The sequence below is a fragment of the Lytechinus pictus genome, chromosome 10, assembly GCF_037042905.1.
Source record: "Lytechinus pictus isolate F3 Inbred chromosome 10, Lp3.0, whole genome shotgun sequence".
NCBI lineage: Eukaryota > Metazoa > Echinodermata > Echinoidea > Temnopleuroida > Toxopneustidae > Lytechinus > Lytechinus pictus.
Genome location: NC_087254.1, coordinates 24082107 through 24154195, shown reverse-complemented (window position 1 = coordinate 24154195; position 72089 = coordinate 24082107). Strand labels below are relative to the sequence as shown.

General features: G+C 35.1%; 1 protein-coding gene and 1 long non-coding RNA gene across 2 annotated transcripts; both read left to right on the top strand.

The window, feature by feature from the left end:
• The first annotated feature begins 31157 nt into the window (after positions 1-31157).
• On the top strand, positions 31158-46467 carry LOC129269331 (uncharacterized). Its single transcript, XR_010294872.1, has 3 exons — positions 31158-31923; positions 34840-34883; positions 43762-46467. It is a non-coding gene; the product is annotated as an uncharacterized LOC129269331 (long non-coding RNA).
• Positions 46468-66726: 20259 nt separating this feature from the next.
• LOC129270358 (uncharacterized) lies at positions 66727-70377 on the top strand. The gene has a single exon (XM_054907751.2). It carries the CDS (start codon positions 66742-66744, stop codon positions 67462-67464), a length of 723 nt encoding a protein of 240 aa, XP_054763726.2. The 5' UTR covers positions 66727-66741; the 3' UTR covers positions 67465-70377.
• Positions 70378-72089: the final 1712 nt, after the last annotated feature.

Here is a 72089-nt window from a genome sequence, read left to right as displayed (position 1 = left end):
AATGTTAGAACTACGGCGAATCTGTTATCCTCAAATCCAATTTCATTTCCCTTACATATAGGTGACGTCATGATTTTCTCGATTGAATTTTATGGGTGTTTCAGAGTTTCACGGTCATACTTCTCTCTTTTTATTATCTTTTTTCTTTCTTCCCCTTATTGTTTTTCTTCCCCACTTTTTTATTTTTTTTTGCTTGAAAAACCATAGGGAAAAGTCACCCCTACCCCCTTCCCTATTGTGGCACCACCCTGTGGTTTCATGATAAATTGAAAACCAGCAGAAATTGTGCGTGGGTTTCTAAACTCAACCCTGGAAGTCCGTCAATCCATACGTATTTCATGACGTTGTTTAAAATGTTTTATTAATAATACTGTATTTCCGATCCTTATCACGGTTGTTTCTCGATATGTGAAAATAACACATTAATTTGTTTACTCATGAACTTGATTTCAGTGTAGATTGTATTTTATCTTGATTGTTTGTGGTTCCTCTGCCGCCATCGTTTCATTCCCCTCTGTCTCTATCAGGATCACCCACCCCCCATTAAGCATCAGTAACGACTATAACCTAAACTAACTATATCAATTTTTTTCAAGTTGACGACCTCGATGGCCGTACGTAGGGGGCAGTTGTCCTTCAGAAATTTTGAAAATTTACATTTTTTTACTGACAATTGTCACAAAGTCTGCACCAAAATTATGCAGGAAATGCTTTAATTTCACTTTACAAAATGCAAAAGCGCCCCACTGTCACTGAAGCTCGGTCACTTCGCTCCCTGACTTTTGCCTTTTTCGAACAAAAAATACGCATCCTGTACCACGAAAAAAAAAATACTGCGTACAGCCATGTTATTTTTTTTCTATAAACGAGAGCATTATTTTTCTGATTTGAGATGTATTCACTGGCAGAAATGATTAAATTGTTTCTTCATTTAAATTTGTTATCTGTCGATTCTGTTTGTATTTTTCAAATATTTGATATTTGAATCATACCCTGATCATTGGTTGCTATAAACCCTATTATACATATCAGTTTACCCCCTCCACCCCCCTTCTAAAGTCTTGTGACAAATCCGCTCCGTTCTATTCTGATTCTTCACGATCTGACGTCATCCATGACGCCATTAAGAAATAGCGGTATGCTGGGACAGCGACAACGTTCTTCATTCTTCCATTTCGTTCCATTTTGTTCTTTTTCCCTCCCCCTTATCACAAGGGGGATCATCCCTTACCACGCCTCTGCTCTTGCGGTTCCGCCCCTGAACGAGAAAAGGGAGTCTGGTACGTTTTGTCAGGGAAAATGTTAAATCAATTACATGTTTTGTGCAAATTGTATTAAATGGTATTCGCAGATGGAGGGGCGTAACAATCACGTTCATTACTGAATGAGGCTAAAGAAACCACAGGTTTGGTATCAAACATTCGCTACATGTTGTAATGGATGTTATCGTATAAATTACAGGGAAACACTGATCTATGAACAAATCCAATTTTCCGGCGCCATGTCAGATATTTAATATGGTTCCCCAAAGAATTGTGATTCCTCACATTTTTCTTGAATGATCAATACAATTAACGATTGTAACGATGAAGTTATCCAAGATGAATAGGGTTTACAAAAAGGTGTTATCGGGTTATAGCCTTTGGTTTATTTTTTCTTCAATATCTCGTCCACGTATCTTTTCAAATAATACATTTGACGAAGTATAAAGTCATCATACAAGCAGGGGCGACAACCGGAGAGTGTTTCAATAACATTTTCATTACTATGGTAACTGTCGGATAAAACAGGGCTTGTCAGAGAAATGGTCCGACAAGTCCTTACATAAAACGCTCCCCTAGTAATAAGAACTGAAGGGTAACCGCCTTGATACTACACCCTGGTACCACCCGCACTATTCCAATAAATTCCAGTATGAGTTTTGTATATTTTAGAATGATGCATTTAGAATATAGTAATATAATATATATTTCTCATATTCTCACTATTTACATCCTATGGTTTCAATACAAAAATGCGGGTATTCTCTTACAATCAAACTGGCTTATTTTCTAGCATGATTCCAAGTTTAGTTATAATAGTGTTGATGAAATTCTATAATCCTATTTTTTCTAGAAATTATGATAAACAGATAAAGAAAAGCGGAGTTTTATCGTCAGAATTGGTTTGCTTCACTTCATTCTATAAAGCCAAGTAAAAGAGTTTGTAAAACAAAGATGGGTTCTTGCCCCTTTGTTTGTATATTTCTAGAGATCTACATGTATATGTAAATTTGAATATGAGTTTATTAAACATCATGCTCTCAAGGTTACACAAATCTTGTGATGTTTCATCAACATGATTTGTTCCATTACACTGCAAAATCCCCGGTGCTGATTTAAAACCAGCACGGAATCTATTATGTCCACATCAGAGAAGTGTCAAACAACACCAGTTTCGTTTTGGTCTAACACAAGATAGGTGTTTATACAACACCAGCATCGGTTTGATTCCAAACCGGTGTTGTTTCAATAATTCTCTGGTGTGGACATATATAGATTCCGGGTTGGTGTTAAATCAACACCGGAGTTTTTGCAGTGTAGGGGTCCAACTAAGTCTCATATCATTTATCATATATCAGTTTTATATTATTGGATAAAAACTTGAAGTAGGCCTATTCAAATAGCGTGGGACATCATCGGCTCTCTCATGTGCATGCTGAAACTGATGCTGGTATACACTTTTTAGGGGAAATAAGCGAAGGTTGAAAAATATATTAACTTTCTTATTTGACATTCGATTTTTATGATGAATTCTATGTCCGGAGACTATTGGACTGCGAGCTCTTCCGTGTAAACAACAAACAATCAAAACCAACATCAACATAATCATCAGCGTGATCACTTCATTTATTCAAGTCGGTTGTTTTTTTCCGAAGCTCCCAGTTGTCAGGAAGTCATCATCCAATATCATCTGGTATCATCCAGTATAATGACATCTCCACCGAGTGATAAAGCATATCGGTGTATGGTATGATCTGGGATCGATGTGGTCTGTTTTTGCCCCCACTTGGTCTAATCCTTGTTCATTTACAATTTTGTTTAATTTCCACTTGACTATACCAATTTCGTCTAATAATCATGATAATCCCTATGCAAAAAATAATAAGTATACAGGAAATTGTAGTTAAACTATCTCGATATTAGCCAGTTCATTGCGAAACAGTTCCCGGGAAACAAATTAGAGAGTCCATGTTTTTTTTTTTTTTTTTTTTTTACTTCGGCTTACTAGATATACAATTTTTTGGAAATCTTAAATTCAAGAAGTTCTTGATTGAATGATTTATCACTTATAACGGCGATTACATATCCTGTTCTAACATAACTCAAACCACATTTCATATTAAATAATTTTTGCAGTTATGACATGTCATAAAGCGCACGTATTACATTATAAGCATGCCCGTGGTATGTTTATCTTGCACTGGAAACCCTAACTGCCTATAATGCAACCATGGACCATGATGCAACCAACCGTGGATCACTACTTATTAAAAAGAAATATCCCTGTTAACTGCTTCAGCTAAATGTTGACATTCAAATATCGAAAGTTAAGCTGGAAATATTGTTGCCTGGGGCTCAATAATCGTCCGAATGTCACTCTCTTGCTCAATAAGATTCATTACATTGAATAAAAGATGAGGCATTTCTTCTTTCGATTTACCACCACGATACACACTCGACTCCAAACTCTGACATTTACCGATATGAAGATGAGGAATAAAATCATTCATTCTCGACAGAGTTTCAAACGAGGATCAATATACTTTGATAACGATCTGTCAAATAGAAAGTGCAGACACGCATCATGCTCAAGGAGAAGATAATGGTGTGTATTCATTTGTTTTGCCATATCCTTGGTAGAAAAAACCCCGAATTGAGTCAGTCATGTTATATAATAAAGCGATCATTTACTTTTATCAAGTGGGCACTGATTATGATGATGATTTCAGATAAGAAGTCACGCGTGTATGAATAAAATAATGATTATGTACCGGAAGTGTTCAGCAAGTTGGACCACACGAGGAACTCTACCATTGTGTTTTAATCGAAAGCAGCAAATTTTCCCCTTTCAAAACAAAATGCACAACGATAAAAATATGAATAGAATCGATTCAGAGAATAAACATACAAAAAAATATATAGGTCTATATACCTCCGACCAGTCGGGCGCAATCGAAAGGAGGCCGTGGGTTCGATTCCTCCCAAAAAGTAGATCTTTTATATATACCCTTTGGCTTTTCTAGGGCGCTCTGAATGTCTGAATTCTATACGTAGAATGGATATTGGAAAGAAAGTAGAAATCTATACTCATCCTTTCTCTCGACCCTTCCTCTCTCCCATCCCCCTTCCTTTTGTCACTTTCAACGATGCCATCGACATTTTCAAGTTGAATATCAATTCCACGACAACCATATGCAGCTTGCTCATTAAGGTAGCAATAATTATCCATTCCTAACGCTTATCCCCTGCACGCACGTTTTATTTTATTTATCTTTGACTAACATCATGAACATAACTGATGATAGAGGGACTTAATGAAAAAAATATATCATTTTGTCATATTTACTGACAAAATGATAGATTTGATATCATTTTAATATTATTTGTGGCGTAATTGGTTCTACATCATTGCTCATTGAAACATAATGAATAGGGATTTTGAATCAAACTCTTCTCACCCGCGTGATGCTCTCAAAATCATTATTTTTGAATTACATTAAACAAAATCTTGTTCTTTTCCTTTTCTTTGAAAAAGAATTTTGAAAAAAAAATCTATACATCAATATTTTGTTTTGTATCATAAAGTAAGACCTTGTATTGGCATTTCGAATATTTTTGGGTATAATAAATATTACGACTTTTTAATGGTGGTGCCGAAACGACATGTATTTATGACATGCTATTGGCCAAACACATTCTCGTATCTGTTCAAGTCATCAGTGTTTGCGGGAAGACATGAAGAGAGATTGCGACATATTGTCTCATATAAATAAAGTATGTACCTCTTCCATTTGTTACGCCATTACCATGATTACGAAATGTGTTGCCCTTTTTCGTGGGAAAAACCCTTTAAAAACATGTCTCCTTATATTTTGATTTCATACAACCATGCAAAGCATTAGAGTTTTATGTTACATTTTTATTCTCATAGCGGTCTATAAAACAAAAGAGTTTTCATATAATGTATTCTTTCTATATAATGTATTTTGTATTTATCATTCTTAGAACACCAATGATACGGACATCGATTTTTTTCTTAAAATACTTTTTCAAACTGTATAGTTATTGCAGTTTAATATATTTCATGCCGAAAATAATCTTGATCATGTGGGCGATTCACTGATCGCCATGTCATTAATTTTCACATCGAGTGTTATAAAGCTACTGAAATATTGGCATCTGACTGGATGCGAGCATATATATATGGTGGCCCTGAAGGGACATCGCAAATAGACCAAATCGCGAATATTCACGACGAAATTCACGACGTCGCCAATTTCGTCGTCAATATTCAAATTGGCGACGTCGCCAATTTCGTCGTGAATAATCAAATTGACGACGAAATTCACGACGAAATTGGCGATGTCGTGAATTTCGTCGCCAATTTCGTCGTGAATATTCGCGATTTGGTCTATATGCGATGTCCCTTCAGGGCCACCATATACATGTATATACGGTACATCAAAGGAACTTACCGACAAGACGCTTATAGTGAAACGCTGATTATGGCGACTGACAACAAACCATCGAGGTTGTAATTTCCCTTGGTTTTTGAACATGTTGAATGTAGCCAGGAAGAAGGAAACATGTTGGGATGAAAGAGGAAATGACATATTATAAAGAGAGAAAAAATAAATCCCTTGCCCGAATTTCAAGAGATTATAGTTTTGTTATTACTTTTTACTAATTAGAATATTTTTTTATTCCGACCAGCCATGGAAAACTGTATGCATACGAAATAAATTACGTGACCCACACATAAACTGCGAACTTATTACCAGAAGGAAATTCATATCCTTTTCATTTTACAGAATGCCCCTCCCCCCCAAAAAAAAAAAAAAAATCCATTATAACCCCTTTATTAATAGTAACTGAAAAAGATGAAATAACTGAAAAAATGAAAAATGATAGCGTTAAAATGCATATTTACATTACTTAAATTAGCAGAGTAATGTTTTTTGTTCTCTTTTATTGCCAGTATCCAATGTTTCATTCTCCAGTCTCTCAAGTTGCATAGTCATCCTGAGTTCATAAGTTTTTATTTCACAATGTAATATGGAATTCATATTTTATTCTTACTCGTATGTTATAGAAAGCAAATAACATAAATCCCCGGTGAGATATGTTAATAGCTCTGTGATCGTTTGGGATTAATCTAAATGAAATACAATCATTGAGGGAAATGGAATTATAGAATAAAAAGGAGTTGACAAGGTTTTTATGTAAATCACACAACGTGTCTAGCCTGCAGACACAGACCTTGATTGAAACTTTGATCAACAATGGGGTCTCCATGCAATGACTAGCACTTATAAAATTTGCTGTTTCAATTCAGACCCTCAAATCGAGCAAAGTGTTTGCACATCGATGACAATGTTTGTTTGTTTAATAATAGATTCATACGAGTAAACGGAAAGTGTATATTTGACAGAAAGCTTTTTGACAAAAAAATATTTAGATTGAACCACATAATGGATAGTGACGGAAATTTAAGATCCCATGGATACTTTAAACGACGAGGATTAGAATCCAATGACATTGAATTGATTGGCAAGATCTATGGTACACTTCCGGTCAGCTGGAATAGAAATATGAGAACAGATAGAGACACGATTCCTGATGATCCTGATATAGTTTTTTTATTAGGTAAAAATGTTGTAGCAATAAATGATATTGCATCTAAAAAACTTTATACAACATTTCTTTACCAGAAAGCAATTACACCTGGAGTATTCACAAGACTAAAGTGTAACTACCGTCTTTCAGATAAAGACATAGAAAATATTTTTAAAAGACCAAGGCAATGTACATTAAACAGCCGACTTAGAGAGTTCCAATTTAAATTATAATACACGGAATCATTTATACAAATCACCATTTGCATTTATTAGGGAAAGTTGATTCTAATATGTGTAGCTACTGTAAAAAAGAAGAAGAGACTTATCGTCATTTATTTTTTCAATGCGAAAAAGCAAAATTAATATGGAGAGACTGCGAGAATATTTTTGACTTTGTTTCTTTCACCAATCTTACTTGGGAAGACATATTTTGGGGGATAAAATAAGCAGATCAAGGAAAAGAAAAAGTGGTTAATCACTTTATAATCCTTGTGAAGTATTTGGTTTTCAGTGGTAGAGAAAACAATTCAGAAATAGTTTTGAATAAGATTAAACGTAAATTTAAACAAGAAGAATTTCAACAAAGAAAATTGGCATTAAATAGAAATAAATACCCCCTTCACTTAAGAAAATGGGAATGTTGGGAGGAGTTTAGGGAGAGCTAGATGTGCAAAAAAAATAGAAATAAATAAATAAATGAAATAAGAAAAGAATAAATGAAATAAATAACATGTGTGTATAATAACGATAATGAATAAAGTATTGTTTTAATGAATGCTTAGGTATGAGAGTATTTTTCATAAATATATATACGTACATATATACATATATTGTTTTCATTCTTACCATTCAGAGAAGGAAGGAAAACGTTCTTTCCGCCCCCACACGAGTAGAACGGGAAGGTTGTGACGACGAAAGGCATGGGAGGGGGTTATGGGGATGGGTAGAGGGTCGGGGGACACATGCCTTGGGTTGGAAAGGGGTTTGTATTGTTTTTTTGTCTTGCTTCTTGGCTATTTTCAAACTCCTTTATATAAACAACAAAGGGTCGGGAGGGGGGTGGTAGGTAGGGTTCAGGGCCTGAGGCTGATGTTATAGGATATGAAATATTTGAGGAATGAGACCAAGGTGTGGGGAGGGGGGGTTATGGAAAATCCTTGTTAATGGCTTCAATTCGACTAGGTTGTATTAATGATTGGTTTTGTGTATTTGGAAAATATGTTATGTTGTGAACATTTTGACACTAGAAAAAAAATTGAGTACGTTGAGTTTTATTAGGTTTTATTGTAACACTAAAGGAAAAAAGAGAAAATGTAAAGTGTTAATTATATGAGTTTACAATGTATTCATATATTAATTTGTAAAGATATATTGTATTTGATGTATGAATTTTATTTTTGTATATGGCATGTATGAATTGAAGTTGTTGACAAATAAAAACTTCTTAATACAAAAAAAAAAGTTTGTTTTTTTCCTTTTATTTCGATTATATTTTGAGAAATTTGTTTGCTTTGCGACTTTATCTTCCCGAAGTCAAATGAAAAGACACCTCTGTTTTGGCTTAGATAAATGTTTTAAAGATACCATACCGCAATCTACACGCAATAATGATATCATCTCTCCCACCTTATATGCGGGGGCATAATACGCCCCTTTTCCCGGTATTTTAATCTTCACTACATTACACCCACAACATCATCATCCAAGGTATGTTTTCTATTACTATGGCAACGACGCATAAAATGCAATTTAACAGAAAATTGCATTCATGAATTTGACAGTTAAAACAAAAAGGAAGTATGGCGTTGAATATTATTCATAGTGTTTAAGCCGATTCTAGCAACTGTGAAATTGTATTACCCCCCCCCCACACACACACACACATAAAATGCAATTCATTTCATTTTTCGTCGCGAAGCTTTTTTAAAATCTTTCTGTCACTCCTAAATTTACATTCGAAGTAGATTTATTATTCAGGTTCACAGCCTCAACTTATATACGTTTGTGATTGTATTTTTATTTCTATACACAAAATTTCTACGAAGACCTTTTCACGAGGCGGAAGGGAGGGGGGGGGGTAATCCTTTCGACATATAAACGCAAACACATGAATAAGTAGGTTGAAACATTAAATACGGGCCGTACGCAGAAACTATTTTTTCCTTGGGGGAGGGGGGGGGGGGAGACGAGTAAAATATCAGGAAGTAACTCTGAATCGATAAAGCGAAGCAACCGAGCTTGTTTGGGGCGCCTTTAGATTTTCTAAATCGAAATCGAGTAATTTCGTGTAAACTTTGGGTGAATTTGTTAAAAATTTTAGTAAAATGTAAGTTCTAAACATGTCGGGGGGCAACTGCCTCACTCAAGCTGCGTTAGACCATGGAAACAAATGATTATTAGTATATACGTAACAAGGTTTATCGACATGTAGGGGGCTAAAAGGAGTGCATATATAACTACACCCCTAGATAGAAATCACCATAAAAACACCCAAACCGAACATACCGAATTGGTCTAAAACAAAAGCATGATAATGATCCATTGAGATAAGTTTATAAGTATTCTGTCATCATTCAGACTGTTTATATGATTAATGGCAGAACAGCTTTCATTATACGAAGAGGGGAAGTTATAAGCATATGGAAAGCTTAAACGAATCAATATGATCGGTGTAGATTATAGTATCCCGGGAGAGAATTATTTAGTCATCGCATGGTAATCATTTTGTTCATGTCAGAATCCATTATATCTTGGCTCTATTGTTAAATGAGTCATTCATACGTTTCCACGCACGCCCATTAAACATGCTAAAGAAGATAATATTCCCAATATCACCAAACTTGGTTGTACAATTGTGTTTTCTTTCTTGAATTTCTTTTCAACCTTTCTGTTTGATTCGCTTCTTGACCTTAAAAGGGCCAGGGAGGACGAAGTACTGTCTCCGAATCTCCGTGCCCGAAACTCTCATAATGACGTCATAATACTATAAGCGGAATGTGACTCATAGTCTTTCTCCGAGACCATAATAGCAGCGTTAATGAAACCGTCTCAAGATACGATTTTGATATCAATCTCCTTTTCTAAACCGCCCCTCTATCATGTCCTTTGGTTTAGGACATAAATGATCTTGACTCACCTTATGGTTTATCTTTGGAGTTGGAAATGAAAGTAATCTTGTTGTTTTTACCACCTGAAATGGCATGAACCAGGTGGGTAAATACTGACTCATCTTTAGGCCTTATATTATACCTTTTTAAAGATTAATTTATAGTTATTATTTTTTTTACAAAATAGATACATTTTGATGCTCACAAAGCTTAGAGGAAATTAATAAGTTACCATTAAGTTGAGTATGATGAATATAAATGGAATGGATACCATGAAAGAAAGTATGATAAATATGATGAATGTTAATTCTTTAAATCAACTATATACTATTGTCTCTTGCCAAATGTAAATATATATTTTTGATAATAATATTTCACCTGCCATTCGTTTAGTATGAAACGATGGCCCTGGTCTCTTTATGTATATGATTTGTTTGCTACATTACGTACAGTATACACATTTACAACCCGGGTAGGTTATCAGCTTCTGTGTATTAGGTTATATATAGCTTCTATCAATTCACGTGTCATTGAATTCTTTTGTAATCAACTATATACTTCTTTGCAAAGAATGTAGTTTGCAAGTTAATGACTGTACATGAATTTTAACATATTGCACCATAGGCCCTATATCATGTTTATCATGCATATTCGTTATAAATAGTAAATTATTTTTATTTGAACAGTTCTTATAGATTTATTTATTTATTTATTTATTTCAAATATTTAAAAGAAGGGTAGCTCAATCAGCAACAAGCTGGTTTTCGTTGAGGCCCTTCGTGAACAAACACAAATATAAAACATGGTAACATATTCAAATATAAACAAAGAATAGAGCATAAATACTAATATTGAAAAAAAAAATGAAATGAAATAAGCATAATTAACTATGGAAAATAACAGAACAAATAAAATATGATACTGTACAGATGTTACCTAAAACTAAACGAAAACATTATATACACATGAAAAGAGATAAAATATGTACAAAATGAGGAGAAAGAATAAAATAGATTCCACCATTTGTCCCTATTACATATTAAAGGTTTTTTCCCATTGTTTCAGATATCATAAATTCACCTGTAGCAGACACAAGATGGAAAGTTCCAAGGATAGTCATTAAGGGTATTATTGAACATTATTAAATCGCAGACTTTTCTTCTCGTTTATATTAAAATTTCTTTGTTTCAACTTTTCTCTTGATGTTTGGCATAAGATCACGACACATGGAACAAGGAGTGAAAGGTAAATTCTTTGAGAGCTTCGTTTTCATTTTGGGTGTTACTAGGATGCATCACGTACCCACTACCAATTCCATCGTATTCAATTACTTCCCCATTTTATTCTCTATAAATTTGGTCAGTGGTTCACTATGAGGCGCCGAATGTACCAATATTATATAGAACAATTATTTGTTATATAATCATTATTTATTAAATAATAACTATTATTTATATATAATTTACATTTTATTTGTAAATAACTACTATTATATAAAATATCATTTCTAATTATTTATATATAATTCCAAGTAATACTTCATTATTTGTAAATAATAATAGTTCGACATTCCATTATTTATAAATAATGATTATTTGTTTTTCATTATTTATAAATAATGATTATTTGTTTTTCATTATTTACAAATAATGATTATTTGTTTTTCATTATTTATAAATAATGATTATTTGTTTTTCATTATTTATAAATAATGATTATTTGTTTTTCATTATTTACAAATAATGATTATTTGTTTTTCATTATTTATAAATAATGATTATTTGTTTTTTATTATTTATAAATAATGATAATTGGTTTTTCATTATTTATAAATAATGATTATTTGTTTTTCATTATTTACAAATAATGATTATTTGTTTTTCATTATTTATAAATAATGATTATTTGTTTTTCATTATTTATAAATAATTTGTTGAGTTTTCCATTATTTATAAATAATGATTATTTGTTAAATAATGAAAACGTCTACTTCATTATTTATAGATAATTTTTTCGAGTGCACCATTATTCTCATTATTTATAAATAATCATTATTTAATGTTCGAGTTTTCCATTATTTATAAATAAAGATTATTTGTTAAATAATGAAATATCTACTTCATTATTTATAAATAATAATTTTGTTTCAATATCCCATTAATCATTATTTATAAACAATTTTTACAGTTTGCCATTATATACAAATAATCATTATTTATATACAAATAACCATTATTTATTAAATAATGCCATTATTTATTAAATAATGCCATTATTTATTAAATAATGGAAAACGCGCTATAACATGCAAATGTGGGACCGCCCATGATATGAATATTCATGATGCGATTTCCTTTTTCGTGATTTTTCTTCACAAATTTTTGTCCATTTCCTCTTCATAATGACATTTCTTGAAGCAATTTTCTAGGGATATGGTCTGATTGTAATATTCTTCATTTTCTATATAACTTCGTCTTCGTAGAAATATCAAAAAGTGTAATTTTATACGATTTTTCCTACAGTTCACAATCCCCATAGGCGCGCGTGTACGGTAGGGACAACCGGTGAATCGACGGAGTGCTCTTAATCGAAATACTACGTTGGTTGGTCCCCGGAAGTGGCGGGCGGAATTTAGCCCGAATCCTCGATGGAAGTCGATCAAGTGCATATGAGCTGAGAGAGTGAAATATCAGTGTACTTGTACAGGCCCTTCTACTTTTTATAAATATTTCTTGTTGCTTTTTTTGTTAAGTTAATTTTTCCTGGTGTAGAGATAAGTTTCAGTTCTAATAATGCACTTCAAATACATTTTGGAGTGTCTGTTTGAGGCGTTTGGGGCGATTTCACCCTGGCCCCAAAATGCTCGCAACGACAATACGGGGGCATGATGACCCCTAAATTTTTAAAAACTTATTTTTCTATTGAAAATTATCTCAAAATTCACCAAAAGTGTGCACGAAAGCCTTCGTATTTCACTTTTAAAACTCCAAAAAGTGCCCAAAAGACAAGCTTGGTCGCTTCGCTGTGTCGCATATAACTTGAGAACGTTTACGCGTCTGCTTCGATATATCCCCCCCCCCTCCTCCGAAAGAAATTCTGTATACGGCCATGCTCTAAAGAGCCTGGCACATTGATTTATGTATACTTTCATTTTCATTATTTTTATCTCATTATCAACATGGCCTTACGCATAATTTTTTCCAGGGGGGCCGGAGCATGACGCGCGTAAACTTTCTCAAAAAAATCTTGAAAGCGAGACAGCCACGGGACCAAGCCCAAATGACAAGCTTGGTCGCTTCGCTGTCTCGCTTTCAACTTGAGAACGTTTACGCGCGTCTGCCCCCACCCCCCGAAAGAAATTCTGTGAACGGCCATGCTCAAAAGAGCATATGGCACATTGATTTATATGTACTTTTCACTTTCATTATTTTTATCACATCATCATCATGGCCTTACACAGAATTTTTACCGGGGGGGGGGGGAGCAGCTAGGACGCGCGTAAAGTTTCTCAAAAAAATCTTGAAAGCGAGACAGCGACGCGACCAAGCTCAAATGACAAGCTTGGTCGCTTCGCTTTTTCAAGATTTTTATGAGAAAGTTTACGCGCGTCCTGCTCCCCCCACCCCCCCCCCCCCCGGAAAAAATTCTGCGTAAGGCCATGATGATAATGAGATAAAAATAATGAAAATGAAGTATACATAAATCAATGTGCCAGGCTCTTTAGAGCATGGCCGTATACATAATTTCTTTCGGAGGAGGGGGGGGGGGGGGGGGAAGCAGACGCGTAAACGTTCTCAAGTTGACAGCGACACAGCGAAGCGACCAAGCTTGTCATTTGGGCACTTTTTGGAGTTTTAAAAGTGAAATACGAAGGCTTTCGTGCACACTTTTGGTGAATTTTGTGATAATTTTCAATAGAAAAATAAGTTTTTAAAAATTTAGGGGTCATCATGCCCCCGTATTGTCGTTGCGAGCATTTTGGGGCCAGGGTGAAATCGCCCCAAACGCCTCAAACAGACACTCCAAAATGTATTTGAAGTGCATTATTAGAACTGAAACTTATCTCTACACCAGGAATAATTAACTTAACAAAAAAAGCAACAAGAAATATTTATAAAAAGTAGAAGGGCCTGTACAAGTACACTGATATTTCACTCTCTCAGCTCATATGCACTTGATCGACTTCCATCGAGGATTCGGGCTAAATTCCGCCCGCCACTTCCGGGGACCAACCAACGTAGTATTTCGATGAAGAGCACTCCGTCGATTCACCGGTTGTCCCTACCGTACACGCGCGCCTATGGGGATTGTGAACTGTAGGAAAAATCGTATAAAATTACACTTTTTGATATTTCTACGAAGACGAAGTTATATAGAAAATGAAGAATATTATAATCAGACCATATCCCTAGAAAATTGCTTCAAGAAATGTCATTATGAAGAGGAAATGGACAAAAATTTGTGAAGAAAAATCACGAAAAAGGAAATCGCATCATGAATATTCATATCATGGGCGGTCCCACATTTGCATGTTATAGCGAGTTTTCCATTATTTAATAAATAATGGCATTATTTAATAAATAATGGCATTATTTAATAAATAATGGTTATTTGTATATAAATAATGATTATTTGTATATAATGGCAAACTGTAAAAATTGTTTATAAATAATGATTAATGGGATATTGAAACAAAATTATTATTTATAAATAATGAAGTAGATATTTCATTATTTAACAAATAATCTTTATTTATAAATAATGGAAAACTCGAACATTAAATAATGATTATTTATAAATAATGAGAATAATGGTGCACTCGAAAAAATTATTTATAAATAATGAAGTAGACGTTTTCATTATTTAACAAATAATCATTATTTATAAATAATGGAAAACTCAACAAATTATTTATAAATAATGAAAAACAAATAATCATTATTTATAAATAATGAAAAACAAATAATCATTATTTGTAAATAATGAAAAACAAATAATCATTATTTATAAATAATGAAAAACCAATTATCATTATTTATAAATAATGAAAAACAAATAATCATTATTTATAAATAATGAAAAACAAATAATCATTATTTGTAAATAATGAAAAACAAATAATCATTATTTATAAATAATGAAAAACAAATAATCATTATTTATAAATAATGAAAAACAAATAATCATTATTTGTAAATAATGAAAAACAAATAATCATTATTTGTAAATAATGAAAAACAAATAATCATTATTTATAAATAATGAAAAACAAATAATCATAATTTATAAATAATGGAATGTCGAACTATTATTATTTACAAATAATGAAGTATTACTTGGAATTATATATAAATAATTAGAAATGATATTTTATATAATAGTAGTTATTTACAAATAAAATGTAAATTATATATAAATAATAGTTATTATTTAATAAATAATGATTATATAACAAATAATTGTTCTATATAATATTGGTACATTCGGCGCCTCATAGTTCACCGTCATTCATTTTATGATTAAATTATCATGATATTATTCAAGTTATTCGATGCGAAATTCACTTCATCAAATACTTCTTTAATTTGATTTTGTATGAATAAAGTGATTTCAGATTATTTCACATGTACTTCCATTAATTTGAATGGATGAAATGCGATCTTGAGTGGTCCACACTTTACAAGCTTTGCTTTTTAGTGGGCCACTCCATTTTTCCAACATATCTTGCATATTGTTATTATCAAATTTATTAAAATTGTTATTATATTCTGTACCAAGTGTATATTCTTTATATTTGGTTTATTTGAATATTTATGTCATTTATATTTTCTGATGTTATGATTCATTTATTGTAATTATTGCATTATAAATTTTGTTGGAAAAATGAATAAATAAATGAATGAATGAATGAATTTAATTACATGCTTGGTGACTTCAATTCTGTCAAAGATTTTCACTCTTTTGCAAGCGCACAAACAAACCTGCTGGTATCACTGTTATAATGTATCTTTTTGTTTTTCAAGGACATATTTTGATAGATTTTCCGCTATATTCTTTCAGGGTACTATTTTTTTTTCTCTGTAAATATCATGGGTTCGTAAATTACCTTTGCAACGCTATACTCTGGTATTGGTAAGAGTTGAGGGTTATTATCATAATTATTGACAGACGTTTTGTCAATATATTGCAATATCTGTCAGTCATAACAAAAGTAAAAGTGTTCTTTGAGTGCTCTCGTGAAAAACGTGTGACAGTTAGGGTATTTTATACGATTAGGGTATTTTATACCTTTTGAGCAGAAAACAACGCGCAGTTAGGTGCACGCCAACTCTAACCCTATGCCCTCTGAAAGCTTGGCAAAGCTTGTGAGAGCCTGGTAACTTATTACTCACGTAATTGTTGATTCAAGGGGAGATTCATCTCCATAAGATACAAGTTACTTTCTACACCTAACTTATATAGCAATTACGTAATGGGCGTGGTCATAATGTTTTCACATAATGCTACCAATTGATATCGTCCATCGAGTATTCGCCCACCGCCATATAGTTGATGGGTTACAGTATGGAAGTAACCTGCCAACTCCCTGGTTATTATAACGATGACTCACAAAATAAAAACAAAGTCATCAACTAGAGCGAACTGTAAATTCATGAGTATCCGCAGAAATAATAAAAAGGAAAAGAACGGCCACATTTTCCCACTTTTGGCTAACCACTGGACCCGATAAAAAAAGAAAGGAAATGATATTGGGCAATGATAAGGGACTTTTAGCTGAACTCAAAGCAATGACATTGCAACATATGCCTACTAGTTTGACTTATCCAAATATCATAAAGCACATCTATTGTCCATTATTTTTAATGATACAATTATGGTTTAGCCATATTCATTTAATGGATATTAGAAGATATGTTCCATTTAGTGTTGTTCAATAACATCGTTAGTTCATTGTCATAACCCAGATGATATTCACTTGGCTGTTGCAATATTTTCTTTCAGTTAAAAGAATAAAATAGCAATGCAAAAGCTGACAAAAGCAGGCATGAAAGAGAAGAAAAGATTATCAAATAAGTTATGTAACTAAACATTTCACCTCTGTTATTCGATTGAGAAAATGCATATAACGTCCCAATAACCTGACACAGCCCTTTATAGACTGACATAATATAGGTCCATCGTAGCATTAATCTATCTATCGGGACACGCCTTCTCCACTGGGGATGACATCATGACACGACATTTGCCCCTACGACATTTGGTCTTGATATCTGAGAGGGCATAAAAATTTTGGTTCAGAGTATAATGTAAAGATTTTGTTTGTCTTCTTTACTCAGAGTAGCCTTTGAATGATTAAAACACTGTTTTAAACCAGGGCCCTGCACATACATCCATGCATGTATATAGTCATAGAACAATCATACGAAATACATATCAAATATATAAAAACATATGAAATCGACATTATAAAATTACAATAAAGTGAATGATACGAGCAATTGAAAATGAACCAGTATTGAATTCAGCAGAAATCAACAAAAAATCATAGGTATGCAAATTACATACAGGTTACGTACGTTTTAAAACCGTAAACTTATATTTAATTGAGTGAAAGTGCAAGAGCAATTTAAAAATCGAAATATTAAAAAAATATATAAAGAAAATACATAAGAATATAAGGAATAATGAAAAGAATAAAGATAAGTATTAAGGTGTATTTAGTTATGGAAAATAGGTTTTATGTTCGGCTTTAAGAACGAGCCATTGTCGCCGGAGCAAAAGCTACGGAACCTCACTGGAAATTGAGTCTGTTTGGGATAGACTAAGGTTGACCTCAAAACGGGTCAATCCGATGGGGTCAAATCACCAGACAAGAGGACCAAGTCAAAACATTGACTCGTGGAACTCCATCTGACCTCATACAGAGTGTAAACAGAGATTGGGAAAGAGTGACGTAGGAGCCCGTACAAGGTACGTTCACAGTTGGTGCAGAATATTTAAACATTTCACCGTCATGGTTGTCCGATTCTTTTTTTAATTGCTTTAAAAATAAATAACACAATGAACAGTAATCGTCATTGCCTAACAAGGGTCTTACGTTGAAACTATTATATTAATCAGGGAGGTTTCACCCGTTTTTGTGTTCTGAATATACTGACTTCTTTTGTGCTATTGTGCCGTAATCACAGTAGATATGTGAAATGATCTGCTCGCCATTGAAGTTGGGTAGCGCAATTCCATTTTCTACCCATTTTGAACAGAACAATTCAAAAGAGGTTCTGTCGTCACAAAGTAGAGCTGTGAACCGGCTCAGCACGATCCCCACCTCGTTTTCCGCTGAGGCATAACGTTGTTGTGTTTTGTATAATAGTAAATTGATTGGCGTGTAAATATAAACACAATACTCTCCAGTTTCCTCATTCGTTTTTCGTTAAGAAAGAATCTGACGTCAACATTTTGTCGAGTTTGAATAAAAACATGAATGATGAGGTCATCATCGAGAGCTGACGGCACGGAGGATGGAATATGTTAAAAACACCTGTTTTTACTCATAAACTTATCCACAATCACATTTAAAAAAATCATGATACAGAAGTGTAAGATTGAATATAAGAACCTATCAGTATATACTTGTTAATTCAAAGGCAATCTTCCAAATTTCATTGCATTTGAGTGTTTTGTCAGGAAACAAAGGGAGATTGAATTATGTTAGCCAAAAAGAGAAATGAATTGCCAGTTCATTTTAAGAAATGGCGTTTCACCGTTAGTAAACTTCCTGATCCAGTTTCCGAATCTTTATTATATTTTCATTATTATTTATACACATGTATTCTCTATTATTTACTTTGTGAATTTTGCATCTTTTTAAACGTCTTTATCTCCCTTGTTAAAGACTTGCGTAACTTTCGACAGTTGAGAATATATATGAGTCATGTCAGTCTTTATAATATTTTGCCTGCTATTGTTGTACGATTGTACATGTACATGTATATGCAAACAGTGTTCATAATTATGTATTTATTCTTTCCACTATTCAGGGCCTCCCTTTCATTGATTTTTGTAACTCTGCTGCTTTTTAAGTCATTCTTTGATTTTGTAACTGTTTTATCATTCGACTAAACAGACTAAACCGTTTGTAACTTTTGTGATTTGATATTGATTTCCTAATAAAACATATAATTGTATAAAAAAACATATCAGTATGCATCACAATATAGCTATTTGCATGGTTTTGCAAAAATATGAGCAGACAAATTTCCTCTCAAGACATGAAAGAGAGTGGACAGAATATTCTTGCTAGCCTATATATCATTCATTTCCAATAGCCACACATGGTATCATTATTCTAGCAAGGTCCTTCCCAAATAGTCCCATTATTGAACCAGTCATTAATAGTTCTTTATCCAGAATAACGAGAAATATGGACTCTTCCAGAAGTTCAAAATGATGGATCATCTGATTATGTTTGGTGACCGTGATATTATTGCATATTTCCCAGAATCGCACGTAGTCAAACCGATGAGCAATACCCGACTGTTGTCGTTCCAGAAACAAGTCTTCCCATGCTTCCCGCTTCAATTATAGTTCAAAATATCATTGGGCATTTCCTGTGTATACAAACATCAATTTATGTTAATTAGATGAAAATGACGCGAGGGTGGTACAAAGAATACAGAGAGTGTACCCATTTGCTTAGATTTTTTTCATTGATAAAAACATAACTGTGTTGTCTGTAGCATTTAATGATTTAATAATTTGATTTATATAGCAAACTGTTGAAATGTGTCCTTCTTATCTTGACATAGTTTCATATTTTCTTAATATTTGTGAAAGAATTTATGGCGATTTCCATGGTGATAAGATCATCATAACGTTTTTTTGCTGATGGTTATTTTTCCTTTGTTTACATAATTCATTTTAGGAGTGATTAACTTTTAGGGATAACACCCCCGTAAATTTAATTTCACGGACCTATTCTGGTTCTCCATAACTTAGGCGTAAGAGGGTTTGTTTCATGACTTCAAATAAATTTATAAAACATATCCCTCATTTTGGCGTCACAAAGTTTATAGCAAATATGTTTTCAATTTCAATTCAATTTATTTTTCATTCTTCAACATAATACAAATAATATACTCACTGATCGCATAAAAAAATATATGCATGCGTATATGGGCCACTGAAGTCCGCGAGTTCAACAGGAACATTAGATGGGATAATTGCGTCATAGGGTTTTTCTAGAAGAGTAAACAAAATGGCGCTATCATTTCCTAATAAAGTTTGGCATGCTTATCGATGAACATAATTATCATCAAGTCATCCACAAACATTTGAGACTGATATGTTGCTGGCTGTCGTATAGACAATCATCAAACAAGAAAACAAACCTAGTTTAGTTTGATATGAAATAATATTGAAGTGAAATATTATCCATTTCGTTTAATCAGAATTCATTTATTTTTAATTGATATGATTTTGAATTTGACGTCACACAAAGGAAAAAAAAACTTTATGAATTCGAATTGTAGCGATTAATAAAATTGGAAAAGTCATAGTGCCCACAGGTAGGCAATGATAGAAAAACAATGAATTATTCGATATTATTCTCATTGATTATAAATAAACAAAAAAAAACAAATTTCTTACTCTGAAATCTGTCATATAGCGAGAATTTTGTTTATGTGAGTATGATTATTGCTGAAAACAATCTTTATCCTTTCGTATTGTTCACATAAATGTATTCGATATTGAATAAAATTATTCAATGAATATATATTTCCGACAATCATTAAAAAGTACCATGAAAACTGATGTCATTATAATGATTATATTGTTATCATTATTATGTAGAAATCTTAAGATTTTATTAAACGTTGGCCGTAGTATATACTCCTGCTTTCTCGCAATATAGAAGGGGTCTTTTTTGTAATAGTTTTATTTGTACTTTACCTCACCAATCGAATGTATCTATATATCCCAGTAGTCATAAATTTCCTAAAAATAATCATTTGATTGGTATATTCACTTGAATTTTTAAGAGAGGGAATTACACAAATTGAATGAATTCATTCCAAGAACACTGATAAAAGTACTCCTAATATCCATTTCCCAGAAGTATAGTTTCTTTTTGGAACAATAATTATTCTCTGCAACAATAAAACTGAGCTGATAACGATGTAATGAACCAGAGGCCATATATCGTTGGTACTATTAATCATTCAACGTTCTCTGGATGTGAGAGAAGCTTCTCGAAAAATCTAATTTTGTCTTCTTCTCGGAAATGTTGTCCTTTCTTCCGAGAAACGGTCGGAATTCTTCTCGCACTTTCGTCATAGGTTTCGCATATACGTCATCGGGTCAAAAGAGAGAGAGAGAGAGAGAGGGGGGGGGGGCTAGACAGAGAGACACTTAGAGAGGGGTGTAGTGAGAAGAAAAATATACGTTGCTTCGCATTCCAGACTATAATCTTAATTTAAAGAGACATGTCAACATCAATGACGCCAGAAAATAATTTCAGTTGACCTACTTGGCAAGATTGAACTGCCTGAGGCTGGGGGAGATTAGTTTTGATATAAGAAGATGAAAATAATTTAAATAATAAAGAAGAAGCAAATCATTCAATCTATACATCTTGTTAATGGCAATTTTCTTTCGATCATTAAAAACAAAATACCAATAATTGAAAAAAAAACATTCTTCAGATTGAGCTTAGATACGGTCATGTGAAATGGTATGTTGGGAAAACCTTGTATTTTTGCACGATAACAAACTTTAGCAATACGTGCCTGTCGATATTCAACGAACCTCTAAATTGTGAGGATAATTTCACATTTACAATTATTCAAAAGGGCATTCTACACCATTTAATGCAACATGCTATTCAATATGTCATTAGTAAACATTCTATGCGGGGGCGCAGAACACTTTCGAAAGTGAGGGTTTGCATGACCATGCAAAACAAAAATCACAATCAAATGGTAATTTTTACGTTTTGTACACGTTTTTTTATTTTTTAAAGTGGAGGACTAAAGCCCCCCCCCCCCCCCAAGATCCCGCGGCCCCTGTTATCACGATTATATACTGGCTTCGAGCTTCATATATTTCCAGATAACGAGAAGCGATTCTTTATGTCAACATAATTTATCTATCGTATTTACACACGCTTTTTAATCGAAGGAGGTTAATTTTAAGAGTCATCCGTTTATGATTTTTTTTTTGTCTATGTACAGTTCAGCAAAAAAAAACCTTTCGAGAAATGATTATCTTGGGACCAGGGGCGGATCCAGGATTCTCCAAAAGGTGGGGGCACATTTATCTTTCGTATTTACACATGCTTTTTAATCTTAAGAGGTTAATTTCAAGAGTCATCCGTTTATGATTTTTTTTTTGTCTATGTACAGTTCAGCAAAAAAAAACTTTCGAGAAATGATTATCTTGGGACCAGGGGCGGATCTCCAAAAGGTGGGGGCACATTTTCCGATGAAAATTTGACGAGCAAAAAAGAAAGAAAAAAAGTCCTCGCTTTCAATGGGGGGGGGGGGCACGTTCGGGTAAAAATGACATATTTACATCTAAAAAAAATTATTATGACTCTCAAGGGGGGTTGGACGTGCTTGGAACCGTCGACCGAGTTGTCCATATCATGAAAATGATCGTCGGCTCGGTTGCAGAAAATGACAAGAAACAGATTATGCTTATGTAAAAAAAATCATTTAACAAAATACTATCGACAAATTTGGCTCATGACATCATCAACAAACGTATTTGCATGTTTATGCATATCACTGTTTAGCAGAATGTTACAAAAACCTTAATTACTTGGGGTTATCTTTTATAATGTTATAGCCATGCATTTGTTAATTCCTCTGGCAAGATCATCACGATAAACACAATCCTGAAACAATGCTAATATTAATTGGCGGCCAATGCATGATGGTCTCCATGGGACCTTGGCTTGTCCTCTTCAAAGTAAAATATAAACAAAATATGTTGAATCATGGAGCTAAAAAAATGCTTAAACAATGATATAAGATGTAAGTGGTTTTTTTTCCTCCATGGTTTTAGTAATCTTAATCGCAACTTTATTGATAAGGATATTCAGAAGCAATAATTGTGACCATTTTGAATGAAAAAGATCAATCATATGTGTAATTGGCCTTTAAATGCCATACCTAAACAATTGAACTGTGGAATTTTTTTGATGAATTTTAGAACTTACCGAAGTTAAGTAAACTTTAAAACAGTAAAGAACAAACCAATAACAATGGGAATCAAATGAAAACAAATATAAACAATACAAAACAAATCTGATTCAATGGAGTAAAGGTTTCAAAATACTCAAGATGCAGGTCTCCTTGAAAACTTCGAAATGTAAGAAAGAGACAAAAAACATCTGCCAACTACGTCTACGGGCAGCCCCATCTCTTTTGCCCTTTTTTCCGAGATCACAAAATAATTATTCTTAGATTTTCCAATTTTACCACCGCTCCCGGAACTCGGATATTTTCCCATTTATGCTTTTGAAAACCGGGAATAAACGTTTCACACGATATAGGTTCTAACACAATCTCATGACCCAGAAAACAGAAAGGGGATTCTTTTTCCCCTTTTTTATAAAAGGAAGAGATGAGATTACGAAACCGGAATTGATTTAAGTGTAAACCTGTGTCGGGATCCAAAATGCACGGAGCTATTTCAGCCAATGCATCTTGCCAACATTTTTGCCTACTACCTTACCATGCCTATTGCGATGAGCGACAAAATACTACTTACACCGCATGCCAATTCAACACTATGTGTCCATTTCCAAAATACAGTGGCGTAACTACGGGGGGGGGGGGCATGGGTGGCACGTGCCCCCCCCCTATCGGCTGACCAAAAATAATGGGGAAAAGGAGAAAAAGAGGGAGAAAGGAAGAGAAGCGTAGTGGGAAAGGAAAAATTATTGTTCATTATTATATTATATTATAATTATGTTATGTTTTATTACATAAGAAACATTTTTTTCATAACTTTATGAAACATAACTTGCTTAGGGTCTAAGTCTTCATTGTTCCTGGTGCTCGTATTGTCTGTTTAACGAGATATATAATCCTGTTGTACTAAAACCACCCGTTTTCAAGTCAATATACACCAAATAAAACAGCCTTTTCCCCTTTTTAAACAGACCTGTTCTGTTAAATTGAAGAAAAATTCCTGTTTTATGAATTTACAGAATGATTCTGTTATTACTTTCTGCAAAATCTTCGGTTTTTTCTGTAAAATCAGGGTTTTTTATAACAGTGTACAGTGATTGCCCCATTTTAAGGTCTTAATATAAAATATTTCCTGTTCGTGCTTACGTCCGCATTAGTCCTTAGAATGTCCCTTTTTCTGATCTGAACATCAAACATTTTCAGCTCGCGCTTCACGCTCGCATAATTTGGTCTTACTGAATTCCTGCAAACAAGCCTTAGAATACTCCTCTTCAGGTCTGAATTTCCTAAATTTTCAGCTAGCGCTTCGCGCTCGCAATATTTGATTAGTGATATGCATATGTTAATCATGATTACAATGACTACAAGTGCTTCTTGTGTTTAGATTTAATTCTAACAAAATCAGTATGCGCTTTGCACTCGCATAAGATGACTATGGTGAGATATGTATACTCTTAATGGATTCCTAAAATGTCCCTGTTTGGGGTCAATGTATACAAAGATTTCAGCTCGTGCTTCGCTCTGGAATTGTTTATCGAGACAGGTACGTATCATGATTACAAAAATTTGATTGTAATGTCCCATTTTAGCTCTGAATATCAAAAATGTTCAGCTCGCGCTTCGCGCTCGCATTATTTGATCAGTGAGATACATATCCGTTTAATGGCACTGTCCTTAAAATGTCTCTATTAGGTCAGAATACCTGGCAACTGAGCGCGCTTCGCGCGCTCACTAGGTGACTCAAAATTTTTGCTGGTGCCCCCCCAATGCCATGACCCACGGTACGCCACTGCCAAAATATATTATATCTTCAAAAATATTTTGCTATCATGTCACATTCGGTAATCAATCAATTGAAGTAGAACATGTAGAAGTAGTGATTAGGTGACATTATCGATACCCTCTTTTGCATGCCGCCAATTATGTAAGCATAATTACAATTATTATCGCTTTGTGAAAAATAAGCGCAATTCTAAAATGTCATAAATTTTCCAACCGATTTTGATTAATACTCAGTTGCATTTATTAGATTTTTGTTGCCCTCTATAGACGCAAAAACCTAAATTGGTCAATGTTGCAAGTCAACGTTTGTCATCATGGTCACATGCATGTTTACAAAAATGCCAAAGCTATTTTTACTTCGTTCTCTTACTGTCTTGTCTGTCAGTAACCATGGTAACCAATGATAAAAGTGTGTTGATTCTGTTGTGATTTATGAGAATACAGAACTATTATAGGGCCTAATCCTACTCATGATTTTTAAGTCATTATCATACAATATTTCACCCTTTGATCTGCCTTATGTTTGCTGAACATATTAAAGTTAATTATCATGATTTTATGTTATCAGAAAAGGATTCAAAATCGAATCAATTTCGCACAGATATAATAATAACATTTATCAACGTTTCGGTGGGATCTAGCACGAACACTTCATACTTCACCTTATTCGAGTTAGGCCGTCTCATGATCAAATAATTCAAAATTTTGTCGATTTATTTTGGGTTACAGACGTCACGGCTAAACCAAATAAAACCCACGACGTCTGGCCATGCATCGGGGAGTCATCAATTCCTGTATACAATTCCTTCTTTGATATCATCTTTCATATTGCCATTGGCTTTACTGCACGTGAAACCACGCATGATCATTTTACATATGAGGTGCCATGGCAGTGCTCCCGAAATGTTTAAATGTCTTATGTCTGTTCATGGACCAATCCATGGTCTGTCAAAACTTGCAGGGAATCCTAATTCCTAGGATAAAGGTATCAATATTTGACCATGTTGATCAAAGAAAAAGGTAGACTCCAATCACACCCCCACCAAAGTCAGTGGCCTAATATGCTTTTTAATTGTTACATAATATTCAATTGTCATTAAAAAAATTAAACCAAGGTAGATTTTTAATTCTGAATTGTTTTTTGAATGACATACATTTGACTATTGTTAACATTTATGCTCCCAACAACGATGACCCTAATTTTTTTCTATATGTTGCACTTATTTAGCTTTATTATTTAAACATCCGCAGAATATGTTGTACGGCTTCTTAGCTAAACCTGGGTAATTTTCCCAAGAATCATTGAACTTAATTCCTCATGCATAAATGAAAAATAAGCAAACAAAAAGATTACTGATGAAGGAAATCATATTCACTCTATTAAAATATGAAATGTTAAATCAACATTTGAAAGGTTGCATGGAGGTATGACAACCTTTTCCAAATGTTATAATCTAACCGTGCACAAAGCTGAATACAACATTTTAAGTGTTGGGTCGAACCATTTAAAGCGGTAAATGTAATATTTAGAAAATGTTTGTCACTCCCCAACGGCCCAACCTTTCAAAATAATGTTGATTTAGCATTTTATTTTAGATTGTATAATTCCTTTACGGAACCGGGCCTGAAATCGTATTATCGAATGAATAATAACATTGTCAAAATGGTTACATAGTCAACATAAAGAAAAAATGGTGTTACTTATTATGGCGATGATACAAGTACATAGAAGTCATGGATATGCTATCCAAAATCAAATCATTAAGATTTCATGTAAGGATACAATACAAGTATAATAACGTTTGACATAATCAGCTCGCTCACTGTACATGCTGTATGCACGATAATTGTTTCACCGAAATAAATTCCATAAATTCGCAATTATTCAACAAATCTCGTTGAAATTGTTAGTTGTTCTTCTTTCCTGGATGAAATGGGTTTAGCAAATAAGTTTCATATTTAACTTTTTTTTTAAAATTTGTTTACAGGAAATAAAGGAGCATATTCATCAGGACAGTGACCATGCACAACGAAGGGAATAGAATGATAGAATGACTTCCCAAAGATTCTGATATAATTATAAGGTCTATGACAATTAACCTTTATCCTGTTTATACGTGGATATTCTTAACTTTTTAATATTTGTGAAGTCTATTAGGGATTTTAAATTCATGGTAATATGAACATCATAACCCCGATCATGACGACCCGGCTTCGAGTAATTTGCAAAGTGATATAACTGGACTCTCTGCATTTTATTTCCAATAAAGAAATAATATAAATGCTTTGCACTCATTTTCTGTTTGACAGAACGGATGTGGTACATGATAGGAGTTTTAGATCAAGACAATAAATGACATTAGTAATATTTATAATTATTTCTGCATTGCAAAAGGTAATTGGGGGGAAATACAAGGAACAGAATTTCAATTTCAAATATATGTTCAATTAAACTAGGCATCAAACTTTTTCTTTAAATTCTGCTTCTCTGCAATGTGACAAGCCTAAACCATCATGCAAACAGGTTAAGACTTGACAAAGAAGAAAAGAAAAACGAAAATTCCAAATTATCGAAGTAACTACAATTCACAGGACACTCCCCATCCCCTTCAAAGCTTAGCAAAAGGTTTATATGCTACATTTTTTTCAGCTGATTTATTGCGCATTGCGTAGTTATTCGATGTTTAATTTGATATCAATTTAAATTATTAAAGTGAAATGATGTGAACAATATCTGTCTTTTGATTGGAAATAAATTTGGATTGACCAGCATTTGTACATCCAAATAAACTGTCTTGCGATTTTAATGCAGAAGTACTGATCAAACGTCATTCACATCATTGGATCTTCACGAAATCTTGAAGGAGTCTTTCATCGGTGTATGCAAAAGACGAAATGGCAAGAAATACAATGGAGACCAAAAAAAAAATCATCACAAATCCCTCAGCGCTTATGAAAATGTTGATGGTCTACATCAGCCGGCAAGGGGAATCGGCAACTCCTATATCAGTTTATCATCACAGTTATCTAATGACATTTCGGGGTTTTATCTCCGAATTCCGCCGACCTTCTCCTGAACTTGACATGTTCATTTTGCACAGCGGACTAAACTTTCCTAGTGATGTATCGATGGTAAATTCTCGGAGCGAAATCCCCCCAATATAATAAAAACCACCAGAGGGAAAGTTCACCATGACATCACTATGGTTTAATTTTATTTATTTATTTTTATTATGTTTTTATTGTTTTCATAAATAATCAATTACAAGAAATCACAATATTTACATAATTAGACATGATCGTAATCAAACAAACAGAAATTAAAAAAAACAACATTGATTAAAAAAAAAGTGACAAGTTACATAATCCAGAACAAACTACTAACACATACATACAACCAATATATCAGGTAATGAGCCGTGGCAGAATATTAACCTGTACTTGACATTTGACATTTGATGAAATTCTTAAAGGATTCAACATTTGGAGTATCACTTATAAATTTACAAATATATATGTAATATTCACAATCAATAAAATGTAAGTTACAAACTTATCAGTTATCATACCAAACAGTTTTTCAAAATTCATAAAATTAATAACATTGCCTTTACGTTCTAATGAATTTGTAACAAATTTCCAAAGTGGAGTCACTTTTTCACATTCACAAAATAAATGTACAATCGTTTCTTCTTCCTTTTCACAAAATATACAGTTGGGAGATTCCTTTCTATTGATTTCAAATAAAAAATCATTCAATGCTATTGTTTTATGAAATATTTTAAAATAAAAAGAGCGCAATCTAGTGTCAATAGTACAAGTGAAATTGACATTATGAACCTTCTCCCAAATGGTTTCTTCAGGAACAGTAATTTGACTTATCCAATAATCATATCTCTTCTCAGCGATATGAGGTACATTCATCATCTCATAAGCATACTTAGGTACTTTTGTTAATAGCAAGTAACGAGTAAACTATATTACTAAAGAATACAGACCTATTGTTAACATGACAAAGACATTTTTCTTCAGCATGTTCAGATAAACAGAATTGCTGAAATCGTTGCAAATTTGTTATGTTCGATCATTACTTCAAAAAAGGAATTATAGTAGATAGTGTTATTTGATTTTCAATACATTCCTTCAAATTTTCAATAATCACTTCCTTGTACACTAACGCATTAATCTAACACGGTTTTATACAGAGCAAGAATTACATTTCCCATTTCGACGCCATTTCAAGTTGGATTATAAAATTGTTAAACTTATTTTGATAGAATTTTTTTAAAAATCGGCCAGTATCTTTTATCACGCAATTCTTTTGAACAAGACTTGGCATGCTTGGGAGAAAGCCCATAGATATTTATACAGGTAGTATTTGCTCTTATTGTCAGGGAATTTCCGTTAATTACAGGGGAATCTAAATTTGGTAATAAAAATATTTTCATGAATGTATTTATAGTAGATACAGAACATGCAGAATGATAAAGTTTAAAATTCCGTTCATTACAGGAGAATCTACATTTGGTAATAAAATGATTTTCATGGAAGTATATACAGAACGATAAAGTTTAAATTCCGTTAATTACAGGGGAAACTAAATTTGGTAATAAAATTATTTCCATGGAAGTATATATAGTAAATACAGAATGATAAAGTTTAATACCTTATTTTATATATCAAATTAATATTTTAGTGAGTATGGAATACAATGGCGCCAAATTACCTTCTCAATCAAGGTGATAATCATTCAATGCATATCAATATTATTCATAGTTTAGTTTTATTACATGAAATTAGGTTTATTCAAAAAATTTCTACCAAGGACTAAAACAATTGGATTGACAACTGATTAAGTGCATTAGTTTTTATTGCTGCAACTTATTTCATCATTATGGAGACACATCATTAATTTTTACACATTTATGAAAAAATTACGATTTCATGTAATGATATAAAAAAAAGGTGGGGGTGTGACATCATCAGACCACTTAATGAATATTCATGAAGACATGCCTAAAATTGTTTCACCGGAATAATGCGAATCTTAAAAATTTAATAACTTTGTTATTTGTTATCCGATTTTGATGAAATTTCCAGATTTTGCTCCGTGAACTTTACTCTGTTTATCTAGATATAAATATCTTCAGCCCAGAGTATCCCTTTAATAATCTACATCGCAATTACATTACATTGGTTACTAGAGCGGTCAATCTGAAATAACCATGAGTGTAATTTGTTGAAATTAATAAAAGATCATAATTTTGATTGTTTATTGAAATTTGTTCGACCATTCATCTACCTTCTCTGTTTTGTTTTTTGTTTGTTTGTTTGTTGGGAAAAAACACAGACTAGAGTGTGTTGTATTCCCTTTTAAAATGATGGAATCGAATTATCTGTTCTCGACCACTTTGAATAGATAAAAACGTTACCATCTAAATTCTTTGAAAGGAACATTTTATCCAGATTTGGAAATTGAAATGTTATCTTCCTTATATGATTTGAAAATAGCTGTGAAATTTACATGATATACAGGCCTATACCTTGAGCGGACATGAAATATTATTACAATTTTTTCCTCTGCAGACATACCACCGTAATTTCTGTCGTAATCCGGGAAGCTTTTGTCGGATGCATGAACGGATTACATAAATTTGGGGAAAATTAAGGAACAACTTATGAACAAATAATTTGCGTGTGCCATGCATGTGCGGAGCATTGCAGAAGGGTTACAACATTATCTTGCAACTGTTTAATATAAAAGGAGGGATGGTAATACATGATTATACCAAATATGGCTCCATAGGGTGATGTAAGATTACTCTCATAACATCAAACTTATAATATGACTGCATGTCATTAGTCACTGCAACGACCATACCATATCTATTTATGGTAACATACGTCATGATTCATACAATTTTGCACTTGGTTACAGCGTTGATGGTGTATGATCATTTAAATATCGATCTTTTTCATTTTCATTGCCCTCTTTAAGTAATAATTAGTGACTTTTAAGAATCACTTCAACGTATTTATTTAAATTCAATGCATAATACTCCCGTTTACAGGAGGGCCATCCGATTCGTAAATGACGTCACTACTTTATAGTAAACACTCCCAAATTGGTGACGTCACTAGGGCTGATGCTTTCGGAGGGGTATATAATAGCCTGACCTCGCTGCGTGTGTTTACTTCGTTATCCAGAAGCAGCTGATGGGTTCGGGAACAGACGGATAAGTCTCGCGCGAAAGAGATCGGATTCATTGGCGGTTGGCTCAGTGAGGTGTGCGTTATTTGTGTGTGTTCAATACTTTTTATGCGAGTGTGTATGTATCGCACGTGTCTGTGTATGTCAATGAACTGCCGAGGGTTTCACACAGTGCGTACACAGTGCTGGCTTCGGTTTGGCTATTAGGAGGCGTGCCAGACACAACGATTGCATTTAGCTGCAAACCGCGCTGTTTTTATCAGCACTCATTCAGCCGTTACACTTCAAACAGTCTGCGATCTTCTCACTGAGCAGACACTCTGTGGAAGTGAAAAAAAAATCTCTCGTCGGGTATTGAGCAATTACCAAACACCGAGGCGAGGTGGCGGTGTTTCGGAGTCGTGAAAGGATAACTTTCTAGTTCTTTCATCTGCTGCTTTTCCCGACGTCCCTTGGATCAATAAATAGCCCTCAACTACAGCAATCCTCCATCCCAGACCCATCATCGCTTTACCTGGATTTCATAACTGTTGGAAATATATCAATCTTGCCCAGACGTCTGATCATCATCATCATCAACCTGCATCTCATTCCTCTCCCAGTAGTGAAAAATATTGGATTTTAAACTTGGAATAAATCACTCATTTCTTTATTTCGCTTGTTAGTCATCACTTAATCTCTTCAACCGAGATGGAAGCCGATCAAATATTTACTGCTGACTGCATCAAGAAGAGGCGGATTAGAGGGGTAAGTCATTAGTACGAAAGTTATGATTTGAATTCTAATGTCGTGGAGATGATGACGGTTGCTATTGATATTTTCGCATCGTCTCGGATGACAGACCGTTGGCAGGTTCGCCAGGTTCCATAAAGTACTCAACGGTTGAGGTGTGGGTGCCGGGTGGTGGGTGTTAACATGATCCGGTTTGAATATCTACTGTCGTTTTGCTTGGTCGATCATGATTTATTACTCACTTTAGATGCTGAAGCTCACGGTATGTGCGATGTGAATAGCAATTAGATGATCACATTCGTACGACCAAGGAGCTTTTAAATTATGTTGACGTTTGAAAGAAAAGAAACAAGCCAAAAGAAGAGTGGAGAGGATCGGCCACTGACTGAGGAACGAGAATATTTTTGAGGGATGGAGCCATGGAGGAGGAGGGGGGGGGGGGGTCATTTAAAGAGAACCAGTAGGACATTATTATCTTTTGTGGCTAATTTGAGGTTTCATCAAGTCAGACATTTGTTGCATTAATTAATCGAAGTAGGTCTGTAGGCCTTTTTGTAAAGAGACGTTGGGATCATAGATTTAGCCTCTTTAGAATCAGAACAGGGGTATTCGCCTGTTAATGAACATGAGCTGCGGAACGGTTTTCAAAGTGGGGGGGGGGGGGGGGGGGCTGACCATGCAAAAATCACAATCCTATGGTCATTTTTACATTTTTGTACACGGTTTTGGAAAAAGCCCCCCCCCCCCCGCTTCCGCGGCCCCTGATGAATAAGAACCCGTAGAAATTAAAATGCCTTTTTACATTTTTTTTTTTCTGTAAGTTCTTTTGTTAAAAATAAAAAAAAATATTAATTCGACTATTTTCCATATTAATAAGAGAAAATGTAGTTTTACCAATAACCGTCATATGCCTATTAGAAACTCTCCAAGTACTGTTAACGATCTGTAGTAGATTTATTTAGCTCCCCACCCCCCCAAAAAAAAAAACTATAGGCCTATCAAATAACCCATAAATGTAGCAGAGGTCACGATTTTGGCCCCATGTTTATGCAACGAAAACAAAAATTTACTTATTTCATAATAATATAGGCCTAATACATTTAGAGGGAACTTATTTTGTAAGATACAAAACAAACAGCTGGTAAGCTTAGCCAGGTCTTATTCATTAATCAAAGTGGATATACTTTCCATTTCTGATACGAGGCTACACTCCCACGGGTTATGTATCATGCTTACAAAACCATTCCCACGTAAACACCATTTAGACAGCAATCCAATCTAAATATTAGCACTGTCATGAAGTCAATAGAATTTCGCCCAAAGTGCCAGGGTAGTTTTGAGAAAGGTATTATAACAGATTAGGGTTGAATATAACCACAAATACAGGATACAGGAGAATTTAATGGGCTAATAATAGGAACTCAGGACGGTTTGTATTTCTTCAGTGTAAAGCGACTGTAACCCGGGGGTAATTAAAGCATACCCTACGCAAGGACTGAGTTATATTAGTACAAAAATCTTTAATTATATCATTATCTTCGATGTTGGTGACAAAGTTAATTTTATAAAGTATAGTTAATTTTCCTAGCGTTAGAACTGTGCCATGCATAGCCTCGTAACAGTACCTGGGTCGTGTTTCATAAAACTTGTCATTTATTATTGATAACAAAGATACAATTGACATTTTGATTGGCTTAGCGAAAGTTTTGAAACTGAATTAATTAAATAATTCAGAAAGCCTGTGCGCTCCGTTACACCATGGAGGTAAAAAGCACAATGGGTTTAAATTAATTTCTCGCACATTTCGGATATTGATATGCCTATTGGTTGGTTTGACTTCATGCAGTCGAATTGAAAGAACATTGCAAGATTGCAGGTTTTGCGATTGATGGGAAGTTTTAAGATTGATCCCAGATTTCGTGTACGTTTTATGCATCACAACATCTCAATGGCCAGTCAATTTGGTGGAGTTGTGTGCGAATTTTTCTTCATTATATGGCCGTGCAAATAAGAGCATACTGTTCAACAATAGGTCTTAAATGTTAATACAAGATCATCTTAGGCCATGACCTTGAATGTCCTATTGATTGACCCATGATTGACCCCGGTGTCCCTCTCAGTGGCCTTCGATATATTTTGTGCCCTTTTCAATCTTCCTCATTTATGTGAATAGTGGTCTTGCCCTAAAAATATATGCCTATGCCATATAGGCCTGATGCAACCTCAGAATCGATGTTGGTTAAAATTTAGAGCTTATTTGGCCCCTCATGTTTCCTATAAAGCTTGGGGCTGGGTATGAAGACCCTTGCATTGGGTAGCATGTCGGGTGACGTCTTTAATACCATGGTACGACCATAGCTCCATGGTACGACAGTGGTACGATTGTCATTATGACTTATGAGTCATTCCCTTATGGATGGTTTATGATTTCATCATGATCACTGTCATGGTGCAATCATATTCGATTGTCCATTTCGTAATCCAGTTCATCGTCATGTCTATTAAAATGATAACACCATTTGAATGAGAAACCATTTTTATCATGTAAAAGTCATTTTTTTAATTATAACTTGAAATATGTTCTGATCTGATTGGGGTTTATTTTGTTTCATTTCTACATTGTGTTTACCTTTAATCGCTAGCTGGTGTTCTTGTGACCATGCATGATGCTTGGCAACGAGATATGTAGAAAATACTGATGATTGAGACAGTATGAACGTGAAGTACACTGTATATTGTTTATTCATAATTAGTTGAAGAATTTCACTTGATAAAGATTGTTTTCTTATGGGTGCGGTGCGGTAATTCTGAATTTCATGATGCCCCCTTTTCAGCTGATGTTAGAACACGAGGGGTTCCCAACTTCTTATGTTACTAGCTTCATTCTTTCATGGTATTATATTTTCTTGTCTTTTTCTCCTACTTCTTTAGGGCAAGGTGCAATATTTGGTGAAGTGGAGGGGATGCTCTAGCAAGTAAGTATCCTATCATGCCCATATAGAGTATACATTCTAACAAGCAACGTTTTCCTGTACATGTACTGGGCAAATTACAACTCTCAAAAATACTATTTATCTCTAGCACTATAGTAGTAGAAGCAATATCCCTATGATGTAAACAGTTACACAATCTGTCTTCATAGATTTTGTACCAATCCAGACAATTACGTTATGCCAATGGCATTTCATTGGTTGGTTTTGAGTTGGTTTCGTTCTGCGACCAGGGACGTGAGAGTCTCCCTCCCACGCCCCTGGTTTGACTATGAAATCACGGTGGGGGCATTAAAAAAAAAATGATATCACCGGTAGCTCAATTCATTGTCATCACTCTAGTGAAATATAATGGTATCATAGCTAATATCAGCGGATTAAAAAAAATCTATGTTGTCTTGGTTACCATAATCGAACATTATTTCTATACATCGAAACTTCGGGGGCCATTTTTGGACAATATATTTTGTTTCTTTGAAACCCTGATACCGACCCCGGCGTGTCACACGGTGGAAGCCCCACTAATTGATATCATGATTGATATGATTGATATCATAAGCAAATGTATTATTTAAGGAAAATGCATTGCATATAATCATTAATTTGACGAAATAGATATAGTTGTCCCTCTCTTCGGATTCTTTTTTTTATCTTGTATCTTACATAATACTTTTATAGATCCATGCTTTTCATGGGTAAAATACACGATTGGTATATTTTTACACTGGTTCAGGTAAAGAATGATTGCATCACCAAGCTCTCATCAAGTAGAACCCGCATTGTGACAATTACTTAACATTGTGAGATATGGAAATGCGTGGATTTACAAGAAATAGCAATTCCGACAACAGTATATTGATTAAATTCACGATCTAGTAGTACCAGACGATCAGGAGGATAATTCTCTGATTTTTTTTTTTGGGGGGGTAGGGGGCTTTACAACATATTTTTATCATAACATCAGTATTTTACTTACCTTTATAGGTATTCACAGACCTGACAGGTGGATTAAAATTCAAATGAAATATGAATTTGAAATTCCCATCCCATCTCATGATTGCCCATCAACTGACAATCTGGAGAAACTGTTTGTTTTGTTTATTGATAAGCTTTGTATGGATTTATCTAGGGATTTATAGGTATAGGACCAATCATTTATTTCAAGGCCTACCTGGTAGGCCTTGAAATAAATGATTGGTTTTGACAGGGGAAATACGATATCCATTGATGCGCTAACAAACATTCCCTTTCCTAGAATGATGGTCTACAAGTAAACCCAAATTGAAGGGTATATATAAGCCGATTGGAACCTTAATTGCATCGATTGGGATTTTGTTGACGAAATGGCGCTTGAAACGTGAATAAAAATGGGATGTTGGACAGGTCTTCGTGTATAAACCGCAGAAGGCTAAGATTTCCGAGTCAAATTGAATTATTCAAGGGCTTGTGTGACGATAACTATTGACAATGATCATTTCCTGGTATTTTCATACGAGATCTTTCATCTCTTTCCATCCTCATGACGGATACAGAATAACCTTTGAGATCCGTTTTTTGTACTCTCTCGCTTGCTCGAAATTCATTCATCTTCAATATTCAGTCTACCCGTTTGTGCGAATGATATAATTCGAAATAGAAACACAGGCAAGATATTACAAAATAATGTAATGATAACATTTTTTTTTATAAATGAATTGCAGAGATAAGCGACCACCTTCATGGGCAACCTTAAAACATACCTGTATTGGGAAAGTTCAAAAATGCATTAAATGTAAGAGTGATTTTTTTATCACTTTCTCTATACATCAATACATGTAATGCACTGAAGCGCCTTGAACATCTAATTATGGAAGGTGTGCTATACAAAGTACAGAATTGTCGCACTTTTAATCATCACGAGAGGCCATTATTTATTATAATTCTTTTGATTCTTTTCTTTAACTTTCCTCTGTCCTAACGTTTGATAATGATGATTAAATTGTGAAAATAATTTTCCTCAAAATAACGATCTTAAAACGATATATCTTTTTCGTCAGATGTATTACGGAAGTATACAGATACGCGCATGCACATTCTTTGAAACACATTGGCTTCCAATTATGAACCAGACATGCCAGATGTAAAGGGAAGGTCGGATGCAGAAATATTTCTGCAAATAAGAGTCACTTTCCTTCGCCTTTGCTGCCCTGAGGATGGACCCACACGTTTTCGGAGAAATCCACGGGGCTTTTCCATTTTTCTTCAATGGATTTTGAGTGTCAAACTCCTCCATCTCGTGAAAGTTGAAGGTCAAGAATTATACAGGCATGCTGCGCCCAGATGTAATATATCTTCGGTGGTCTTTAAAGGTTATTGCAATGCCAACTTCCAAGCTATACCTCGGGGAATAGGTTTCACGTCGGGATCATGCTCGTGAGAAGTGGTTAATGAGAATGCCTGACCTCGGATAATAATCCTTGATGGCACATACTATAACAAGTTTATTTACTGGATTGGTAAGTTGTAAATAATTTTGGTACATTGCACTCTGTGGTAACTTCCGGTCTTCCTGGCATGTGTCGATTCGCACGGTGATTCTGTACATTCTGGAACACGTTAGTGTACTTTATCCGGGTACCTTATAGCATGGAGGTAGATGTCCCTCCTCTCAGGCTGGAAAAGTAAACAGGCCTACCCCAAAAATGACTAAATTTTGGACTTAAAAAAAATGCTAATCATATGTCAAGTATTGATCAAGCAACTGTAACTCCATGATCGACATATTTTTTTTTGTCAATGAAAATCACCGTTTTACAAAGTCACCGCCCCCCTTCAAAAAAGTATCTATTAAAGGGCTTTGTGTTTTTTCTTTTATAAGCTACAGTTCTTAAGCTGCCATACCATGGGACATAATGGAAATAGGTATAGAGATATGAATTGAGCCAAAAAACTAGCTTCTAAAACGGATTCGAGTATGTCGACCCTGGTACAAACGAGATATTTCCAGCGAAGCGTATTCATGCAATAACAAGCCAGTGTGCGGAGCATTTCCAAGAAACCAATACTTCCTAGCTAATTAGCCCTGCCAATCTTGAATGTCAATATTTGGTTCTTTTATAGGCAAATCAATTCTCAACGGGACAAACTTCGCCGCAATAATAACCGCAGACACAAGTATCATTAAACATGTTAAACATTGTGTTGTATAAACGGTCCAGGGAAGAAGAAGAAGCTACGTTACATAAAAAGTTGAACAAGTTTGATTACGGTATCGCTTCCAAATTGGTTTATTGTAAGCATATTATGCTAATCTACATTAGAGGCATTGATATTTCCTTTTCTATGGCATGTTATTATTTATTAGATTGCTGCGAAACGAACAAAAGTACATGCATGCACTAGGCCTATACTATTTATTATCAATACGTTTATGTATATTCAGTACGACTGCCAAAGACATGATTGTCTCGAATTTTCCTTTGAAATTCACATTTTCATCATCAATGTCATTGGATGGTTTGTATATAATCGAATTATCGGTTGTAATTGGATGTGGCAAAGAGCAAACCATGAATGCTACAGGCCAAGGATTGAATGATTTTATTTCGCATACTTAAACAATGTGCTGAATAACGCTTGTTTGTGAAGACGTGACTTCATTATAAAATGGAGGACAAGGGAAAGAGGAAATGATTGTCCCATCTGCAAGAAAAAGAAATGATACTCGATATATCCGCTTTATTCCGCTATAGTATTTCTAAAATGGGTTTGCAATTCTCCTCTAGCCTGAATATATACCGGTTATGCAAAATGAGACATTTTGCGCAAATGGGCAAACATAGGGTCTGGTAGTGAAAATCGATTTAGAATTGAATGCCGTTTAACTGTTTATTGATGATGACCAAAATCGTCTCTTTTATGAGGTCTCTGCATACTTATTTTTATGTTTTTTCCTGTCAAATAAAAAATCCAAGATAATATCAGAATTATTTAAATCGAATTGAATTGAAATATATATATCCAAAGTGATTGGAAAATGTTGATTATGATTTGAAATTACCTAAATTTTCCTATAATGTGAGTGACATGCACTTGACACATGTGCCTGTATAATAACCGACCAACACATTTCAGCTAATTTTTATCATATTTTAAATCCAGGGGAATCTGAAGAGCAGTCATTAATCTAATGCTATTCTCAAAATTACTCATGCTCTGATGAAAAAGGGCATTTTAATCTTCCTTCTTAATTGCATGAGAGAATTCGTGACGTGGCAAATCGAAATGATTGGTTTTCAACTTGCCCACAATTGAATATTGGAGTTCATGCATCTCTGCTATAGCTTTTCCATAACAATTTCTTGATTAAATCAGGGCAACATGGCCAATGTTTTTTTTTCCGTGACTGCATTTTAAGCAGGCAGAAAAAGCCTTAAAAAAGGAAAATGATTTTATCTCTCAAGTTAAGGTGTGGCTGTTGCTGTTCGTACAAGTATCAACAACCCCTGATCATCGACAGGCTAGATTTTTACTGTTAGTCTGTTTTATACAACGTTTCTCGAAACTTCTTAAATAGACTGTCAGAGACATTGTCAGAAGGTCAAAATCAATTTAACAAATTTCTCTTGACAATGATCAAATTTGACCGCAAATGGAGTTCCGTCAAATTGAATTCTACGTACGAAGGACATTTCAGTCATCACCATTATTGGAAAATATGAAGAGATGATCTTTGTGTCAGGGAACGAATAGACAGGTGGTGTGATAGTAGACCGTGGGATATCCTGGGCAAGACGATTGAATGAAATGCATGCCCATGGCTCAGAACGATCTGGAGGATGTCGAGATTGTCCTTGTCCTACATCTTCTCCGAACGTCTACATGTATATTCCCTCTATCTCGATTAAACAGATAATTTCATAATCATGCAATCATGTACATTGATTGCAGGTATTGCCTTGGAGAACGAGGGAAACTGGACCACCGAGTTATTTGGAAAGGCAAAATTTATCTGTAGGCTTATATAATTCCAGTCTAGCCAACACAAACAAAATTATGTCATATTTTCTGTTTCTTTTTGTTGAAATCACAACGGACAAATTAATCAATAGAGTCTTGTATTCTTTAGAGATTAATGACAAGACAGCAAAGACGTCTTATGTTATGGGCTCTCAGTCCGCCCTCAGGCATATTTTTTTCTAAACTAAAGGACCTTTGATTATGACTATGTATATCCATACAAACATGCTAAAACCATATATACCTCCATAACATTTTGTGACAGGTCCATAGGACATTATATTTCAAAGACAGGTAATGTGACTATGGACATGATGGAGGTAGACTTCGAGTGTTGACAGCGGCACTCACCTACCTGCCATCACGTCAGCTTCACTTCGTTCAAGATCAAGCTCTTCAATGGTGACGGGTCATGACCTTGTAATCCGATTGACCGTCTTCAATGACATGTGACACCAGGGTCATAAAAGGTGCACTTTTTTCGATGACATAAAACTGCGTAGACGCGATGTGGTGCCCATCAAGCACCAGTCGTCTCCCTCCCGCGGTTGGTTTATGAAAATACCGAGTTTACGTTTTATGAAGAAGATGTTATTAGCCTAGAACCTGTAAACTAGTGGAATACATCAAAATAAGGTTAATGCGAGAAATGGAAAGAACATCCATGTAATAATGCAAAGATTGAACTGGGTTCTACGTTCTTATTGAGTGAACCTTAGAATGATCGATTCATTCGATTGCCAAATGGTAAAACATCTTTAACAGAAGTTTCTCCATGATGATGGTCATGGTCTAAACGAGGTTTTAGTATGTGTCTAAAGATTGAAGAAACTCATCTTGCTTGAAATCAATATGGATATTCACGCGGCGAGTGCTGCTGGAGGTTAAGGAGATTCCAGTCCGATCGAGTCTGGTTACATATAACGATTTTGAGTTTGAACCTGGTTTTGTGTAGGTGGATGTTTTCGCTCAATTTGGGATAAGGTAAATTAAATGCGTCTTTTTGGTTGATTCACCCACGTTGTCTGCAGGTCGACCGACCGTTGTAATCATTTTATTTACCACGATTTACACTTCATTATACGATAGACAACAACCAACAAAGATAGTTTTACGTAATTTCACACAACTCTAGAGATAAATGACATTTATTTCTTAGCCGTCTGTTGTTTGGAGAATGTTTGGAAATAATATTTATTTTAGCATGACAAACATTGCATCTTTTTTTTCGTCCGCCTCTCTATCGAGCTTCTATCATGATGATTACTGAGCTAAAAGAAGAAGAGCACATGTGTTTTGGGGATCCATTAAACAACTATCCAACTAATTTCCCGCGGAAATCTCTCCTTAGAGCTAGAGCTCACCCCAGAGAATAGAACGGCTAATATCATGAATATTGGTGAACGTAGGACCAAACAGCATTGCCATGCAAATACATATAAGTTGAAAAAATATACTTGACAAAGAATAAGTACATTTCTAGTCAGATGCATGCGTTTTTTGCATAAATATTAGGGTCGTGGACCTTGGTACGATTGTATTCATACGTTGCAATTGTTGAGGTGTGTACCTGCTTCCATCGCTAATTATTGTAGGCGTTTGTGTAATACTACATCGCATCGTTGATCGGGCGATTGATTGATAACTGATTGATTGATTTTTTATTATAATGACCACTGTTGTAAAATCGTGTCTATGCCATAGTGCTTATATGACTACTTATAGTATACAATTTTGTTTGTATTCAGGTTGTAGTCCCTCTTATAGATGTTTGTATGTTTGTATAAACTTTATTTCAACTTTTTTGTTTTCAATTCGTTGATAACTTCTACGTGAATCTCCATCGGTGATGGCAATTTTTTACTGCACAATGAGAGAGAGAGAGAGAGAGAGAGAGAACTCCGCACGTTGTGAATACATTCGTAGATATAGATATAACCAGGTATTTACTTGACATTTCGCTTTTCCGCCGACAGGAAGCCATTTGAAATTCAATGGGTAAAGGAAAAGATTAAGTTATCAGGAAATGACAAGGATGTGATTTTTGTGAGGTTTTGGCATTTTTGATATTATCATTGGATCTATGAAAAAAGGATTTCTAAAAAACAACAATAATTGGAATATGAAAGGAGATACTATATTGCAAACTCGCAATTAATATTCATTCCGGGAAAAAAATGAACATTAATGTTTTTCAAAGACTTTTGTGGACGCTTCCATTGCAACATTTTGATTAAAAAAAATATAATATTGTCTTCTGTCGTGAATTCGATCAAAATTTAATCGCAGTTGGTGAAAAGAGAGAAAATTACATGTTAAATGATAGTGTGTATGTAATAAAAGAAATAACATGACGTCCCATCCTGTGTAAAAAAAAAAACGAGAACTGTTTGAGCAGTTCAGAGTGCAAGCTGATGCTATATTCAGTGTGGATGTGGAATGTTGTCTTAAAAAATATAAGCCTAAAATGATAAGTTCCACCATAATATCGTACAAATCTCGCCAAGCTTTATCCTTTAATATTTATTCTGTAGATTATCGATTTATGCAGAGCAATCCATTCCGACCTTTCCTTTTCCACGAATGAATAAAATAGCTCTACTGATTATAATCCATGATTTTACATTTACCAGAATAGATTGGGAGTGGCATTGAGGTGAAAATACTTTTTTGGTAAGCTGGTCGCCCCCTCCATCTCATATTATTACATTTACACAATAACGATTCTTACTAGCGAGCCAATGCTTGTGACGACGATAATAGGCCTAGATCTGTTCCAAGAGTAGCCTCTTGTCGAGGCCCTGGCGGCTGCTTCCCGAGCGAAGCGAGTGATTTCCTAATTCGCCAAGCGAAAATTGGGCCTGTCTCGCGGCGCTCTGCTTCGTTACATCCCTTGCTTCGCCATGTTCGCTCGGAAAGCAGCCGACAGGGCCTCGACAAGAGGCTATTCCAAGAGGTAAACAATTGCATTTGAATTTTAAGTAAGTGGGTGGAAAAGTCAACAATTTTGAAGGGCAGAATATCACATACATACAGGCATGACAGGTGAAATATTCGTAAAAGTCGCGAGTAGCTTTTCAAATAAAGAATACAGTTTTGGGTCAGATTTTACAATAATATTCAGAGAAGAGGTTAACAACAACTCATGTTTTACCCCCTTACCAGTCACTTCTTTCCATCTTTTTCTTCTTCTCTGTCAGTATCGGTAGTGGAACATTTTTTTAGGGGGGGGGGGTGAGGGGGAACACAGTCAGTGCCTTGAGTCATTACATAACCATAACGAGTATGTGGACGTGTTTGACCATGGTCCATGCCTGGTTTGACCATGGAGCTATCAGCATCTTTGTTTAATAGCTCCATGGTTTGACATGCGTTAGTATAAATTGCGAGTAGATGTGAGGCAAGAGAGAACAAGCTCTGTCGCCTTTTAAAAGGGGTGACCATTCAGTGCAGCACCCCATCCCCTTCCTCATGCGATTACATCTCACATGATTCACAGAGCTGGCTAGTTAAATTCTCTTTTTTAAAGGAAATTGAACGATCTATTCTGATGCATATTCATTATTAGGAATGATTTTGTGGTGAAAATTTGCGTTTAAATGTGCCCTCAACTCCCTACCCAAGGCTCGCCAGAAAGCACAGAATACAATGACATAATTATCATCTTCATCATCATCATCATCATCGTCAGCTATTATAATTTCTTTTCAATTTATTTTCCCTTGTACATACTGTGAAACCTCAATAATCTTTTTAACGGGTTTTCGTTTAAAATCGTGTTTAAATCATTGCTCTTCCTCTCTTTTGAAATGTAATAAGAAACAATCATAGCTGTAATTATCATTTACCATCTGCCTTTTTACAGATACAATACCTGGGAGCCCGAGCATAATATTTTAGATCTGAGCTTGGTTCGTGACTTCGAGGAAAGGTAAGTCTATTCAATTTACTTTTATTTTCGATTTATTAATGTATTTTACATTTTGTCTTGTTTTACTTCCAACATCGCTTCCATCAGTGTCCATAATCCAGCTGAACAAAAAGGCAAGTATGGAAATTGTTCAATCTGCAGTTGTCATAGCAACTTGGTAAAATCTATCAAGGAGCAAAGATAGTTTAGTTTTCATTTGGTATGCTAAGATGAGGAATTTCCACTTTGTGATTACAGACTGTAGGCAGTCTCTTCTCTTACATCTCTTACATTTTTTAATAACAGTCATACCAAAAAAAAAAAGACTCCAAACCATCCAGTGGTATGTCGTTGCTATATTTTGTATAAACCTTTATCAGTGTGCAGTCGGTTTGGTTCGTGTTAGTCTGCAGTAACAGACCCTGATTGAAACTTTGATCAGCAAGTGTGTCTCCACGCAAAGACTAGCACATACAAAACTTGCTGTTTCAATACAGCGAGAGGGCCTTCAGTACACAAGGCATTAGTAGGCTGCACATTCATATTCAGACCATTAACTCGAGTGAAGGGTTTGCACAGCAGACCATTCGTGTTGCCGCGATATTGGCACCGAATATTCAATAGCGAGTTTTCGATGCATTCCACAATATAGTGTATCTAATGAAAATGTCCATCAAATCTCTAAGAGGTCTTTGTCGAAAATTGTTGAACCGGGACAGCACATCGTCCTAAGATTCGATGCTGACAGAAAATTTCCAATACTAATATGTCGTTTGTCCAGAGTCTAGGACGACACTGCTGTTTGATTCACTGATTTTCGACAAAGGCTGCTTAGTATTGTCATGAAGGGTTTTTGACAATAGATTCTCAGCGTTCCAGAAAGCGTCTGCGTAGTGGTTGCGAACACTTCCTATAATTTGTATGGAACTTCACAGACCAAAATATAACGATGATAAGATAATACGTCCACTCTTGAGGGAATGGATAATAATCATTCCTGATTCCCACCTCGGTGTGATATCAAAATCCTTCCATATGTATAGGCCTAAATGGTGAGCATTGGAGGCGGCAGTGCATTTTGATAGGGGTAAGATGACCTTCAGGTCTTTTGTCTCTTTTTTCCAAACCTTAGTTATTTCTTCCTTTCTTCATATTATTTTCCCCTCCTCTCCCCCATACTTGAAAAAGTGCCCCTTGCCCCATGTAGCGTCGCCCCTGAGAACCTCCGAAGAGGTGGTTTCCAATTCGTCTATAATGCCAAGTCGTCAAATAGCCAACTCGTCTGCTCTCATATTTTGGTCTACCATCAGCTCGTCCACTATCCATAGGGTCTTATTGACAATTTATCCACTCACCATTTCGTCTAATAACCAGGTGGTCCAATAGCCATTTAGTCCATGTATCATTTGGTCTAATTGGACTCGGTAATTATTGTGTAAAATGAATGAAAATGAAAATGAAATGGATATTAGACCCAACTGATTATGGGACGAATTGGTCATAGGCGAAATGGTGATTAGACGAAGTGATGATTGGACCAAATAGTTGATAGACGATATGTTGATTGACGGAATGGCATTGGACTAAATGAAAGTAAACCATGTGGCATGTGTGGTGAGTGGACGAGCTGGCAGAAGACGAATTGGCAATTTACCCTAAGCGATGACCCTACCCCCCTCCCCCTCCCTTGATCCCCCTTTCAGCAAATCACTTCATAACATAACTCCATACCATAACCATGATAACTGTTTTTACAATTTTAACAATACTTACCGCAAACCGAGTCACATGCTTTTGGCTTTTAACCATATTACTTCAATTCAAATTATTTTTTCGGACGCAAGCCAAAAAATCATTTTAAAGGGGATGTCCACCCTGACGTGATGGCGGTTTAGAAAATGAGATACATATTTATGAACTAAGTTTTGGCGAAAGTCCACCAAAGAATATTAGTCTTGAAATAATAGCCAGAGCTCGAGTTATAAAATCGCGAAACATGGCAGTTAATATGATTAAACAGTATAAGGAAAGAATGCGAAGGAACATAATGATGGGGCATTATATGAAATTACTCACTTTTACAAGCTATTTTGAAGAAAATGATGATGTATTTTGAAGTAAGGCCCACTTTACACAGAGTGAACAACAAATTTAGTTTGTTTTTTTTTTTTTTTTAATAAAATTGAGATTCAACTGCTTTGCCAAAAACTTGACTGGAAGGCTGTATACGACATCTTGGATCAGCAACGTCTACCGAGCAAAAAGGGAGTTGAAAAGAAAAATAGTCACGAAGATGATGAATATTGACAGTTGGCTCTAACATGAGATATTACATTACTATCTCGGATGTAGAATAGCGTGTTTGTGAATAGAGTAAGACCTCAATCACATATTTGTGGTTCATTCTGGACGTTGATTGCAATGTCGATTGGAAGTTTGTATGATTTTTATGATCCGTGAATAAGTTGGGCTATTTTGGACCATATCGAATCCATAATAATTCACCAAGACCAAGGGTTGTTTAAACTGAACTCCATTAAAAATTCCGTCACAGCTTGGAGTAGTAGGTCCATGGTCACAGCAATGAAAGTTTATTCCATAAAAATATAATATGGATTGTGGTCAATTTTAGTAGGTATGTTATTAAAAGAGATTCTTACCAAAAGAGAGGAAAAAAGGAAAACATGACGAATCGTTAGTTTCATTACGATCTCTTCGCTCATACTTCACCCCTATTTAACAATTTGGCCTGACATAAAATAATGTAGGCTTACCTGTATTTTGTGAACGCAGGAGACCAGTCGGAAATACATATGCTTCCCATTAAAAATATTTTGCTTTCAGACTGGAATTTTATAACAAAATATTTTACCCAAATTTAAATCATCATAAATATAAAAGAATGTATATATATACTATTATTGTGATCGACTTCTCAGATCATGTGTGTATATATTTATCCGATCGATATTTCCTCATTATTTCGTACAATCTTCTAAATGTTATCCCTAATCAGTCAGTCCGCAAGCCCCTGTGTTAATGAGCAAATGAGCTAGATTTATCCAAGTCCTCTCGTGGCTGAATTCATGTCCCTGCAAAATCTCGTGAATTGTGAGACTTTCTATCTCAAAGAATGTTACCCTTTTATATTGGTCATTTCTTTTGAATGAAATATTTTGATAAATAAGTGAATTTTTTACCTGAAAAGATGCATCAAACAGAATTTTCTTCCTCTGTTTTCACTTGCAAATTGTGCAACATTTTGTGTTTTAGGCACCAACATTATTAATATCATCAGAAAGCTCAAACTCTATACTTTCTTACAATGTCACTCTTGATATGTGGCATCTTTTAGATGGGTCAGCAGCCAGTTATTTCCATCAAGATGTAAGACGAGATTTCTGAAATTTCTGAGTAACATAAAATCCAGAGTTCTGATTGGCTGAATACTGTTTTCAAAACAAACAGGCGCGGGTAATTTGAAAAGATTACCACATGGTGAGTGTGACCTTGCAGAGGCCCAGTGTGGGGAACATTGGAATTTGCGTGGGTGTGTGGTCTATGACCAATCAGAGCGCAGTATTCTTGTTTTTGAGCTGCAAAATGTACTTGGCCTATGAAAAGCTGGCTGCTGACCCATCTAAAACACATCTTCTTATAAAAATTATATCATATTAAAGCTTAGATCTTCAGCTTTATCATGATTTAAAAATCATTTGTGCCTAAACAGAAATTAAGTGTGAAAACAACAACTTTTGTTGCATGAAAAAAAATATTTTGTTTCATGTTTTAGATCAAAAGTTTTTCATATATTACAACATTCTTTTAAAAATCCAAACACATGACCTAAAAGAATGATTCTTCTTCTTTACAAAGATACCAAAAACATGAAATTTGGTCAATATTTAGAGCAGCAATGGCCGAATAAAAAAAGGTGTTTTGGTTCGCACCAAGCTCATTAACTATGCAAAAACCCTCTTGTCATGAATATCACTTGGATAAAAGAAGCTACTTTTTCAGGGCTTGCGGACTGACTGTAATATTCAATACAAAATTAACGTACATGTACATCTGACGACATTCCAAGTTTCTTTCTATAATCGCGCCAATCTTCGGCTACATCGCTTGGACAAGATTTCAGTTGCACTTGGCAATCTTCCTGTTACCATTCTTGTCATATTTTCTGTGAACCCATATCGAACACGAGCCTCTAATATACATTCCAGTCGCTACCCATTTCGAAAGAACGCGGAAGTGTAAGTGACAGCTCACGGGATTATTTATCATGTCATAATATTTATTATATAGGATGGGGCGAATTGAGGGTGATGCACCCGATGTAAATCTCCCCCATTTTCCCCCAAACCGTCATTCTATTTGGGCTGATAAATGTTATAAAAGTGACAAACGATAAATTTCGCTAACTTCAAAGGGCAGAGGTATGTCCTGAGATTCAGTTACCATGAATATTTCTATCATTCATTCAGTTGTTAAATGTCAGATGGAAATAAAGCACTTTATACACTGCAGAGGGTTAGGTACGACTTCACTCATTATTGCGTAAAAGGGGAGTATATGAACGTTTGTTTGGTATTCGGCGGTAAAAAGAGAAAATCATGAGTATATTTGTATTGCATAAAATTATTTTCCACAGCATGTTATGTTGCAAAATATTTCACATTTCAACAAATATTGTGGAGGCCTCAACTCTTTTCTTTTTACAATGACCATGTGGCATGGCCGTACGCTGCACCCCCCCCCCCCCCCGCCGAAATTAATTATTGAAATTTATTTCTTTACCGATAATTTTCATAAAATTTTGGCAGAAATGTGCATGAATCCTTCAAAGTCACTTACATGAATTCTAAAGCGCACCTATGACAAGTTCGATCGCTTCACTCCCTCGCTTTCGAATTTCTTTGAAATTTTTTAGGCCTCTCGTCCCTCCCCCCGGTAAAAAATTATGCGTACAGCCATGGGGGATGGGGGGGTAGGTCTAACCTCGCATATCAGCGTCTGAAAATTGAAATCAAAGAGATTTACCCGGGGCCATCATAAAGATGCCCCTTATATTCATAATCAGAAAAGTCAAGGGAAACTCCTAAAATGTGCGCTTTTGATCAGTTAAAAGTCAGGTTGCTTTTGGTTTGTTTGCATATCTCTCTGCAAATCTATCTGCAACTACCTCTTCTCTGCAAGATCTAAACATGTTAAAGGAATTTGAAATTGATTTGATTTTGTTTACACTCCCGATTATAAATTCAAATATGTAAACTGATATTAGTCATGTCATCCTCGCTCTATCGGAGCATCTACATGGAGTTTGTCCCAGTTGAAGTGTTTACATTCAGGTAAATCATTTCCGCAATTCACTGGCGGCGTATAGATGGGGGAGGGGGCTGGGGGCCATTGACCGCCCACAAAAAAATCACGACCAAAATAATAAAAGTGGAAGGAAAGAAAAGAAAAGGGTGAAATATATTTTTGTCAAAATCTGTCACAAAATTGGAGGTTTGTTAACAAATATGTCGAAATTTTTGCTAGTCTGCTTCACTCGTTCGCAACTTTTTACAAATTCTGCCAGATATGCCATATCTGCCCCCCTCAAACTTTTCGGCTCATTACGCCACTGCCGCAATTCATACTCTTTTATATTTAATAGGCCAAGTCAACTCTATCTTAACGGTTGATTTGAGTAAAGAAATAAGTGAGTTATCGAGACTGCATGCCCTTTACACACCACCCTTTCCCTTTCAAAATATGAGTAATTAAAAATTGTAGGCCTTGAAGTTTACGAAAGGGAATTAAAATTCAAGAAAAATATCATTGATGAATTAATTGATATCGATAAGATATTAAAGTCAATGAATCAATAGATTAGGGAATTAATTAATATGTTAATTCAGTGTAGACCTACCTGTACATGTACCTTTTTGTAATTGTAGGGCCTATTTTGTAAAGATGAAATCGCATTCTTTTGTGGGTGTGTGTTAAAGAGATGGTCCAGCCTGGATATATTTATATCTCAATAAATAGAATAAAATTCACCAAGCAAAATGGTAAAAATTTTATCAGAATCGGGTAACAAATAACGAAGTTATTGAATTTTAAAGATTTGTATTATTCCGATGAAACAGTTCTAGGCATGTCTTAATAAATATTTATTAGGTAGGCTGATGATGTCATATCCACACTTGTTCTTTTATATTTTATTAAATGAAATTAAAAATTAGGGTTTTTTTTCAAATTTTTCTACCAAGAACTAAAAAATTGGATTGACAACTGATTAAGTGCAATAGTTATTTATTGCTGCAACTTATTTCATCAGAATGGAAACACATCATTTACAGATGTATGAAAAAATGAAAAAATTATGATTTTCATGTAATAACATACGAAAAATTAAAAATACTTCCCAGCGAGTGTTGTGAATTGGAGCAATACACCAATGATATTCATGACGATGTGCATATAAGTGTTTTCACAAAATATTGATAATCTTTAAAATTCGATAACTTCGTTATTTGCTATCCGATTTCGATGAAATTTTCAGCATTTCGCTCTGTGAATTTTACTCTATTTATGTAGATATTTCAGCCCGGACCATCCCTTTAAGCACCTTTGACCAGGCAGCGATGCATCGCGATGGCAGCTCCACGGTCCATTTCCAACTCGCTCGCTTTGCTCACGCGCAAATTTTCTCCAGACCGAAAATCGTATTTGTTTGGCTCTATAGGATATCGTTCTCATCACCTCATGATTACAAATATGACAATATTGGTGCATGCGAATACTGACTGGTAATTGGGATACCAGGCTCATCGCTTGTGTATTGCATCCGGGTATATTTATAGGCACCCCTTGGGCTTTTGTAAACCGCATCGAATCCCAAGGTCCTTTTCGGAGAAATTCATATTTCAGCGTCATAAACCATCCAACCAGGGATCCAACTATGGATGTTTAATCATGTATGAAGAAAAAAAAATGGAAGCAAGATGAATGTAAACCCGCCTATACCATGCTGTACATGTATAATAATGTCATCATATATCACTTGTGTCATTTTGTGGTACTTGTCTCTTGGTCGCTTCCCGTTCCCGATGAATCTAATTGATTTGTTTTGTGTTCTGCGAATTAGGTTTCTGGTCAAGGATTATTTATTTTGATACGCCATTCCTCCTCGTGAATCGATGCCCTGTTTGTACTATATAAATGGAGGAAGTACTTTTCCTCGTGTACATGACTTGTATGAGGTAGAGAGAGAGAGAGAGAGAGACATCTGTGTATCTGACCATTTCAGACAAAATGGAACTTGGAAGACTTCGACCATTTTGAAAAGCGAATAATAGTGTACACCAGACCTATCACAATACATATCATCAGGTCTTACACCCGTCAAGAGTTTTTGGCAAACTCTACCACTTCTTTAGCTCACTTCCTCTCTCTGTATTAGGTGAGAAGAATGTGCCTATATGCATTCAAATAAAAAGTAATGATCTTATATTGGTATTATTTAATATTAATAGTAGATCAATGGCCAGATATAATATAGTGTAATTTTCATTTCATTATTAGCAGAACTTTCTACAGTAGACTGTGACATTAAGTTGTCTCTAAAAGTTTCCGACCCGACGAGAAAATCCTTGGGATTAATTAAAACCGAAAATGGGGCGAGGAATACACTTACACCGACATTCATTTCAAGACAGACTCGTTCCGGATGACATTTCTCCCTAAACCTCCTTAAAGATCATCTTGTAATGTTGCATTGAACCGTTGAAGAATTTGCGTTGGCGTCAATGACGTGTCAATACTTGATGACGAGAAGGTGTGTGTAGGATGCGGATCGGTTGTACAAGACCTTGGACTTGCTCGTAAAGAGCAGAATAAGCAAGCCATAGCTCTGGTGTATCTCCGGGACAGTTAGGGGCGGGTATCTATCCTGGGGAGGGAGGGGGGGGGGTAGTCAAACGTTTTGAGGAAAACTTCTTTCTGTGATAACCGATTGTAAATTAAAATAAAAATGTTTACCCAATATTATGTAAAAGGATGTACGGTAGTTGAATATTAGAAAGGAAAGCGAAGCCTGTGTAGAATTTACACATATGTTGTGTTCTAGTTTTCCCCTACCAACATTTATTCACCTTGGTGATGTGGGGACGGGAATATCAATATCAACAGACGTGCATGTTCTCTTTTTACCTGACATTTTGTAAATGTTATACTCGGCTTTTCGAGTGCACCGTGTGATTGTTCCCTTTAACCGTACATACCGAGTAGCATGATGGCATGGAATGATAACGTGGCATAATTTATCCACGACGTTGTAGAACGCTGGAAAACACAATCGAAGCATTTTAATGAATAGAAGATTCTGTGGAAATGGATCAATATATGATCAGTAAAGCAGACGATTGTGGATACATTAACAAGTCAATTGTGTGCAGAACTGTAATGGTAATTTGATAGTGCGAAACAAATCTTTTTGAAAGTCAAAGTGATCGTTGAATACTAAAATTATGGACTCTATGTACCATTAACGTATTTCATTATCATAATTGTCATAATCAGCAGCAGCAGAATCAGTATTGTCATATAATCACCATCGTCATCACCATCACCACCATCATCATCATTGTCATCGTCATCACCATCACCACCATCATCATCATCGTCATCATCATCATCACCATCATCAACATCATTGTTATCACCCTCAAGAATTAATTTAATTGATAAAGTTTTACAGATCCGGCGAATCAAAGATAATAAATAAAAATTAATATTAACCATCGACCATCATTAGACGCCATATACATGTACATAAAACTGAGCTATATAAACACACTTTCTTTTTCTTCAAATTGTATTCAATGTTATCAATTAATGTGTTAATTTTTTCATAGCTTGAGGTTTGTCATTGTTGATTTTTGCTTTATTATGTTTATTGTTTCATATATTTTATTGTTCAAATTAGGAAAAAAAATCAACCCCAAAATTAATACTTTCATCTCATTTTCTTCATAAATTGTAATAAAAATGTAATGTAAATTGTAAAGTTTACGTGTTAACAAACTAGTTTAAACTAAGAAAAGTTCGTTTCACATTGGATGTTAATGACCTCTAGTATCATTTCTCACATCACGTATTGGAATAAACACGATTTTCCGTGGCATATTGATCCAAAACATGTGATCAGATGATATGCATTATGCACAAATTTTACAATATCAGACATAGTTTCGAGTTTAATACACGTGGATTTAGTAAATCCTTCAAACCATATTCTCCATGTTTTGTGGGCACCGAGCTAACCGCCGTATACAGGGTTTGCCATGAAAAATAATAAACCATATCGACTCGAATCTGAACTTCATACTGTTGCCTGATGTTTTATTCCTTAACTATTTTATCTTGTTTTCCTGATTTCCTCAATCCGATGTCAAGTTTATCATTTTATGAGAACGTATGTAAATTCCTCGGAAAATCTTTGAAGAGGTTCTGCCATCCACTTCACAAATAAGCAAACTAAAAAAAAAATAATAATTAATAGAATTTAAAAAACACTCCAGTTATGATGGACAAGTATTTTTAATTATTATTTGATAATGCCATGATAATTATGTTAGTGTTGTACTAATTAGGTCATCATGCCATTGTTACGCAGTGCCAATGTAACAACGTGTCTCTAAAACATTACACAAAATATCAAATTTTAGGATCACAGAACTGCTTAACAATATACTAGTTCAGTTTCTGATATCACGTGATATTATGATTAGTCTGCTTTTAACTTGACGTATAAGTAGTAGGTAATGATATAACATCATTTATCAACATGACTTTATCAAATTCATGTGATGCGGAATTATCATGAGTATTGCGGATTGTTGTTCTTTTTTTTGGACCATCCTGAAGTGAGAGTTCATTAACTTCTCTGGCGGTGTATCTTGTATTACGAGGGAAATTGGTTAATGCTCTATTAAGAGACTTGACATTGACTGATCCGGGACACAACTGTTACATCAACAAATACTATTTGATCAAATATCATTATCAGGCCTATGCATCACTAAAGGTCAAATTTATACAAACTTTTAGAGACTGTGATCTGTTTAACCCTCTGTGGTTGCTTATTTTTATGCATATTATGTAATTCCATTAAAATTATTTATGATCGAGAAATCATAATTTTACGCAACCTTTGTAATCTAATAGTCCAAACCATGCAGAGACGTGAGAGGGAGTCCCAGGTCCGACAATCGTTCAGAAAATGCAAAAAAAAAAAAAAAAAAAAAAAAAAAACTCATATCGTTGTGAGGGTTTTCCTTTTTTTTTTTGGGGGGGGGGGGGTTAAAGACATTTTTGCGAGGTCGTCTCGTCCGAAATAAAAATGTTTGTGAAGATGAAAGATGTTTTTAGTCATTATTCGAATAAAAAAAGAGCCTTTCATCGAATATTGTTATATCTGAATAATTCGAATGTGACCATTGAGATGGTTGTAACAAAAACTACCCACGTCAGACTTTCGTAACATAAATTTCTCCGTGAGTGTTTCTTTTATATCTTTATTTCTGTTAGGTCTTCATTTAGAAATTGATCTTACCTTCTTATTCTAACAAGTTTGTTCTCTTTTTTTTTTGGTCTATCTTCATTTAGATTACTCGAGGAGTACAGGAAGGGTCGACCTGGTCGAAAACCTACCCTCCTTAAAATCAAGGTAAGTTTATAGAATATGTTTTTATTGACATTTTTTACCCAAGAATCATGTTCATAAAAATAATAATCGTATTTCAAAACGCATGCATGAAACGCTGATAAAGGTATGAGGGATATAATACAAGTTCGTGTAATTACGCAAATGATCATAATGGAATATAATTATATTACATGTATATTTTTGACTTAACCTTTTTCTTAACGTATCATATTGAAATACAGTGCATTATAGTCGGGATATCAAACGAATTACAGTCGATAAATTGCTAAGCCAATTTTGCCATTAGCGGAATACGTATACTTTCATTTGTCGGAAAATTATCCCTTCGGTGTTCGGCGTTTATGCAAACCGTCTTACTCAAAATTAATGATTATTTATATATAAATAGCACCAACACAATATTACATTTATTCATTTCATGAAGGAGACTGTCTTCGCAATTAATTGCTTTAACGACTCTGTCCTCCGTGCATTAATTAATTCACTCGCACTTTAATGAAGTCATTTAATCGCTTGCTCGTGCTGAGCAACCACCAGCCCTTGAGCAATAATAGTTTGTTTAATAGACAGAAAGTAGACACCAGGAGGAGATAAAATTCGATCATATCTGTTAAGTTGGATAAATTTTGCAGAATTATTATTTTTTCGGATAGCGAACGATGTGAAAAAATATACATGTTAAAATGACCAATATCATGAACTGAAATTTTAAAATGAAACAAAAAATAAGTGTGTTATGACCTTTTAAATTAATTTATTGAAAGATAACAAATATCGAAAGTTTACCCCGAAATTTCAATTTGCCATTTAGCAAAAACTGCAAACTTATATTTAATTATAAAGTTTTCTTCTAATTCACTCGCAATATCATGAACTCTATATCTCTTGCACGGCGGGTAATGTTTAATATGCGGTCATTTCTGAGGCAGCGGGAATGTACAAAATTCGAAGGCCTATTCTTATCAAACTACGTTCTACGATATTTTGCAGTGTACTTCTCATCATGATGATTATATCTTCTTTTCATGAAATGAACCTCAGGTACAATGTATCAACCCGATTCCCTCCCGATCATAATGCTTGGGATTTTTGTTTGTCGTTAATGGAGTTCACACTGACTTGGAATTACCATGGTTATCATTAATAAGACATGGCCTGAAAAATATGGCAGCAGGAACTAGCTATTTGTGGTCGTTTCCCCATAATAACATCTTCCCTTACAATGAGATACATGTTGGGGGAGGGTGGAAATCTACTTGAATTCAATAGATTTTTTTAAAACTAATTCCTCAAAAGTTGAGATAATACTATAACATGACCTGGTCACCTGGGCAGCTAGGGTATGAATTTATGGATTTGTAGGGGGTGTGACTGGACCCCCCCCCCCAAAAAAAAAAAAAAATGTATATATATATATATATATATATATATATATATATATATACACACGCACACACCCACACATATGGTTTCGGCGATTTCGGGTCAGGCAAGGGGATGCTGGAGATGATTTCATCCCGACTATTTTTTATCTTCAGGACACAAGAAAATGTTTATACACCAAGTCCCTATAGGAAAATTACTGTATATTTCCGTATTTAGGGGCGGAAAGTGTCCACCTGTGATTTTCGGGGCTTCGCCATTGTGATCCCTTAGATTCGAGTGTCGCGTGGGGAAATTAGATTTCATCGCGTAGGGTTACCAAGACTTCCCTCGCTCTAATTAAAATGGCGGATGGATATCAAGGAGTCTGAGTGATTAGGGAGGATCACATCATGATCACATCCGCTTAAAAGCAAAGGGATAATTATGATAATTTTCCCTTTAATTTCAAGCGAAGCAAATCTAAATCCTTCATCAGGTCCTTGATCTTAAGGATGTTTTATATCTTCATTTCACTGAGAGCTGTTGAACTAGAGTAACCCCGCAAAAAACCATTATATTCTATCAGATGTGGGGGCTGTCCGCCCAAACAAGTTGATTTTAATAAACAGAGAAAGTTCAGACAAGCATAAATTTATAGAGCACTGAAAAGTTTGATAGAAATCAGATATTATAAAAGAAAAGTTATGACAATTGTAAATCCGGCTGATTTTATGCAAACGAGTGAGCCGACTATGCCAGTGCACATAGTCACACATTATTCATTCTATATTTTATCAGGGCCATTAGTAATGTCATTATTTAGATTTTATATATTTGATTAAAAGAGGCCCTCTTCAAAATCACAATGATCACAGTGATGATTTTACATTTTCATGAGGAACCAAACTAAGTTTCATGTTTTGAGAGGTTTAAAAAATAATGAAATTTCATAAACTTTTAAAACCCAAAATAAATCGCCATGTGTGATGTCATTATTATGTTCCCTCAACCCAAAAGACAATACCGCCTATGATGTACATATCGCTGTTTTGTGAAAGTAAGCGAAAACATAGAATGCCGTTTTCCCCGTCGATTTGGTTGCACTAGGGAAGTCCCACTTCTCTGGTTGCACCGAACATGGACCTATGAGTTTGTGACCTATAAATTTTGGTCAACTATCCACATGCATTCTTTGCGCCATTTTTCTGATAGTCTCCAATCACGTGACTCACCGTGATTCACAGTTCCATCCATGCTAAGATGTATAAATATGGTAGTCGGGCGGGGCCTCGTTGTGATTTTATTATGATAATGGGCATTTGTATCAAATTTGTAGGAGAATGGAGAATATGAGTCACAAATTTAGCAGAGCCCAAGGGATATTGGGGGACCAGACACAATAGGACTTATATACAACCTGGGATTTCATAGAATCAACAATGAGCGCAGGAGGGGGGGGGGGGGGTCTGCAAGAAAGCCCGTTTTATACTTACCTTTATGTTCCTTTTGACTTTTGTGTCGCCGAAAAAGTCCAGTTAATATGGTTCTAGTCAGAGAAAATACCAGCTTCTCGCTTTATTGTCTTCCCATATTAATGCGTTGTAGGAAGTTTCAGAGTGTTGGCATTTGTAAAAATCAATTTATCATTCATAGGCTGATTCCCTTCTTAATTTATTGTCTTTTATTTTAGTAAATAAATTCTTAACAAAACAGTTGATCATCAACTGTTTTTGTGCCCCCCCCCCCTGGATCTGCCAGTGAGTTGATGTCATTTATCTCTGTACAGACATAATTTTTCTTGAAATAAGTAATTCATGTTGCTTTAGGCGCTCCGTATAATTTGGTCATGAGAACTCACACCTTGAATACAATTTTTTAACTTGTAAAACAATAACCCTGACACCGTTTTCATTAGATCTATATGGTAATCGATTTAACCGTGGATTCGCCTTGTTTACACAGTTCATGATATCAGGTCTACTTTTATTCAGTGTTTAATAACATTGTGAAAATAGATATTTATTTTTTCGTAATTAGCAAATATCACGGTAATTTACCTATGAAATACAATACATGTACATGTACTTTGCATATGCTGTGCCTTGCAATTATTGGCGACATCTGGCAAACTTACGATAAGTTTTAGGTAAACGCCAATTGATCGAAAATATGGATTTATAAACCGTCATGTTTTCAAAATTATTCTTTTTTGTTAGCATCCATAGTTTACGTAATTGTTATGATCGAGTGCCTCTACATTTTCTTCGATAACGAGGAATAGTATTTGTGTGAGAGATAGACCAAGACAGAGAGACAAATAAACGTAAGGAAGGAGGGAGGAAGGGAAAGAGAGAGAGAGAGGGGGGGGGGGGGGTAAGGACCCGATGTCAGCACCTGTATTGCATTCGCTTGTCTAGAACGGTTAACATAATATGACATAATTTCAGAAAGTGATGTAAATTAATTGTTATCTTCCCCGTTCTTCATCGTCTTCTCACTGCGAATGATGCTTCCCTTTTAACTTCTTTAACTTCACTTTATTATATGATGATTTATGTGATTGCGTAATATCAAAAGACGTCATTAATTTGACCACATAAAAATGTCACCTTTGTAACCTAGAAAAAACTATTTTCAATTTCATTTGCGCTGTAATGAGACGCTTGGGAAAGATAATTGCAGGGTCATTTTTGTTGCGAATTCCGCCATGCTCTGATAAACAATCTAGCAAATATTGATCATCAGGGTCATTAATAACTTAATGATAAGTGTTATACATGTTGATAAAACATGACATGAGATTCGTATTTAAAACCTTTTAATACCCTAATTATTATCGTACCGTTCTTTGAACATACATTTTGTAAATATCTCTCAATAATTCTTGTTTGTGGTAGATTCGGGAGCTTCAAACATGTCAAATGTCTAAGAAAGGGTCGACCAAATGATTCAAGTTTTTGGAATTGTAGGAGCAATTTGTCCTGTGATGAGGGCGCATTCTCCCTTCGCCGTCGTGTACTTTAGACGATGTTATAATATCATTCATATTCCGGGCTTTAGTATAATCATGATATTGATGTAGTTCAAATTTAATTGTTATTGTGTAAAGTTACATTTTTCTATAATCGCGCATGAACCTATATAGGTTCTTGGATCACGCAAGTCGAGAGAACAATTGACTCTCAATAATAGACTGTAACCTTCGAGCCTGAATGAATATCCAAAACAGATCTAAAACTTTTAAGATGAAGAATTAAAATAATGTAAATTTCCTGGTTTGTGAAGTCCAAATTTGCTAGAATTTGATTTTTTGGATGTGAGTGATTTTTTCAAGAATTCCTATACTTAAAATATCAAATTTCAGAAACTGAAATTAGATGAAAATGGAGGGTTTAACACGACCTTTCACAATATGTATAACCAATTAAAAGCTCAAAACACGAGATGTACATAAATAAAGTTTTTTGCCAGTTCATGTAAGCGGCGACGTTATACATGTAAACGGCGACGTTGAAAATTGACTGCTTCATAATTAATTTCAGATGTTATCGTTTGATCGATGCCTGAGTAAATGTAATGATATATTAATAAAAATTGGAGACGTACTATTTATTGATTTATCCCGCTATAGTCACTTTGTGGACCAACTCCCCTTTAAACGAAAACGAAATTGAAATATGCAAACTCCAGCGCGATGACTACTTCATTCTAACCACGATGTTGCTTAAAATGTCAAGGCAAAGATCACGCGATGTTTCCATAAATTTGTTCATATCTTTTGTCATAGACCAATCTCCGTGTTTGATGACTCAGTTTATCCCTACTACATAGATAACCCATTAATATATTATCTGGATTTTATGTGAGCAAACATGACATGACAATACAGATCTTTCGATTTGTCATGGATATTATATTGATCACTATGATTCAGCCTATGTCATCGTTGGACTTATAAAGCGCGGGGAGTTGTATTCGTGCATGCATGCTTAATGTTTTGTAATGAAGGCATGCTATCATAATCATATTGACTTAAGAACATGATGAATATGTCAACTTGATAATGAAAAGAGAGCCTTGCTTATCATGGTCGTCGTTCTTCTTATTGGTGTTGGATCTTAGTGTTTGTTAATGATTGGCGGTCACTTTAAGTCCCCACAAGAAGTTCATTTGAATAAAATAACAGAGAATGATGAAGAATGTCGATGCAATTTTCATCAAAATCAAGGGTAAAATTAGAAAGTTGTGCCATTATTTAAGTTTCCTTTTTTACCAAACATTTATGAAATATTTCTTCAGCAAAGACGTAGGTGCGCCTTTATGGATATCGAGCTTGGCTTTGTAGATCAAAATATATTTGTCACTGTTTTTTTCGGCTGTTTATTTTTTCTCGATATTTTAAATTTAGAGAGTGTCAAGATTTCAGAAATGTACATAATATTTCCATAATCACATGTACAGAAATCCCCATTTGTCGGAATTCGGAAAATGTAGTTGTTTTTTTTTTTTTTCTAAAGTCTTCAACTAATATGCATCTGTTATCTCGTCAACTTAAATTATTTTTGTAGGCAAAAGAGATCGACCACGCCCTTGTTCAAGGCAATACCTTTCCACGCATACTGTTATGTAATCAACGCCCACCTCGTTCGTTCTATATCTGACACCGCCCATGATAAATAATTTGGTATTACACACACCCTGCCTCACCCACACACACCTACACACATGTCCTTATGGTCCATTGTTGGGTTCAGTGAAGTTTCTTTCTAGAATGGAAAAAACTAAATTTCCCTCTATTGGTCAAAAAACTCTTTTTTTAATCATTGATTCGCCTTCTTTGATAGGAACCAGGGAATTTATATGTTGTATCGGTTCCAAATTCATAGAACCTTCTACGCAGACGAAAGTACGCAAGCAAAATTTTGCACCCCGTCGTCTGTGCATATATTGAAAATAGGATCATTTTACACGGTTCACGCGTAGTGTATGACGTAAGAATTTGTGTGGAAATTGAAGTTCAGTCATCCAATCGATTGTAAATCGAGATTGCGAATGGTGAGGGGGGTGCATGAAAATAAAACAACAATTATCACGTTTTGTACATGGTTACTGAAAAAGTCCGAGGCTGAATTAATAACCTCCTCCCCCCCCCCCCCCCCATTCCGCGTACATACAGTGAACGGTTTTACATGAATAAATGTTTTAATTATCGGTGTTAACACGGAAATTATCTTTATTTCAGCATGGAAATGTAGTGCATGTTTCCCTACAGAAATCATTCATGTATCAACCACATAGTGGATTCAGAGTGAAATTAAAGCACATCGGCCAATGTAATCATTCTATCCATTCTTTCCTCTTTTGGGGGAGGGGGGGGGGGGGCATTTCACAAAGTGTAACGTTAAACCTCACAATAAGTTTAGTATATTACAACAGCATTTAAAGGAGAATGAAACCCTTGAAACCAGCTGAATCCATATCAAAGAGAAAAATCAAAGGAACACATTGTTGAAAGTTTGAGGAAGATTGAATGAATAATAAGAAAGTAATGAGCATTTGAATATTGAGATCACTAGTGCCATGTAGATCCTCCCATCGGCAATGCGACCAAGATCTGTGATATCACACACGTACAACTCCCTCATTACTTTAGTACTTATTTCACTTATATTCTCACTTTTATAGAGTCTATCACAAGGTGAGGTGTTCTCTTTATGAGATGACAAGTACAGAGGTTTCACAACATTATATCATTGATGAATCGTTTGTCATATGATTAGAATGAGCAAAAAGAAATGTTTTGGGGTATATTTTCAGTGTCCAAATGGGAGAGTTGTACGTGTGTGACATCACAGATCTTGGTCGCATTGCCAATGGGAGGATCTTCATAGCATTAGTGATCTCGACATTCAAATGCTCATAACTCTTTTATTGCTAGTCCTATTTTACTCAAACTTTTGTTGATCTTATTTTTTGATTTTTCTGCTTTCACAAAAGCTAACTTGCTCCAAGAGTTTCATTCTCCTTTAAATTCTATCCCAGCTCGATAGCATAATCTGCATCAGAATCAAATAGGCCTACATTGAAAAAAAAAATCTTACAAACATGGTCAGTTGATTGCCGCTCCGGCCTACTCATCATATGAAATGAAAAATGAAAGTTTGTTTTATGGTTTAATAAGTAACTTATTGAAATATTATCCATCGACGTATGTAAACATATTGTTATCCCAAAATGATACCGTGAAGGAATTTCACATTATGATGATGCTTATGAACATATTCATGATGTTTTTATCACCTGATTTATACTAGTATTATGTGATATTGGAAACGAGGAACATGCCAAAACCGTTTAAACACCATTTAGCCTATACCCCCGTAAGGTGAGCTGGAAGGATGCAAAGCAATAAGGGGAACCGTCGAGTGAAAGTGTTGAGACGGGGGTTATTTTTAGAGGTTGATGTGCCATCAGCAGCCACCACGGTAATGACTTTCTTCTCTCATGTCTAGGCCCTTGAGAATTGCTGGGTGTATGATGAAAAGAGACACGGGATGGGAGTTGAGGGAGGTAGAGAGAGAGATATGGAAAGGAACGGGAGAGAGAAGAATGAAAATATGTGATGGATAATTGAAAATGAATGTAGGAGGAACGGGGAGAGATAAGAAAGAGCAATAGAGGGGGAGAGAGGGTAAAAGAATGAGGGAATGAGAGGAGGAATTGAGAAAGAAGGGGAGTAACAGCAAGAGAGAGGAAGTAACGATAAGAGAGAAGGAGAAAGATGGATGATATCAGAAGATGGATCACATGGAGAAGCTGGGTGTGGGAGGAGCAGGGAATATAATGAAAAGAGATACAATGAGATTGTGGGCAGGATATTTCGTTAAGGGTAAAAACAGGGGCGTGAATATAGGGATGGGGTGATAAGAAAAAAAATATCCATCAAACTCTTTATGAAATTTCACAAAATGTTTTATCGCCATATAAAAAAAATCGTATGTTGACACCGACATTTTATTCCCTTCGTTCGATCGACACAAACTTATTTCGGTTTGATTTTCCCCATATTTCTGAATTTGTTCCCCCAAAACCTTCTTTTGTCAATAACAGCATGACCACAAGTCCTATTGTTGTACAAATTACATACAGTTACATGATTTTATACTGCTTGCTATTTGCTTACCTCGCTGTGATTTAGGTCTTGCGTGTGACAGCCTATAACAAGGTCAAACGGGTCATCGTTTTATCTGGAAATGTAAACCAATAGCATTGTCATAAAAACATTGAATTATTGTACTCCATGCTTCTATTCGTTTCATTTTCACGTTTCTTACTTTGTGGACTCCGTGCATGGGTCGTTCATGAGAAATGATAATTATTTTAATAGAACACGCTTGAATGAAATCAGAGGCTGTGCTTTAGGGGTCATGGGGCGACACCTCCATTATTTTTTCAATTAAAAAAGGGGGAAAGTGGGAATAACAGTAGAATACAACGAAAGACACGGAAGAAAAGAGAGAGGATGGGTATGTAATCATCTGAACATTGTGAAGAGAGTGCTTGGTGCCCTTTGGGTCACACCCCCGAACCAAATTCACCGGGTCCGCCCCTGAATGAAATCAGACCTTTTTTATCATCCATGGTTTGATGGAAACCGATAATACCACGGGGGACTTATTGGCAAAATCATACCTCATGTGATAATAGATGATGTTACAATTTACTTGATATTTTCATTCTTTCATATCGAATATAAGTGTAGATTTTCTTTGAAAAAAGATGAAATGCGAAATGTCAATTGAATTGTTTTCCGAGAAGTGTTTTATTAATCCTTCAATAGGCCTACGTCAACGATACCATGCAGTTTCGTTTTCCATTCAAAATAATCTGGTATGGATCAAGGGTTGGAGGGTGGAAAGGGCATGCGCCCTCCGTTTTAGTACTTCTAAAATTTCAGACTGTTTTTAGGGAAAAAAATAATGTTTATGAAAGATGATAAGTTTTTCATTTAAAGTGCCCCTTTTTGGTAATCGCATATTCAGGGGCGCTTTTCAGTACTTTGGGGACGCCCGGGAGGGGGGCTGTCAAAAAATCGCGCAAAATGTTTCCCGTCAGGAATGATAGTTTTTTTTTAGTGTGGGTTGTCTTTATGGACCCTCTTTTGTGCTTGGTAAATCTTGGGTCCCCCCCTAAACATATGATTTTAAGCCGGACTGACAGGTTACACAGAGATGGGGCCTACTGTTCGTTTTACCTTTCTTTGAAGTCTGGAAGTCTGAACTGCAGGCCTAAATATTATGTGTGCCACATACTGGCCATATAATATTTAGCGTGTCTTTCACATCACGTCAGCATAAAATGTTACTGACATTCACACTGACATGCCATTGTTTGTGGGTTTTTGTTTGCAATTTCATGATTTCTCCATCCGAAGGTCATGTACAAGGCCGTTATGTAAAGAACATCTGGTTTCCAAACATTGTACACATTTTGTTTTCTCGTGGTTTATTGTACTTTATTTTTTATTCCATCAAAAATTTCATTGATTGTATTTAGTATAATAGTATCATGCAAAATATTCCGACAAAATATTTCGGCTCTTTTGCATTTCTCGCCGCTTGAGGTCTCTTTATATGTGATCGCATTCATGATATTACTCCACTATTCTCGTGAATGTAATTCCCGTTTCCGAAGGTGTTGACAACTCCTTGGTATTAAAACAGATAACCAATATTTTATGTTTTTGTTACACTTTTTATTATTTTTTTTGTTTTCTGGCCGTGGTGAAACCGTCAATTTGTACTTTCTATGGGTATTTTGCTGGTATGGAAGTGATATTGATAATGAGTTTATTTGCCACACACGACTCTTGACTTTGAGCCAATAATCCAAGTATACCGCCTGGCTTTCACGCTATAGAATGTAAAGGTCAAAGGTCAGAATGACATCAAAAGAAATGTGCCCTTTTACAATTCCCTGGATATTGCCCCCCTCCTCTCCCTAGTCACCAAAACCTTGGCAAGTTGAGGGAAATTGCAGATTTATACTTTGAAACGTGGACCCTTTCTTAGTAGGTCCATGTTTGAACCAAAGCGTTTGTAAGATACCAATAATGTTCTTGGGGTTCTTCTCAAGACATTTTAGGAAAATACTATTTAATTGAATGTTACATTCATAAAACCTATAATAACCATGAGACTAACTGTTTTTATTCTATTCAGTCCATATTCCATATCCACGCCAACTGTCTGCTCAAGTTTCATTGAAAGCAGGTTCAATGTTTATTTTGTGTCCGGTGAACGATGAGTAGCTCGCTACGGAATTTGAAATGAGCTCTGGATATTAAACATGACTTGCGAGGATGCATTGCATGTTGACCCGAGTGAGATTTTTCTAGATCCTCACGGCGAAGAGCCTCTTTCCTCAAAGTCAATATGCCATCTTCACCCCATGTTGACTGTAGAGATATGAAATATTCGCAGTCAAAACATGGGGCGATCGGAAGCCGTTGCAGGGCGTAAAGGGATCATTTTGCACCACCTCACTCATAACGTAAACAACTGATTATGAGTAACGCGACCCGTGGAAATGAAACTTCCTTTTATAGTGTATACCCCCCTTTACTTTTCCTTGATCGAGTAGCCTACATGTCTGATATGGCATAATCGCGATAATGTTGTCACTTTTTATCACGTTATTTCCAGTCAATATTAAAAGAGGCTCTCACTAGCTGGAGGATAAATTGAATTGTGATAGGCCTCTTGAATAAATCAAATTTGCCATTTAAAAAAAGGAAGAGTTTGTCTTAGAGAATCTGGGTCCAAATGACGACCATCACAAAATGATTTTATGAACATTACTCCTGGTATAATCATAATAACACGTTTTACCTGCTTATAGTTGATAGTAACCATGGGCGTAATGTTCCAAAGATTTTGAGGGGGCGAGATATGACAGATAACATCGAGATTTTTACTACAAAAATCAAATTTCGTGATAGATTATTTTGGACATAATATTTAGAAGAAAAAAATATCATATCTCAACCTTCTCTCCTTCTTTCATTTTTCTTCTTGGTCATTGTTTTTTTTTGCACCAAGCCCGTCATTTGTACGCCACTGAAAGTAACTAAAAATGTGTGCCTGATTTGTTCCTAAAAACCTAGCAATCAACAAATAGATTTGCTCTCTGCATCAATCGAGAGCAATAATTCAACAAAAGGTGTTTTTCTCAATATCAAATTGCTACATTCAACCGTCGTAAGAAATGCAGAATCGGGAAAAAATATATATCTAAAAAAACGAATCGCATTTGTCATTTGTCAAACTGCTGAACATAGAGGAAATGGAACACACAATAAAGCATTTTGCATCTTAAACTTGGATTTGACAAACTTCCACATTTGGCATCTTGCCAATTACATCAAGGCTTCTTGGCGCACGATTTGTTTTAAGGTGATCTTTGGCTGGCAAGGATTCGATATTTTCTCCTTCTCTCTTTATTAATAAGTGAGAATTGAGAATGAGTAATCAGTCGGTGACGTTAAGTGACATTTTGAATTTGGCCAAGTGTCTTCGAGCCCCTGTAGTTTTGTCTCTCATCCGCCGTTAAGAGAATGTGGAATGATGCCTTGCGATTGAATTAAACATGCCAAGGAAATTTTATCTCATTCAGATTTTATTAAATTCATGTGGCTTATGTAGATCTTGGCTTTGTTGTGGCATTACTCCTTGAAAATATCAAATAGCAGCCAAAATCAAACGACAGTGTGGCTGCATACATTGGCAGAAGAAGAGATAAAATGCCATTGTTCAAAGTTTTATGGACAAAGTGATAAATTGTTACCGTCTATGTCTCTTTTTTTTTCCTTGCAGGAATTGAAAACATGGCGGAAAACCAACGACCTGTACTCAAAGGAACGACAATATCGCCTTCTCACCGAACTGACTCAGAACAAAGAACACGAAGCAAGCAAACCAAAGACAAATACTGAAGAACAAAATACCAATCAGCCAGAAAAGGTCATCACGAGCTTGGCAGGTGTCGATGAGAAAAATCACTTCAAAGATGCCAACGGCAACTACCCAATAGTGTCCAACCGCGAACATGACCTGAAGGTTCTCAAGAAACCAAAAACTCTGTTTTTACGCGATCACCAGAATGAAAGTAGCCATCTTTTGCAGGTGCAGCGTCAACAGCAATTCGGCAACTGCCGCGATGCCAACTCTCCGATCGCTGGCAGCCTTCCTACACCTTGTGCAGCTACCCCTACGTCAGCATCCCTACCGACAACACCGACCACTGATCCATTCAGGTCGATGGCATCACCAATCAGCCCCGTCGCTGTTTCTCCGACGCCGTCGGTAGGTAGCTTGAAACAGGGCAAGTTTGCACTTCTGCGGAAATACCGCAACTCCGTCGAGGAAAACCTTCAGGTGACCGTAACGGATGTGACCGTCGGAGATGTGACGGTAGCTATCCGGGAAGGAAACATGCCAACGGGTTTCTTCAGGGAATGCGAATCACCTTCATCGGTATCTGGCCAAAGTAGCAACGGTTGGTGTAGCTCGTAGCTCAAGGTCACGTGGCATTGCGAGAATGCAAGATTCCTTTGTATGGTAAAGGTGCGACTGTTGGAACTCAGATGATGATGAAACCGTATGTCAAGGTCCTTTTTCGAAGTGAACTCTGAGGTGAATTTCGGCCAGAGGGTCGTTGTTCCTGTCATCGCGGACAACTGGTCAATCTCAGATAGTTCGTCGAGTAGTTTCAACAACATGTTCAACATGACTGATGAGCCAGCTTTTTGGCGTGTACCAGGGAACAATTCCTTTCTTGTACTCTTGGTTGACAGACCATGTACAATTCAAATATCTCCTAGGTTCCAGGATGTAAGGATGCAGAAGTTATGGGAGCAGTATCATGCTGACCTCACAATGGACCCTGGATTTCGAGCTAGGCATTACTTCTTGAATGCCAACACGTAGAAGTTTTGACTGTTATTCTACGCCGTTGGCGGAAGCAACTCTTGTTTTCAACGGGAAAATGACTGTAAGCATGGTAAGGTGCCAAGTAGAACGTTGTGAACATCAGCACAAGATATTTCACTACACTGTCTCGTAATAGGAAATACTGTGTACATGTTGTACAAAGATTACTTGATAAGCTTTTAAAAAGAACACACCAAAAACATTTGTCTTTTATCTGTTTTTCCGTGTATGAAATGTCATGAAACTTTAGTATTAACTTTTTCGTCCACAAAGTATATTCTCCATAATATTTTGTTTTTATATGCATTTCAGGATGATACCTGATTGCATTTATATGGCTTTCATTGTTGTTATTGGGTTTTTCTTTTCTTTTATGGTTTCTTTTGGAAAATTTGCACGGGATGAGCTAGGTTTAAAACAGAACAAAAATAATGAAAATGTTGGGTTTTCAGATAATATACATGAGGTCAAGACGTTAATTAATTAATTTTAGTTTTACACTCTTGATAATTAGACCTTCTTTTTTATACAATAATTACTACTTTGATTGCAATCATTTCTGCACCAGTCCCCAGAGTGAATGACACTTTATATATTTTTAGCAAACTCCATGAAAACTCGGTTGTCTTTATTTTAATTCCCATGGGAGAGGAAAGTACAGACTTACTGCCGTCTATTTTACGATAAACATTACTTTTCACTCCGAAGGTGACTTGATGGTACAATCGTTTGGAGTGAAATGTCGATTAGTATTTTGTTCATAATTGTTCTCTGAAAAGTGAAAACAAAATAAACTTTGTAAATTTTCACAGGTAATATTTTGTTAAATTTTCATTATCAAAAAGGTGACGTGATCATGGTAATGAATGGTTCAATTGATTTCCGAGAGTGGACGTATTCGTTAATGAAAGCGTTACTATGGTAAAAAAAAAATTCATTAATATGGAGTTGATTTTTATTCTTTGTGGATTGTATTTCTTTGTAGATCAGTTCTTGGGTCGTATTTTATAACTTTGACTCTCTCAGTCAATTCAAATCTAACAAAGTAGATGGCCTATCTCTCGAAAATATAGATTATGACCTTTGTTTTAATATTCGACATTACTCCACTACATAATTAATATCGGCATGATTATTGTTACAATCTGAATACAAAACACATGCAGGGGCGTTTGAATGCACAATGAATTTGTTGTGTCACCAAAAATGTAATGAAACAACATTTTACGACTTAAATGTTGTCTGTCCTATGCTGAGATAATAATTGGCCATGTCAAGTTAGTGTAGACCTGAATGTAATTAAGTAGATTTAATTATGCCTTTGTCTTGTTTAACAATATTCCTGTCCGTTGTGGAAAGCTGTTAATTTCTGTAATTTAAAAGAGCATTCCATCGATTCCACTATGTTCACGGTGTTGATTAGAAGACGTATAACTTTCATTTCATTATCGTATTTTTACTTTTTCTGGTTCTCTCGTGAAAATTTTAATAGTAGAAACCAGACCAAGTTGATTATTGAAGCAAATATTCACTATATATTTTAACCGTGTCAGTCAGTACTTAACTAACTTTAAGATAATGTGAATTTGTTAATGAAATTATTCAATATGAAGTTATGAACGTTGTAATTTGATATGTTTAAAGATGTATCTTGCCTAATTTTCTCCTACTTCTTCCTCTCTTTTCTAAATCTCTTCCTCTTTCTCCTACATTTTTTTAGATTTTTCTCCGAGTCTTTATATACTTTTTTCTCCCAAACATGAGAGACGATATATTTCTTATCTCCTTTTTACATGTTTAATGTGACTTTCTATTTCCTTTCATAATAGAATTGATGTAGTTTATTGTCTCATTTTTTGGAGGAAGTATGTTGTAAAGTGCCTTTTTTTAAATAATGCAAAGTGACAGTGAGACATGGAAACAGAGTTTTCTGATTGGCCAAATGTGTGAAAGGGAAAAGAGGGTCATCCCAACTTGACGAAGAAAAATAATTTAAGCATAACATTATTTCTTTATTTACAATTATGAGCTTCTTTTAAATGAATAAGGAAAGGCTTCCGAGATTGTTTTCGAGTTGTGAAACTCAACGACAGTGGTGTATATATGCGAATGTTTTTGGTACAGAGGTATATTTTTAGAGATTGTACATAATGGAGAACACTGTTCCCTTTTGTGGAGAGAATGGTTCGTTAAGTTACGTAAGTCACGCAGTTTCGTAAAAAAAAGTGATCACAATGTGATGAAGGTGGCGCGTTGGATCGAAATCGAGTAGCTTTAATTTGAAATTTCAAAGAGACAGATTATTGAGAGAGGAAAATAATGTTTTTTTCCAAACGTGATGTACTGTATTAAATTCTTTATGGAACGCTTTTGATGTATTATTGAAATTTGAAGGATATGTGAACGATATGTGTTCGTGTTGTACGAATCCATGTTACTTGTACAGCTTGAGTTATTGAATAAAGGTTTTGATTAAATCTCAAGTACGAGACGAAAGATATTTGTAGTTGCCAGTTTATTGGGATAATTTAAATTTTAGATGAGAAATGAATGAATGAATTGGTTGTGAATTAATGCATTAATGACGGAATTAATTAATGTATGCACATGTATATAGGTATGATTGAATGAGGAATAACTGAAAGTATTAGTGATAATTGCCAGTTGTAGTAACGATATAAAAATTAGTTCCAACAAAATCCAGTAAAATTACTTCCAAAGTGTCTCTATGTATCAATAAAAAAAACTATGACTGTATCAAATAATTCTGGTAAAAATCACTGAGAAACTGACAAAACATTCATGGTAGTCCACCCAAATGTCGAGTCTTTATTCCGAACAATTATAATACACTGCCCCAGATGTGCTTATCTGTGTCGGTGCTTATCTCCAGTGTGGTCACTTTTCAGCTAGGTTTTCATGATTTCACAGAGTTGGGTTTATGAAAATAAACCAGATCTAATACCCCTTTCATAAACCCATCCTCCAATTAGCCGCCTAAGAGTAATGCGGATAATTCAATAAAAATTGCGTTCACAAACTCCGAAAATAATCCGCACTATTTTTACGAGCGCCCGTCCTGAAAAAGGCGGATAATCGTCATGGCAACCGCAAACACCCCCTCCGATGCGGTTGTGTTGGAAAAGGGTGACCTTGTGACCGCACCATGGCAATTATCCGCATTACTTTGGAAATGCGTTCATAAAGTTAAAATCTGGTCCCGATGCCGCTATTATGCGGATAATTGCAGCATCAAAATAATGCGGATAACTCTGGTCCTCCTCCGATTTTACGACCAAATTATGCTGCTATTAGCCGCAAAATTGGGTTTATGAAAGGGTAAATCTTCCATGATGTGATGACGATTGACCTGGATCATAATGATTTCAAAGACTTCCCCATGATGAGTAAGTGGGTGATAGCTTGATTGGTTGGTTAATTGATTAAATGATTGAGTAATTGATTGATTGATTGATTGATTTGATTTGATTTGATTGACTGATATAGTGACAGATTGATTGCATGATTTGTTGATTGATTGATTGACTGACTGATTGATTGCATGATTTGTTGATTGATTCATTGATTGTTATTGACGGACTGACTTTGTTATTCATCGATTAACTTGATTGATCGATTTCTTAATAGGTTTTAGATTGGTTGGTTTGATTATTGATTTTTTTTGATTGACTGATCGAGCAAGCGAGCAATTTGATTGATTTGATTGCTTAATTAGTTGCTGATTATTGGTTGGTTTGATTGATTGACGATATTTTTTTAATGATGATGGTTGATTGATTTAATGATTGACTGCTAATACAATTGATTGTTGGTTGATTGATTTATTGATTAATTGACTGATTGATTTATTAATTAGCTTGTTGAATTAAAGAATGAGTCATTCTTCCTATATAATCGCTTCCTCTAGTTCCTCTATCTTTTCTCTTCTGTCTTCCTTAATCCCTTTCTTTCCTCTGATACAATAATTACATCCTGCTTAATGCACTTACCATCGGCCTTCATGGTTCATGTATCGTTAATACAACTTATTTTTTCCGTTCTTTCAGGCATTAAGAAATTTAGTCACGAATGATTATGATGATGATAGGAATTCACAGCAGAACCATTTTGTGGCGTAGCTGATACTGGACTTTTCTATATATATGTAATTTTTATGGAATCAAATTAAGAAAAAGAACTATAGTTCA

Bases quoted from the DNA above. Each gene is read 5' to 3' on its own strand.
- LOC129270358 (XM_054907751.2), top strand. From the start codon at position 66,742: ATGTCTCTTTTTTTTTCCTTGCAGGAATTGAAAACATGGCGGAAAACC.